Source organism: Mustela erminea, chromosome 2, assembly GCF_009829155.1.
Source record: "Mustela erminea isolate mMusErm1 chromosome 2, mMusErm1.Pri, whole genome shotgun sequence".
Taxonomy (NCBI): domain Eukaryota; kingdom Metazoa; phylum Chordata; class Mammalia; order Carnivora; family Mustelidae; genus Mustela; species Mustela erminea.
In genome coordinates this window covers 111,786,827-111,858,915 of record NC_045615.1, presented here as the reverse complement: position 1 = coordinate 111,858,915, position 72,089 = coordinate 111,786,827, and positions in this window count along the sequence as shown.

Here is a 72,089-nt window from a genome sequence, read left to right as displayed (position 1 = left end):
ATAATTAAAGACTGTGCCTGAAAATGAGATTTAAGTAAGCTCCTAAATCAACATTTGATCAAAGCCTAAGACAAAGTCCACATCAGGGTAAAAAGCTGAGAAAGCTAGTTTGCCAAAAGGCCAACCAAGGGGTCCCCATGGGAAGAAAATCTATACTTTGGATACTTATAGAAAAAATGAGTTTGGAAATCAACTTTGTCATTCATCAGGGAACTTACACAGGGGGAAACCCTATAAGCTTTTCTGTTGTGAGAAAATCTTCAGACAAACATCTAAATCTTATTTCTCTGGAGAATCCATTTCAGGGAGAAGGCCAATAAATGTGATCAGTGTGGGTAAGCATACTGTCAAAGGTGATATCTTCATGCTTACTCATGAGTCCATTCAGAAGAGAAACTATATGAAATAAAATCAGTATAAGGAGGAAAATTTAACTAGACGTTGCTTGGAAAAGCCACATAAGAAGCATTCCTAAAACATATGCAAGTTAGTTGTGGGTTGCCTGCTCTTAAAGGATTACTTATGCTACTGTGCCCCTTGGTTGCTGGTGGTTAATGAGTAAATTCTATGTAATGCAACAAAAATTACATGTGTGGTTACTACATATAAGAACATTCTCAAAGACTATGAAGGCCACTAAAAAAATGCACAAACATAGTGCCCTCCCTCTAAGAAAACTGCAATCAACCCACAGAGATAACTCAAAATGCAATCATTTTTGTGTGTCTGTGTTTGTTCATTCAAATGCTAAGTAAACCAGGCAATGTGTTTAAAAAGTGACAAAATATGAAGAATGGATGCATATTCTTCCAGTGAGGAGATTCTGGAGAAGTTGAATAAGAGATGAACTTTGACAATGAATGATGAGTAGGGTGTCAAAGGGTGAAGGGGCTTAGAGAAGACATTCTGAGATGGGAAAAGGGATAAAAGAAGCGGGAGGAGCTGGAATCAAGAGAGAAGAAAACATGGTACCCTAAGCAGAATTATACCCCTTTGAAAGATGTCCATTTCCTAATAGCCATAACATGTGAGTATGTCAGGTTCCATAGCAAGTGAAATTAAGGTTGTGGATGGAATTTATGTAACCAATGACCTGTCCTTAAGGTCCCATTATCCTAGACTATTTTGGGTAGTCTCAATGTAATCACAAAGAGAGGGAAAGAGATGACAAAGGAAGAACAGTAGAAGTGTTGTAATTTCAGGGTTTTAAGATGGAGGAAGGAGACCATGAGCCAAGGAATATGGAGTATCTTCTAAAAGCTGGAAAGGCAAAAAAAAAAAAAATGGATTCTCTTCTCTAAGCCTCCAGAAAGGAACACAGACAGAATGATTCCTTGATTTAGGCCCAGTGAGAACAATTGATTTTTACAACTGTAAAAGAATAAATTTGTTTAATCTTAAACTACTAAATTTGGGGGGAATTTGGCACAGTAGCAATAGAAAAGTAATAAACATAGATTGTGGGAAATGACTGAATCACAGCGTGTTCTATAGATTTCAGGCCAGTACCTGGAAGGCAAATTGATATGATGGTGAGAAGCACCTGATTCCCAGGGGGAAGGAGATCTAAACTCAAAAATTGAGTGAAAAGTCATCATAAATTTTGAGCTCAGGATTTTGGGGGATAGGGAGTTTTTCAGATTTAACCTAGAAGCAGTGTGTAAGATGGATTTGAAGAGAGAAAGAAAGAAGACTGGAAGTCTCCCTGGGAGGCTGATAGCAAAGTTTAGTTAAGATGGACTCAAGGTCTGAAAGACCGTGGTAGCAAGAATATTAAAGAAAGTAAATTGGGTTGAGGCGCCTGGGTGGCTCAGTGGGTTAAGCCGCTGCCTTCGGCTCAGGCCATGATCTCAGGGTTGTGGGATCGAGTCCCGCATCGGGCTCTCTGCTCAGCAGGGAGCCTGCTTCCTCCTCTCTCTCTGCCTGCCTCTCTGCCTACTTGTGATCTCTCTCTGTCAAATAAATAAATAAAATCTTTAAAAATATTTAAAAAAAAAGGAAGTAAATTGGGTTAAACATTACAAAGATTGATCTACCTCTATGTGGACGGTTTGGAGCCTGGGGTGGATGGAAGGGCTCAAAGTATTTCAAGAGCAGATGAACAAGAAATATATATATATATATATATATATAGAGAGAGAGAGAGAGAGAGAGAGAGAAAGAAAGAGAGAAGTCAAAAGAAGCAGGGGAATCAGGAACACAATAAGTATACGTTTTGAACATATGAAAAAAGAAAGATATATTTTTGTATTTAAAAAGTGGAATGAGGGACGCCTGGGTGGCTCAGTTGGTTGGACGACTGCCTTCGGCTCAGGTCATGATCCCGGAGTCCCGGGATCGAGTCCCGCATCGGGCTCCCAGCTGCATGGGGAGTCTGCTTCTCCCTCTGACCTTCTCCTCGCTCATGCTCTCTCTCACTGTCTCTCTCTCTCAAATAAATAAATAGAATCTTTAAAAAAAAAAAAAAAGTGGAATGAATATATGTCACTTCAACCTAAACAATATTTTACATAATGAAAACGTAGCAGAAATGCAGCTGCTCACCAAAATCATCTCTCTCCTTCCATCAGAATAGAGATCACAGCTAGATACAGATCTGGACGAAATGACCCAACCTCTCTTGCAGTTAGATCACATAAATGGGGTCTCTCCATTGGAATGTGGGTAGAAATGGTATGGGAAAATTCTTGGTCAGAGTTTTTTAAGAAAGCTATGGTGCCACTCCCACATTTCCTACCCTCTGTCCCAAAGGATGGTGCAGTTATAAGCTAGAAAGGGACTGGGGCACAGCAGGAATGAGGGGAGGAGGGCTCTCTGCCTAAACAATCTTCCGGGACAGTTATGTGAGGAAGAAATTAGCTTCCATTTTGTCAAGCCAGTGACACTTTTGTTTCCACAGCTGAGCCTACCCTAACACACACACAGAGTCTCCAGAACAAAATGTGACATCAGGAAATCTAGTTTTGAGTTTCTTTATAGAACATCAAATTCCATTTATGCAGATTTAAATACTCACAGTCACTCATGATGCACATACAACTCCTTTAAAACCGGAGTTTCTTAATTCAAAGATAAGATGGCGATCTCACTTTCAGAACTATATTACATAAATTGAGATCAAAAACAAAACTATATAAACATACCAGCAAGTCATAAACACACTTGATTTCAAATGGAAAGTGAAGGGGTATCTGGGTGGCTCAATTGGTTAAGTGTCTGCCTTAGGCTCAGGTCATGATCCTGGGGTCCTAGGATAGAGCCCCATATTGGGCTCCCTGCTCAGCAGGGAGTCTGCTTCTCCCTCTCCCTACCCTCCAACTCACGCTCTCTCTTTCCTCCTCTCTCTCTCTCTCTCAAATAAATAAATAGAATATTTTTTTTAAATGAAAGTGAAAAGAACAACAAAAAAAGAAAAATATTTATTACTGCTCCAAATGAGAGACATCTGGGGCCCTCCATTGTCACATTTTCACAAAACAGATATATACCCATATGTACATATATATACAGGATAAACTAAGAAAAACAATCCTGTTATTGTCGCAAAGTTGATAACAGTTCATCAATGATCTGGGTTGCCATGTGGGTCATACTTCTCTAGAATGACAAAAGAAGAGCCAAGTCGATGGTTTCTAGAGGAAGATTTTCTGGACAAAACTTCATCTACTTTATATCTTTTAGACTGAACCACAAATGTATCACCTCACAGCTCATTAGGCTTAGAGAAGGAATAATTTAGCTAATCATTATCCAGCCTTAATGATGCATGGAAATGGGCTGAGCTCAGCTCCAGGCAGGCTGACCTGTTCCGTCCTGAGGAAAGGGCAGACAGGCCATGGCCACCACCTCCAGCTGTAAACAGACTGAGAGTCAGACTAACTGAAGCCAGAGGGCTGGGAAGAGCAAAGAGTTCCTTTCAGTTTTGATATTTCAGTATTTCCATACTGTCAGCACTCCACAGGCTGGGAACCACAGTAGGATTAAAGTCAAAAGGCAAGTGGGCTTCGCCATGTGGGTATAGAAGTAATCTGAGCATCCTATAATTCTAGGATAGAGGAAAGAAGAAGGGAGGCAGAATGAGTGGGTGCTTATAAAAGAGATTTCACATAGCCAGCTTTGCCAGCCCGCCTTAGCTCCATTTCTGTAGTAGCATCTTCATCTCCATCACTGGGTGAATTCCAGTCTTTGCTTCCTGGCTCATTATAGACACTTAGTGGTTTTCTTCGTTGCTTTTCCCACTATGGCAATAGTGTGATCTGTTTGTCTATTTCTTGCATTGGACCACATATTTTCTAAGAGTAAGAAATATATCTCATAACTCTGCATCTTAGTTTCCTTATCATAAAAAATGACAATTATAATGAGATGACTAACTTAATAGGTCATTATAAAGGTAAAGTTGATTAATTCTGGCAAAGTGCTTTAAATTGTGCTCAACACAGAGTCAGTACTCCAGAGGTATTTGTCACCATTGTTATTGATTGTTATTGTTCAAATGAGTCAAAACATAGCCTTTGTCCATAAAGAGTTTCAATCTATTTAGAATTAAATTTAAATTAATTAAAATTAAATAAAAATAAAAATTTGGTTCCTTAGTCATATTGGCCACCTTTCTCAAGTGTTTGATAGTCATATGCGGTTAGCGGTTACCATATTGACCAGAACAGATATAGGACATATCCATCATCGCAGAGCCTTCTATTGGACAGTGTTGATCTGAAATGCTCTCTTGTCAATTTCCTAATTCCTCATCTCTTTCACTAAAGAAAAGGGATCATATCTCTTTCATCCATCATTCTATTTCTAGCACCAAAATGTTGTTATTGACTGAACACACTCTGTAACAGTCAGCTTAGCTTATAAATCCCCCTCCATATTCAAAAAGTAAATCAAAGGTTTTCTCTAAATTTCAGATCCACAGACCAAATTTCTGCCAGAAATCTCCAGCAGAATGACCTTCATAACTTCACATTAAACATTTTTGGCATCACTGTTCTTGCTGTGGATTATTTATATGAGTTGGTGACCCCGACGCCTATGCAGAGTTACATGTTCGAATCCTCAAAATCATTTGTGAAAGAGGGAGCTAGCTGTCTCTTAAAAACCTGTTCTCTTCTTCTTTGCCTGGATACATGACTCAAAAATATTTCCCTGCCTTCTTTGTATTCTGATTTTGGCTATGTGACTGATACAGAAGCAACAGAAGTAGAAGTTATATGTGTAATTTTCAGGCAGAAATTTTAGGAAGTATCTCTTCCTCCTACATGCTCTATTTCCCCTTCAGTCAGCTGGATGAAAGGATTCCAAGGCTTTAGAGCATGGAAGAACCAGAAGATGGTGCATTTGTGGTCCCTAAGTCACCACATGGAGAAAAGACACTCCCCTGCAAGGAACATCTGCTTTGGAAAGTTGTGTGAGAAGTAAAGCTCGGTTTTATCAAACCTTGGAAATTTGGGGTTTATTTGTTACAGAATCTAGCATCATTTTTCCTAGTATGTCAACCTTCCTTCTTTTCTGACCTTCACGTTTCAAATTCAACCATAAACCATGCTGATCATATGCCAAGTAAGTATTTTTCTGAGTTATCAAGTATCTTCCAGCATCTTATGTCAATCCCATTCCAATTCTTACTAATTATTGTGTCTAACTCATAAAGTTTCTACTTATCAAATTAAGCAAGTACTACTCATATCATCAATCAAAATCCACATCAACCTTTCCAGTGTTCTCCTCTTCTTTCTGTCTCAAACAGTCTCTGTCCCCACCAACCCAGACTGTTCATTATTTCTGTGTACCTCTATTCATATTCTCATATCCATGCATTAAGATATTTGTTCTATCAGAATGCCCAGAGCTACCTTTCAAAATCATACTCATTTCTTAATGCCATACTTAAATTTTATGACTTCCATGATATTTTTTCTTCTCACATTTTTTCTACTTATAGATTTATGGTGAGTTTACATCTTTGTGATCCCAACATAACTCCTTTAATCATCACACCTGGAATACTACATCATGAGAGAATGAGAGACTGTATGCAATAGTTCTGTCCCTAATTGAGCCATAGTAAGTATCTCAGGGGAAGGAATTCTGCCTTACTTTTTTTTTTTTTAATTTTTTATTTATTTGACAGACAGATCACAAGTAGGCAGAAAGGCAGGCAGAGAGAGAAAGGAGGAGGAGGCAGGCTCCTTGCTGAGCAGAGAGCCTGATGTGAGGCTCGATCCCAGGACCCTGGGATCATGACTTGAGCCGAAGGCAGAGGCTTTAACCACTGAGCCCCCTATGCACCCCCAGCCTTACTTTTAATTAAAACAAAAACAAAAACAAAAACCTCAGAAACAGTATCATGATCATAGTAACTGTTTCTAACACTTTTTAGTGTTAATAAACAAATACTCAAGTTAGTGCTGAAGGTGCTAAAAGCATGGTCTTGAAGATGTTACCAGGCTGAATCACAGCTACCTCCTGCCTCTAGGAGTTCCCAGTCTTGGACTGAAGGGACCCAAGCTAGAAATTTGGACAGCATCCTTGTCATCTGGCACACTCCTCAATCCCCCAAACCTCTTAATTCATCAGAAAGTCTCATTAGTGTCACCTGCTCAAGTTCTCTTAAATCTGGCTCATTTTCTATCTAGTCCAAATTACCATCACCTCTCCCCTGAGCACCACACAACATTTGCCAGTTGACTCACACAAATTGGAGACAATATAATCCTGTTCTTTGCTGGTGTTACCACCCCACCCACCTCAAGCCTGCCTTTAAAGCTGCTAGCAATTTTCAGGGTACCTGAGTTGATTAAGCCTCTGATTCTTGATTTCCGCACAGGTCATGATCTTGAGGTATGAGATCAGAGCCTGGGGTTGGACTCTATGCTCAGCAGGGAATCTGCTTAAGATTCTCTTTCGCTCTCCCTTTGCCCTACCACCCCTACTCTTTCTCTCTCTCAGATAAATAGATCACGTAAAAAAAAAAAAAAAATGCTCTTCTGGCAATTTTCTATTTCTCTTAGAACAGAGAAAGAACTCCAGATAGGTCTGGTCTTTGGTTCTACCACTCATCTTAAGGTCTCTCCCTGAGAACACCTATTCTGATCTGCTGGATTTGTCAAAATTTTCCTAGAGGTATCCTTACCTAATACCATTACCCTCATAGAATTAACCATAGTTGTAAAAATAAACTTGATTCTATAAGAGTGCTTGATAAATGCCTGCCTGCCCTAGGTGAGATAGTTCCATGTAAGTTTTATGAAGGCGAGGACTATGATTTTTACTGATACTTGCTTGCTCAATATTTTGCCAAACGCTCTATAAATATTCGTTGAAATAAAGAATGAATGAATAAATCATCCTGAATCTATTAATCCTTTTCTTTGTGAATCTCAAGTTTCTTAAGGAGCTCATGTGAGGAGTTACACTACATTATTACAGAATTAAATGAAAATAATTATACAGACACAAAGGAGCTCCTAATTTTACTAGGTAGCAGAGGAAAGTTCAAAACATGAACACTTTCTGGCTAAATTTTAAAGGATGGAGCAGAGAGCATCAGGGAGCAATATTATGAGATATAGGAAGGTTATTAGGTCAAATGATGTCATTGTATAAAACAGAAATCATGAAAGAACTTTGCCTGTTTCAGGAATTCACATTCTGAGAAACATAAATAATGTGGGAGGGGAAGTCGCAGGCCACAGAACCTATAGGGAAGGTGTAGCAATAAAGATAAATGTAGTGGTTTATCAAGGGATGTGTGATTTTATTTTCTCCAAAAAACTTATCTTAATTTACATAAATGTAATTACCTAGCTGTATAAATGTGATACAGTTTAAAAACAAACTTTCATTTAACTAATTTTTTTTCCTGAAAAAGTCTCCCAATTGGAATATATACTCTAAAGCACACATGGTCATGCTTTTATAATATTAACCCCAAATGCTGTTTCTATATATGCATATTTTCTAGTTTAAAGAACAATATTAAAACTGTTATTTTTGCTTTCAGGTGCTGGTGTGTTTTTCTGCAAGGATGCCATGGTAACTATTTCGTTAAATAAATACTGAATATCCTATTCAAAGTTTACTCAAAAAACAAATTACCATTGCATATTTTCTGGTTAGTAATTTTATAATAAAATTCCCAATGCTGCAGCTACGTATTTACCAATACCAACCCTTTCCTTAAAATACACTCACTCACATACAGAAACAAATAATGTTTTCTTTCTCTGTTTAAAAACTTTATTTATTTATGTGAGACAGAGATGGTGAGAGAGAAAGAGAGAAAGGGAGCACAAGCCAGGGGAGGGGCAGAGAAGCAGTCCCTGCTGAGCAAGAAGCCTGACATGGGACTGGATCTCCTCACTCTGGAATCATGACCTGAGCCAAAGGCAGATGCTTAACCTACTGAGCCACCCAGGCACCTGACAAAAAAGTGTTTTCATTAATTGCTACATCTATAAAGATTAAGTATTCAAGTTTTTAACTAGCGAAAACATTTCAGAGATATTTTACAAATAATACCCCTCCCCATCCCAGCTCCCACCTTGGTTTCCTGTTTAGTAAGACACATTTTGGTTACAAGAATTTTCAGGCATCGGCAACAGTGACAAAACTGTTGAAAATTTTTTAGAGTGACTACTAATTTATTAAAAATAATCCCTTTTATGTGATTTGGGCTTTACAATTTACTGTATATTTTTGGTTCTACTGTATTCTAATAAAGTATTTGTGATAAGGGAATCCATATTTCACAAATGAAGATTTAGTGACTCAGAGAAGCTAAATGACCTGCCCAAGTTCACCCAGCAAGTTAGTAAAAGAAGCATCAGCCAACAGGACTTCTTATAGGTGTCTAACTGGAAGTCCAGTGCTTTTTATTACTAGAGGTGAAAGTATTAATAGATATCACAATTTACAGAAATACTATAGGAATATTTCTCCTTAGCTAAATATGTATCCATTCTTCAAAAACAACGGGTTGCTTATTTCCCTTTACTTTACTGGGTTTCATGGTTTCTGGTGTTATCTTAGTTCAAGAAACAGAAAATTAGGGCACCTGGGTGGCTCAGTGGGTTAAAGCCTCTGCCTTCAGCTCGGGTCATGATCCCAGGGTCCTGGGATCGAGCCCCGCATCAGGCTCCCTGCTCAGTGGGGACCTGCTTCCCCCTCTCTCTTTTTGATGGTCTATCCTCTACTATTACCTTTTAGAACATCTCTGGGCTTATTTTAATTGAAATAGATAATAGAATAAGAGATCCAGGAGATCCAGAGATCTCTTTCTGCCTACTTGTGATCTCTCTCTGTCAAATAAATAAATAAAATCTTAAAAAAAAAAAGAAACAGAAACAGAAAATAATGTTCTTCTTGAACGTTTCATTGCTATAAAAATAATCTGACTACTTAATCACTTGAAACCTTTACTAACATAATAAAAAATTTAAAAAAACTTTTACTACAAAGGACAATATAATAGATGTTCTTACATTTGCTACATGATGTTATGGTGTAAATAAAATGTTTTTCATCTGGAATACTTCTTGAGTTGTAATTAATCATTCTTACCATAGGCATCAACCTTCAAATAATAAAAATAGGCTTAAATATTCATTTTCATGTCTGCATTTCCCTGATTGACTTCTGTTCTGAACCACAGGCTGTGTTAATAACAAGCAAAGAAGCAGGGTGTGAACTCACGTTCACTTCAATGGTTTGGATCTTGGATTTATAAAAAAATAATGCATAGAACTTCTAAACCTGATGGGCCTGACACAGCCTTGCATCATCACCCTTACTTATAACAGTTCAATAGATTATACAATATCATGAATTAGAAGAAAAGAGACTCAAGTCTCTTGGGAGAATATTACTGTTGTCTAATACAGAAAATTGAAATTTAGAATCGAATAACTCTAAGTTAGTCTGATTCCCCACATCTTCATGGTTGACATTAAATAAATTACTTGAAGTATCAAAAATTTGGTTTCTTTATTTGTAAAATAAAACAATACCTATCTGTTAGTGTTGTGATGAGGAGTTTTAAATAATAAATATTAAATAATATTGAATAAAGTGTTTAAATCTTAAATGTTAAATAATATTAAATGATATAATATAATGGATACTTTGTTTCACTCTATAGGATTTTACTTCTCAGACATAGGCAAATGTAAGATGTTATGGGAAACTTCATATTTCCAACAACTTTCCTTTTTTAAGTGTTTCTTCAACATTACTATATCTATCCATTATAAAATGTCATGTTTGTTTTCATTTGTGGTATCCTTTCTCAACTCTGTATCTTTCCATAATTGCTGTAAGTTGTGGAGTGCTTTGCCAATATGGAAAAGTTATCTTTGCTGACTAAAGCAATTTTCCTTAAAATAAACATAAGCCTTGTGGCTACCCAAGAGCCCTCTTTGTGTGTATTTAGAAAGAACTAACAATGTGGTTAGTTGAAAAGGTTTGGGAGCAAAGAACAATGTAAACAAAATTTCCTGAATTTTCGACGGTTAAGAGAGTAACTTGGAATAAGCTTGTGCCAGCTTTTGAGTAACTCCTACTTCAAGACAATTTAAAGCGGACTCCTAATATCTGGTCACGTTGGCCCTTTCCTCAAATAAGAATTATGTTGTAGAAGTGTCACATCAAAATTAAAGACAGTGATGAATATCTGTGGGTTCTGTAAAGCACGTTACTTTCTTTGGATAGTGACTTGATCCTACTCTAATCCTAGATCCACATGGTTCTGATTCTAGGAAAAGACCTTTTCTCAAACAACTACTGAAAACAAGTTTAGAAACATTAGCTAAGCACTTGGCCCTCACAACTCTCACAATTCTTTTCTGAATCTCTTCTTTATCTCTTGTTCATCTTTCTTCTGGATTCCTTAAGGTAATATGATGTAAGGATGGTATAACCTCTGACTATACCCACTTCTCCCTCAGTCACATAAGGAAACGGTGAGAATGGGCTAACAAAGACAAAAGCAGAACCCATTCAGGTATTCATTCTGTGAGTCAGTCAGTCATTGACCTAATATGGATACGGTACCTACTCTGAGCAGTTCTAGACACTGGGAATATGTCAAAAAGAAAAGAAAGAAAGAAATAGACCTTGCTTTCATAGAGCTTACAATTTTGAGCTAGAGAGAGAGAGGAAGAAATAAAATGGAGGAACAGAAAAATAATAAATTCAATGAAAAGTAAGTTATATAATATGTTAGAAGGTGACAAATGATACACAAAAAATAATTCAAACTGAGGGGGTTCAGAAGGTTCAGGTTAACATTATTGACTAGAATGGCTCATTATGATAAAATCTGAGCAAAAGCTTCAGGGAAATAAAGATATTAACCATGTAGCTATCTTGGAAAAAGGCTAGATGAGCAAGAAGTGGAATGGTCCAAAGGCCTGAAGTGTTGAAGAAGTGGAAAGGAGATAATGTGTCTAGACCAGAGAAGGAGAAAGGGAGAACACTAGAGGATAATATGGGAATATTAACTGGAAAGTAGATCATGTAGGACCTCAGCTAGTACAACTTACTAACAGTATAAAGAAGAAAAACCATATGATCATGTCAATTCATACAGGAAAAAAAAAATCTGACAAAATTTATCATTCATTCAAGATGAAAATTCTCAGCAAGCTAGGAAGACAAGAGAACATCATTGGCTTAATAAAAGGAATCATTTATGCATTTCTTATTCTGTTGCAGGTACTGTACTCCAAATTAAGTCCAAGTCACATCTTACTCATATCTTACAAGTTCATAAACTGAGTTTTAAGAGGTTAAGTAACTCATTCACAGCAATCCAGCTAGATTAGAACACAGTGATTACACAGGTCTCATACTGATCCACTGTACAACTTGAATGACAGTCTATACGATATTTTAAGTACAATAAGTAGTCAGAGCTTGAGGCACAACTCTTTGAGAGTGACATGATATTTTATAATATAATATTTTATTGCATAGGTTATGTCAGGGTGCTAACTCATGAGGAAAAATCTATTTTTAGCTGAGACTACAAATTGACAATGTTTGCATCATTTTTAAGTTTTTAAAATTCACTCCTATAGTCATGGGTAATAAATAAACAAATAAGTGCTATCAATATAGAGAATATTGGCCCAGAATCCTCAGGTGAGAGAGAGAATGACAACATATGTCTGTATTCCTTAATCAATAAGACAGGCAAAGCACCAGCATTATGCATGATCCATTATTAGGAAGCAAAGTCCTTTTTAGAAAACAACTATCAACTGATAAAGAAATATTATTTAAAGAATACAACTTGGCCTACTGTATAAACAACTGAACTTTTTCTGCTGATGATGAAAGAGTACCAAAGCATGAAGTAGATGATGCAGCACAGAAACTATGAAATAAACCTTAAAAAAAAAAAAAAAAGATTATCAGAATCAATGGAGAGAAGAAAGGTAGCTTAAGCTGCAAAAGAGATTTGCTTCTTAGACATGCTGGGTCAAAATTGTCAATACTTGAGTAAGAAGTAACTGGAAATTTATAACAGAATTCCATTACCACATATATTTATTTTAATGTATATTATGTTCAAATTTATTATATATAGCACAATATGCTCATTTCTCCTTACGACCTATATTGTCTCAATAAAGTAAAGTATTCCTACAGCTCTCATTTTCAAACTGCCCTTTGATTAATGAAGGGTGCTAGCAAGGTGGATTGGTTAAAACTACAGGCTGTGGAGACACCATTACCAGGGCTCAAATCCAAGTGCAGCTATTTACTAACTCAGAAGCCACTTTATCTTTACTAATGGGGGATTAAAGTCCATATCAATCTCATACAGCTGTTGTGATGATAAATTAAATATTTTATATAAAGGTGCTTATGAGATATCTGGAAAAGAGCTAAGAATTTAACAAATGATAGCTGTCATTGTTATTGAGAACATGGTTCGAATAATGCAGATAATAGTCACAAACTATAGACATGATCATAAAGAAATTATTCCTCATGACCAATGACTCAGTGGCTTTATATATTGCTTATTGTAACAATAAGAGGTGAAGATGATAAAATTATATGAATGTATGAAAGTAATACACTAATGATGTGCTTATAAATATTGTGAGATCATTAGTATTCGTCAAGAGCATGATGTAAATTTTGAATTTTTTAATTCACCTTAACATTTGATAGCTATGCATTTATATTCTTGGGGAAAAAAAAAAAAAACTTTAAGCTGAAACTTCCATATAATGGCTGGTTTTTTTTTTTTAAGGGAAATCTAAATCTCTCAAACCATACTCCCACAATGATTTGCTTTTATCATGCAATTTTGTAATATGAAGTTTCTTAAGAACAGAACAAACTAGTACCCAAGTGTTACATTTATGTCAGTATTTGAACGTCAACATTCATAATAATAATAATTCAAATCTTTTTGGCAGCTCAAGATCTGCAAAACAGGATTAATTCCTTATGATACCCAGTTTCTCCTTGGATTGGGCAAACTCAATTTTACAAAATTCTTCCTTAAGGAATTGAACGTATTTTTCTAAGGAGTAGAATGTAATTTTTGAAAATGAGAACATTTTTCATTGCATTTAGATAACTCAGATCATTTGATGCACCAAATACCGAGATGCTAGAATGGAAATTGAGTGGTTTCTATTCACGAGGAAGGCCTTTTACTCCGGCTTAGACTGGTCATCTTTCTGTGTGGAATCTTGATGCATGTACTTATGCCAGCCTGCTCGATTTGGCATCTTTAAAAGCCTCATACATTTCTTGGCACAAAGTACATCTTCAATGCATCATATGTAAATGATGACAAAGTTAAAAATACCAAAATGCTCAGTTGTGGCTAGAGAGAATTAGAACTACTTCAAGAAGACTGACACCTGACTTTTGCTTTGAAAGTTAACATAACTTACAGGGCAAATTTTTAAAAGTAATATAACACTTTTTAGTTTAGTTCACCAACAGTGACTTCTTATATACATAATGAGTTTACAGAGAGTGATTAAAAAATAAAGTTTGGTCTCTGTAAGGCCTGGAATCTTTTAAGTGTTGCCCAGGTCAAAAGTTATATTTCCTGATATTGGGGTCATACTTGGCCCACCACAACCCATTCAGAGCCATCTGCCTCCATCAGAGCAAACACTCTCATTCAAAATGCATATATGCAAATTATTTGTGATACAGATTCACAGAGGACCAGACAGATCTGTGTGTGTGTGTGTGTGTGTGTGTGTGTGTGTGTTGGGGTTAGGATCTACCTCACATAAGCATTTGCAAAAGGTTTGTCCTGCATGGATTCCGCTTGCACCCAGCCTTCACTCTCAGCATCGCACTCCCAACTCCACCTTCACCAGTCAACTTTGTGCAATGATTTCTTCAAAACTCAGCTCAAGTTTTTCAGATCAGGGAAGCCCCGTTTTCATACATTTAGCTTTTTCTTTCCCCACAGGAGGAGCTTTCATCCCTAGTCTCCTTTGGGTTTACAGATTCATGTATCACCACAACCTGAGCTTTTGCTCTTGATGTCCCAATTCCTGGAGAAGAAACATGTTCTAATTGCATGAACTCTTTTGAATATGGGCCCCGCAGAATCTACTGACCATATTTCCTTGAGATGAGCAAACTCTGTTAAGATAAACATAAATTTTCCTCTGAGCAGGCACAGTGCAACCTCATATACATGAAAGGACATTTATTCTATTAGCTGAGATTTATTCTGTTGCCTAGAAACAATTAAACATTGTTATAGACTGAATGTGTGTATTCCTCTAAAATTCGTATTTTGAAACCCTACTCTCCAATGGGATGATATTAGGATGTGTGGCTATGGAAAATAATTAAAATTAAATGAAGTCATGAAAGTAGAGACCTTAGGAATGGGATTATTGCCCTTACAGGAGTCACAAAATAGCTTGCTTCTTCTCTCTCTGCCATGTTGAGGACACAGCAAGAAAACAACCATCTAAGAACCAGGAAGCTGCCACTCACCAGATACCATTATTTGCTAGTGCCTTCATCTGGAGTTTCACAGCCTCTAGGAGTAAAAGAAATACCACTCTGTTGTTAAATCACCAGTTTTGGTATTTTGTTACAGTACCTTGACCTGCTAAACAAAGATAATCAACATTTGTCATCTATATTGTCTCTTCGTTACTCTAGAAGAACAGTTTTGCTGGAGGAGGTCTTATCTTTCTCCCTGTCCCCCTCCTGAGAAAATGGGATGAGAAATATATACTAATTTATTCTGTTACCTAGAAATACATGTAAATGGAATTGAAAGTAGAGTGTTTCAAAGTTAGTGATAAGTCCTCTGACTAGAGAAAAATAAGAAAACAATGGGAATTAGGTTGTTGTCATAGGTGTGTCAAGATTATCAAGAGAGTTTAAAATCAAACAAAGATATTTGAATATAAGTACTTGGGCACCAACCAGAGCTACTATGACCTCAGAGATGGTATAATTAGAAGCCGCTGACTTCCAGGTTCAAGTTCTAGAAAAATGTTCTACAAGAAATTTCTCTCTGTCTTGCCAACACATCTGTTCCCTTAAATCCCCTAACTCATTCCTTGCTCAGCTCTGTGACCAAAGTCATTTAGGACAGAGTTCAGTCCACTCAATCACACTATATCTTCTGTCATATACTCTTAACAAGCAGGAATAGTCATCTGCTTAAGGCTCTCTGGTTGTGGTCTCCAGTCCTGAGATAGAGCCTGACATCCAATCCTGGGATTGAGCCCTACACTGGGCTCTCTGCTTAGTGGGGAGTCTGCTTCTCCCCTCCTTTTGTGTTTTCTTTCGCTCTCTCTCACTCTCTCAAGGAAACAAATAAAATCTTAAAAAAAAAAAAAAAAAAAGGCAGGAACCAAAACAAAGACTAGAAATTTTGGAAATTTGGAAGAAAGACCTTTATGTCAACTAAAAGCTTTATCTGCCACAGATAAATCTTTGCCTCATCTATAAGATGGAGACAGTAATACCCACTCTACAAAATTGTTGTAGAGATTAGCTAAGGGGAAAATCCCCCTTTTGTTCTTTCCATTACCTTTAAAGTCAAAGGGAAAAAGAAAATTTAAAACAAAACAAAAAGAACCTGGTTGGCACATAAACACATTTCATCTACTTAAATGCAAGTCAAATCTTCCCATGTAACTATGTCACTCTTTTTTGTTGTTTCATGTTGCTGTCGTATTAGAGCTCAAAATTTCCCCTCAGCCATTACATACGGCACAATGCATTCCCAGGGGACATTTTCTTCAAGCAATTATAGACGCTTTAATATGATATGCTTTTAGTTTGTACAACATGTTTCATGCAAATCACATCCCAAATGCTATGCAGAGTTAAATAATTCACTTAGAGAATTCAATAATACATAAAGGGAACTGGAAGAAGAAATTAGGAGATATTGGTGAGACAGAGAATTGAAAACCTGAGGTTGTAAATAAAAGAATTAACTCTGGTGAAGCAAAGAATTAACAGTAAGCAAAGCAATTGTTGCAGAATATGCAAAGGGCACGGAGATGCAAGACACTCACATAAATATAATATTCCTTATCTGGATGACAACAGCGCCAAAGTAACAGAAAGCCAAATACCATGAACATTAAAATAAGAAAAGAGATTCCAGAGGCAGAAATGAAAAAGTCTATAGGACTTATAAAGAAATGACAGAAATTCCTTTATCCATCTCTCTGAATCCTGGACATGTTGTGTTTACAAGATACTTGGGAGTAGTAAAGAATTTGCCTCCCCAGAAGGAAATGAATGGTTGAGAACAGTAATTCCTGTAGCTGCTTGAGATACTGTCTAATTCATGGAAAAGTAGAGGATTGGGGTTCAAAATAAACCTGACCATGAGTCTCTCATGCCACCATGTATTACTTTTTGCTTATTTATCTCTATATGAGGGACTTAGCTCTGTGTTTCAGATTTTCTCATCTGCAAAATGTTGCTTATAACAGATGTGCAGAGGGGAAGATCTAAGCACTTTAAATTGTGGAATCATCTTAAACAAACATTACTTGATAGCTATTCTTGTGCCCTCCCCTCACCGGTTCCCTTGGGGCTGGACATTCTCTGCTCATTCATACTTGCATTCATTCAACCAATGGATGCTTGCTGGGCTGTTATTGCCAGGATTGATATTGCTGCTTCAAACAGTACTGAACAAGAAAGACAAAGATACTCCCTTCATAGAATGCCCAGTCCAGTGGAGGAAGAAAGATATCATGCAAGCACATAAACAAATTATATAGTCCAATGTTCATAACCATTATAAAGGAAACAAAGGTAATGTGAAAAAGAATGATAGAAACTGACCTGAAAGTCAGAACATCCATAATGTCTTTCTTTTGAGGTGACATTCAAGCTGAAACATGAATAATTAGTAGGAGCCAAATCATGTGAACAGCAAAAAAGTATGTTCAGGGACAGAGGAACCAGATGTGAAGAGGCCTTGAGGTGGAAAGGACTCTGGTGTATATGAGGGAAGAGAGTGCAGGGGGACAGCTAGGCTTCCTCTGGGCTCTGAAAGCTCTGTGCTTCCATTTATCCCAGTGCGTCTTTCACAGTGTACTATCATTTTTTGTTTCCTGGCGGGCATCTTCTACAGGATTGAAGTACTAAAATTAGGAGCTGGGTCTTTCTTCTCTGTAAATTCATCTCGTCTACTAAAAATCTTAACACATTATAGGTATCCCATAAATGTTTGTTTAACCAGTGAAAAAACAGCAGTCCCTGGTAAGAACTACTAGGAAAATAAATATTTAATTGGTGGAAACATATAAAAGTTAAGTCCTTGACCTTCAATTATATACTTTCTCTACTCAAAATATCAAAAACCTATAACATAATATGCAGTACATTAGCTCTAAGGTACAAACAGGAATTAGAGTCCCTGTCCTCTGTGATCTCAGAATATAATGGAAAGAAGAGTAAATAAATGAACAATTAGAGAAGTGCATGTTGGGTTTTATAACAGACACCATGGTGACAGCCACAAAAATCAGCCAAGGGTATCTTTGAAGGATTTTTTGGGATGGTTACTGCTTTTTTCTATAATATTTGTTTCTTAAACTTAGTTTAATAAATAATAATTCCACTTATAAAATGTGCAGAGTTTGTTAAAGAAAAGAGGAATAATATTAAAAAATGACAGAGACTGCTCTCAACATTTGGTGGGGTGTACGTAAAGGACTCCAGAACAAGTCATTAATTGGAGGTACCATGGAAATCTCATTGGATTACTAATAAGAAAGAATACTTTAGAACATCATAGAGATCTTCACACAAGAGGAATACCATGGGCTGGTCATGAAACAGGGAAGAAATTTTAGAAAAAGTAAAACAGTAACAGGAAGATATAGGACACATGTAAAAACAGTAGTAGTTAGATTAGTAGTAGTCTGTCTATATTCAAACAGGGATAATACCTAATTATTCCTATCGACAGATCGGAAAACTGAAGCTCAGATTGGTCAGAAGTAAGTCTTCCTAGGCCACAGAGTAAATAACAAAATTAAAATATGTAACACAAAGTCCAGTGCTATTTCCAAATGGCTGGTTGAGAATTTTTGGTGTATTGCTCCAGATAAATGGACTTATAAGGAGGAATCAGCAAAAGTTCCACACCATGGATCCAAACAGTCCTGGGATCTACAAATAACTTACTCAAGAAATTCCTCCGATTCTATTTTTTCCTCAAGCATCTTTCCCATGAAGCCCACTGGTACCAAGGAGACTGAATAAGATGGTAGGTATAATTAACTGAATTGTGCCCCCTCCCAAATTCTGCTGGATCCTTAACCCTCAATGTGGCTATTTTTGGAGATAAAGCCTTTAGGGAGGTATTAAGGTTAAATGAGGTCATAAGAGTGAGGCTCTAATCTGATAGAAATGGAAACCTAATAAGAGGAAGAAGAGATGCCTCAGAACTCTCTCATGTGCATGCACAGAGAAAAGCCCAGGAGACAACAGAGGGAGAAGGGACCATCTACAACGTACAGAAAGCAGCTTCACCAGGAGCCAACCGTGCGGGCACTTTGATATTGAACTTCCGACCTCCAGAACTGTGCTAAAATAAATTTCTGTTGTTTAAGCCTCCCGATCTGGCATTTTGTTATGGCAACCTGGGCAGACCAAAATAGGTAAGGAGACAGGTGGTAATTAGTTTTTGTAAAACTCCACACCCAAGTCACAAAGGGGCTGCTGCAACCCGTCATGATGTTGTTCGTCCCCCCAGTGGACCAGAGTAACTGTGGTAAAGTAAATCTATGAGATTCCAAAATGCAGAAGAAGAATTTCTCTGCATGCCTCATCTTCCATTATGTGCTTTATCTTCATCTGTCATAAATGTGAACATTGCCTCTTCTTTCTTTTATAGACTCAGACTCTCAAGTCTTTCTAGAAAACTTCCATGGAAGGAAAGGCAAATTTCATTTTACAAATAAAGAAACCAAAGACAAGTAGTAAGTTGTCCAAGATCACAGAGCCAGTGACACCTCATTTATTTCCTGTAGTTTTCTAGCCTGTTAAGTCCTTTTGACATATCCCTAAAGTTGGCTCATTGGCCACTGGCTGCAGGTTGACATTATTCTCTAATATTTCTGACTTAGTATAAGAATCTATGTCCTTTCAAAGAAGAAGTCAAACTATCACTCTTTGCAGATGATATGATACTATATGTGGAAAACCCAAAAGATTCCACTCCAAAACTGCTAGAACTTGTACAGGAATTCAGTAAAGTGTCAGAATATAAAATCAATGCACAGAAGTCAGTTGCATTGCTTTACACCAACAACAAGACAGAAAAGAGAGAAATTAAGGAGTCAATCTCATTTACAATTGTACCCCAAACCATAAGATACCTAGGAATAAACCTAACCAAGGAGGCTAAGAATCTATACCCAGAAAACTATAAAGTACTCATGAAAGAAATTGAGGAAGACACAAAGAAATGGAAAAATGTTCCATGCTCCTGGATTGGAAGAACAAATATCCTGAAAATGTCTATGCTACCTAAAACAATCTACACATTTAATGCAATCCCTATCAAAATCCCACCCATTTTCTTTCAAAGAAATGGAACAAATAATCCTAAAATTATATGGAACCAGAAAAGACCTCAAACAGCCAAAGGAATATTGAAAAAGAAAGCCGAAGTAGGTGGCATCACAATTCCGGACTTCAAGCTCTATTACAAAGCTGTCATCCTCAAGATGGTATTGTACTGACACAAAAACAGACACATCGATCAATGGAACAGAATAGAGAGTCCAGAAATAGACCCTCAACTCTATGGTCAACTAATCTTCGACAAAGCAGGAAAGAATGTCCAATGGAAAAAAGATAGCCTCTTCAATAAATGGTGTTGGGAAAATTGGACAGCCACATGCAGAAAAATGAAATTGGACCATTTCCTTACACCACAGATGAAATAGACTCAAAATGGTTGAAGGACCTCAATGTGAGAAAGGAATCCATCAAAATCCTTGAGAAGAACACAGGCAGCAACCTCTTTGACCTCAGCCACAGCAACTTCTTCCTAGGAACATTGCCAAAGGCAAGGGAAGCAAGGGCAAAAATGAACTATTGGGATTTCATCAAGATCAAAAGCTTTTGCACAGCAAAGGAAACAGTTAACAAAACCAAAAGACAACCGACAGAATGGGAGAAGATATTTGCAAACAACATATCAGATAAAGGGCTAGAGTCCAAAATCTATAAAGAACTTAGCAAACTCAACACCCAAAGAACAAATAATCCAATCAAGAAATGGGCAGAGGACATGAACAGACATTTCTGCAAAGAAGACATCCAAATAGCCAACAGACACATGAAAAAGTGCTCCACATCACTCGACATCAGGGAAATACAAATCAAAACCACAATGAGATACCACCTCACACCAGTCAGAATGGCTAAAATTAACAAGTCAGGAAATGTCAGATGCTGGCAAGGATGCAGAGAAAGGGGAACCCTCCTACACTGTTGGTGGGAATGCAAGCTGGTGCAACCACTCTGGAAAACAGTATGGACGTTCCTCAAAAAGTTGAAAATAGAGCTACCCTATGACCCAGCAATTGCACTACTGGGTATTTACTCTAAAGATACAAACGTAGTGATCCAAAGGGGCATGTGCACCCAAATGTTTATAGCAGCAATGTCTACAATAGCCAAACTATGGAAAGAACCTAGATGTCCATCAACAGATGAATGGATAAAGAAGACGTGGTATATATACACAATGGAATACTATGCAGCCATCAAAAGAAATGAAATCTTGCCATTTGCAACAACGTGGATGGAACTAGAGGGTATCATGCTTAGCAAAATAAGTCAATCGGAGAAAGACAAATATCATATGATCTCCCTGATATGAGGAAGTAGAGATGCAACATGGGGGGGCTGGGGGGTAGGAAAAGAATAAATGAAACAAGATGGGATTGGGAGGGAGACAAACCATAAGTGACTCTTAATCTCACAAAACAAACTGAGGGTTGCTGGGGTGCGAGGGGGGGGGGGATTATGGACATTGGGGAGGGTATGTGCTATGGTGAGTGCTGTGAAGTGTGTAACCTGGCGATTCACAGACCTGTACCCCAGGGGATAAAAATACATTTTATGTTTATAAAAAAATTAAAAAATTAAAAAAAAAAGAAAGAAAAGAATCTATGCCCTTTCATCAGATTCTAAGTCCTAACCAGATTGGGACAATCCCAGTGAAGCCCAAACATCCATTTTCCAATCTGAATTCATCTTAAACTGAAATAAGCAAAAGAAAATAGATTTGGATTCAAGCAGAAAGGAATCAAGTAGAAGAAAACTTTGTTAAATTGCCAAATCCTTCCTTCCCCCAATATGGAAACTGAGACCAATGGTTATGATTGTCCTAAGATCACACAGCTATCTAAAGACATTATATTTATGTTCATGTGTATTATAGGAAAGGAATCTCAAGTTGGAAAAGGGAAAGAACTATGAAACTATCGTTTTGTTTGGTTTTCAGTTTGGAAATCATGAGGAAAATACAGTGCATATACCACAAGAAACAAAAATGCATTAAGGACTTGCTATATGCTACACAAGTTATTTCACAGTAGGGAAGCTACAGTTAAGCAAGCAATTTTAGTCCAAGCCCAAATACAGGAATAAAGCTCACTGAATTACAGCAATGATAATCCTAGGTGTTCTTCAGACATATCCACAGACCTCCCTTCTCCACCTCCAAAATCCTCACACTCCCTCCCAGGCCTAGAGCCACACTGCAATCTAAATCAACTGTTTGTTTTTGCAAATCTCATTTCATAAACTGTTATATCCAACATTGACCTCAATTTGAAGTGCATGACATCTACACGTCCCTGTACCTTCCAGTTTTGCAATTCTTTCCAAAATAGCAATCACATTTTTCCAGGAGGATGTATTTTCTTACAAACACCTGTTGCTTATTGTCCACTCTCCATTTCAGCCCATGCACATGCAGAGCTGCTTGTATTACTTCTTTATTTGTGAGCTGAAGCACTGAGAGTGAATTTACTACTCAGTCAGCCACGAATCCTCCTGGGTATGGAAGAACAAATCTACTTACCCAGAAACGCTCCATCTTCCAGAGCCTCTGGGGATAATTTCTACACTTTCTTTCCAGGAAAGAGCTGGGGGAGGGAAAAGCCAGTGGCCGTCTACTTCTGGAAATTACAGCAAGAAGCCTGGCATTATAAATTTTTGTTTGTCCTACTTCATGGGGAAAACCTGACCTCATATAGCCCAAACTTTCACCCTAGGTGAACTCTAAGGTTCACCACTGTGTGAGACACTCCAGGGGAGCTTAAGCTGGCGGGATGCAATTTAGTATTACCCAGCAGGAAAGAAAATAACCCACTCTTTGTGTCAACATATCTGTCCCCTAACAAAGAACTCAGTCAATCAACCAATCAGAAAGTTTTGCCTTAAAAAAAATCAACCAAATAGGTTGCTTGTGTGTGTCTGTGTGTCTGTGTGTATGTATGTGTACGTTTTTCATTTGATCAAACTCTTCCCAATTTTTTACTGTTACCTGTGATTAATTGAAACCAACTACTTGATTAGATCAACAAAAGAAAATCACATTAACTGAAGTGCTAATATGAGCTCAGATATTTCCATGTACACTAGTTCATTTAATCCCTAGTAGGAATATTCTTTTTTTAAAGGTTTTATTTATTAATTTGACAGAGAGAAACAGCCAGAGAAGGAACACAAGCAGGGGAAGGGGAGAGGGAGAAAGCAGGCTTCCCGTGGAGCAGGGAGCCTGATATGGGGCTCCATCCCAGGACTCTGGGATCATGACCTGAACCAAAGGCAGAAGCTTAACAACTAAGCCACCCAGGCACCCCCTTAGTGGGAATATTCTAAGAAAATGTATTAACTCCTTTATCTGCTTACATAAAATCTGATTCTCTAAGCAGCAGGATGATAGCCTACATCAATAAAGTTAATTTTCAAATAAACCTAAATAAATATGGTAATTGTTATCTATTGTCCATGGGTCACTTTTTTTGGGGGGGGGGCAAAAACTGGTGGTTCATGTTTACAGTTTAGATGATTTAAAAATAGACACTCTTAATCAATGGTTCTTAGCTTGGTGTGATTCTGCACACCCATGCCCACTGCTCCAATCCCAGTGGGAATATTTAGCAATGTCTGGAGACATGTTTGGTTTCTACCACTTTGAGAAGAGCTGGCATCTGGTGGACGGAGACAGGGGATGCTGCTGAACATCCTGCTGACAGTCCTCAACAACAGAGACCCACATAGCCCCAAAAGTCCATAGTGCCTAGACTGAGAAGTCTGGCTATGGATCTTTTCTTTTAGGTTTTATTCATTTAACACACATTTATTTAACATCTGTTATGCACCCGGTATTTTGTTATAAACTAAGGGGAAAAAATCTAAGACAAAGTCTTTGAGCTCAAGGATTTCACAATCCACAAAGAAAGAATAAAGACAATACACAGTGGCTGAGGCCTTGTATATGCCAGGCGCTGTGCCAGAAAGCAGTAGCACACCAGAGGCCAGTACAGATCCAGGCCTAGCCTTGCTGAGTTTAGGGTTTCATGAAGATAATCATCAAATAATCTGCATTCCAAAGGGATAGGGCTTTGGAGGAGTAGGGGTAGGGCTGCTTTTAGGCTCTTTAACCTGAGGACCAGAAAAGGTTGTCCCAGGGGACTGACACTTGGAGAAAGTTCTTAAGGGTGAAGAGTGATTCACAGTCTTGGAGAAGGGGATCTTGGAATGCATGAAGGTGCACAGACTGATGAAAGCGAAGGAAAGGCAGAGAAGCAGGAGCTGAGGCTGATGAGTTTAGGCAGGGACCAAGTGCTAAGACAGATGCTATTCTGCCATCATAAAGTATTCTTAACCTAGAGGAATTCGTATCAGAGCTAGGATCTGAGAGTGGGGTCATAGCAACTTAGGTCCGAAAAAAATCCAGGCAAAGGAAACAGAGGTTAGAGGTGGTGTGGCTCTCTGGAAGGTGTGGAAGGTGGCAAGGGTACTCAGGGTTGGAGCAGGTAAGCACAAAAGAGCCAGGAATGGAATGTCAGGATTAAAAGTAACTGGGCCTCCTGTTTCCTCTTGTTTCCTATCTAGAGAGGTGAACGGTTTAAAATCACTTCCTTCTCCTTCACATATGTGTAGGATTCCTAACAGGCTCTTTTTTATAAGTGTTATGAACTTCAAGGAGCCTTTTTACCCCAAGCCCAGGTAGACCCTGTCCCAGCAGGTGTCTAAATCTGATGGATAAAGGGGTTCTTAGCAAGACCTTTTCCAATCCTGTCTGCCCTGCCTTTCTCTAAACTCCCCTTTATAACTGATTGTACTTCCTTAGTTTCAAGGTCTATTTCAGCAAAAAGTCCCCATTCACCTGGGCCTCATGCCTTTGCACCTTCACTCAATTCCGGGCTTTTCAGAGCCCAGTGGCTCTCTGATTGCTGGTGTTTTTACAAAACTTTTGGCAAATCACTCAGCACCTCCCACACACAGCCAGCTCTTCATAAACAATAGGAGTGCGTGAAATTCAATTCACAACACTGCAGTTTACACATTCCAAACTCACTGAAGAGATAAGCCCTCCAATTAATGATCTCCCTGTGTAATTGCTTTCCCTCGCTTACCCAATTTGCTTTTGATCATGCCCTGTTACAAATTCCCTCACCTGCTTACACGGTGAGATCCTTTCAAAGGAAACCAGTGGGGGCTGAAGGGAATGGGCTGGATAGTTGGATACACAGTGAGACGGTTTTAAGTGGATTTTTGACCTGTCATCTTTCTTCTGAAGACTCCCCTAAGTGTTGTATTAGGACTACCCGAGGTCTTCTAACTCACACTTCTCACTGCGCTAGGAATACAAGTTGTTTCTTTTTGTTCCTTTTACCTTCTCTTTTAAGAGACTGTCTATCTTGAAAAGAAAAGAATCAATCTCAATTTGAATGCCTCCTGCACATCCAGAGCCAATAATAAGACTAATCAGCCTGATGGCTGATTTCCCCAGTGACAATGTAAGCTAGGATGTCAACTATTCTAACTTACTCATTTGTTCTCTTATCTTGGGGCTCTGTGTGTGGCACAAAGTAGGAGTTCAGTAAATATTTATAACATAACTACATGGATGAATATTTAATAATGGCATTAAGGATTTTTATTTTAAAGAAGTTGAAAGACTTGAAGACATGACAAAGAAATATATACTGAAAGCAACGGGTTAGGAACAACATCAGAAACCAGAAGTTCTGATTAAATAAATATGGTGTGCGGACTCGATTTTGCAGTTTACAAGTGCCCTGCTGGCCTTGATTTGATAAGAGCAGATGGCTATTCAAACTCTTTGAGAACACTTGTGTAAACAAAAGACTGTTCCTAGGTAAAAAAGTCAGGTCTCAAAGCTGGGCCTTCAGTTCAACTCCATCATTTTCTAGTTGAGAATGAACTGCTTGAGATTCCTACTTCGACAGCCTCCGTCTGTGCCACAGGAGAATACCAACAGCATCTACCTCCCAGTCTAAACACAAGGGGCAAATGAAACAAGACAAGGAAAATTATTCACAGACTGCAAAATTAGCTATAGTTATTCACCAAAACAGAATGGATTAGAGTCCATTACAATGAGATCAATACTTTAAAAGACATAGGTGACAAACAGAATAAGAGCTGGTGACTGGAACAACTTCTTTATTATTTTCATTTTATTTTATTTTATTTTACTTCATTTTATTTTATGTTATGCTTAGAGAAAATGACTTTAGATGGTCTTAGTGGTCTATAGAAGGTATTAGCATTGGAATATGCATAGCATGCCATAGTATTCTAGATATAATTTTTTTAAAGGTTTTATTTATTTATTTGACAGACAGAGATTGCAGGTAAGCAGAGAGGCAGTCAGAGAGAGGAGGAAGCAGGCTCCCTGCTGAGCAGAGAGCCCGATGTGGGGCTCGATCCCAGGACCCTGGGATCATGACCTGAGCCGAAGGCAGAGGCTTTAACCCACTGAGCCACCCAGGTGCCCCGAGATATAATAATTTTTTGATTTCACCTGCCATTATCTGAGCTACATTACACACCTGGGGTCTAAAGGTTGGTAGGGCATTCACTCAGCTAACATGTATACAGATGGGGTCTTTTCAGAATGAATCATGGATAAGAACATGTCTTTGGAGTCAGAGCATCAAGGTTCCTAGTCTTACACTCATTTCCGTGACTTGAATTTTTCTTTGCACGAGAATATGATTATCTCTGAACAACAGCCCTCTCCTAACACTCTACTAAGGAAATGGAAATAGACACACGGTGCCTTTATTTCCTCTGTGTCAAATTGGCCTTGGATAGTCACAAGAGGAAGCTGATACATTACACAAATGAATGGAGTTTTCTACAAAAATGCATTCAACAGTGGTCTGAAGATCACACGGCAGTCATACGGGATAATTCGGTCCAATCATTTCATTTCTTTTTAACCAACATTACTGTATGCTTCTAATTACCCAGGAACCATACAGGACGAGGGGGTGTGTGTGAGGGGAATCCAAACATGATGGCCTCTCCCAATCTGACAAGTAAACACAGTGGGAAACTTAAAATACATTTGTTTCCTGACCCAGGACAAATCCTTCCTTGGCTCTATTAACATTGAAGAGACAGGCTGAATTTTCAAAAACTGAAGTAAGAGAGGTCAAAAAGAAGATCACCTCAGAGAGTATCTGAAGCAGAAAATTAATCTGACTCTTCAAGGGTTTCTAAACTTCTCACACTGAAGAGGTTCTCTCTCTCTATTACATCTATGTATGGATCAGAGAAATCTACACACAAGCCTCAACATTCAAGATCATTCACCTAGAATTTTCTTTTTCAAGTTTCCTTAGACAGCCATTTATTCAAAGCTAGTCTCTCTATATCTTGATGGCCAAAAACCACCTTTCTCAATTCCATGCCATCCACCTCTATATCCATACTCATCACATTCAATCTTCACCCTTCCATCTCTCTCCAAGGTCCAACACAATAGAGTAACAGAAGATGCAGAAGGTTGGGGAGGCTGCAGAAAAACAGAGTATATTTTAATCAGAATATTTCTGAATTCTCCTGCTTGACGATGAGCCAGGATATGGCCTACCTTTTATGCCTCTAGCAACAGAAATTTCTAATGTCCTCCTATGAATCTAAAAGCACTGTATTTTTTTTTTCTTTCATTAGGCAACTATGTTCATTACCTTCTGTTACAGGTGACCTGAAATCTATCTGTTATCTTTTCTTGAGCGTATTTTCAACTCCTTGCAGCCTCGTTCATACTCTGGTTCATCTCTGCTTTCTTTACATAGCCAAACACAGCAGCAGCCAGAAATATGGCTGTTGCACAAAGTAAGAGAGGGGGTTGGATGATAATACAATAGTCTGAGAAAGCTTCATCTCATTAGTTGAGAAAATTCCATACACAGAAGCATCTCTGAAAAGTTCTTGCATTTTATGACCTATGTAGAAACATTTCTACCTCCTCATGGCCATTATCATGTGCCATTTGCTATTATGATGAAATGTCTCATCATGTGACCTCTGGAACTAATTTGGCTGAGTTTGCAATTCCAGATAACAGTTCACTGAAGCTTCATTACTTACTACACCAATAAACTTTAAAAAAAAAAAAAAGAATTAAGATCGACTGCAGAAGAACTTGAAGTAGTCTGTCACTTCAGATGAGTGATGCCATCATTAACCTTTAAGGTCACATTAGCTATTATTGAAGTGTCACATATCACTGTGTCAAGATTAAATTAAACAAACTATTACCTCATTATTATGCTAACAAATCTCAAGCTTATCTGAATTAACGTTATACAGACTGGAGACCTCCTTAGGCAGTTTACTAATAGCACACAGATTTAAACTATTTAGATGTAATGTATGAGATCAATTTCCTAGCTGGAAAAAATCATCTGAAGCTACTTTCAGTTATGGTAAAGTCATGAACAGATCTGGGACTAAATTACCAGTTGGCATTTAATTTTAAAGCAACATGTTGAAGGAAAGTTGATGCCTATTGATTTTATTCTGGAATACTTTTCCCTTTAATGCCAGAATTTCTCAGATATAGTAAAATAAGTTTATACTTTATCTGAAGAGAATACATGGCTTTGAAAGAATCAAAGACAACTTAAGATATAAAAGAACCGTGCACTAGATGTCTTGTTTTGAAAAGGTTATCGTCCAATCAATACACTAAAATATGGTGTGTGATATGTCAGAGACAGCTGGCTGGAGGTGTGGGTTAATTCCAGTTTTATGTAATGGCTGGGAGAAAGCCAGGACTGTATCTTGCTTCAATCCAGTAAATATTAAGTCTTATAACAATGGCTCTGGAAAGGACTTTAGAGATCAGCTAGTCAAACCTTTGTCATTTCGTGAATGAGGGAATAGGTTCAGAAGGTTTAAGTGATTTGCTCAAAGTCACAGAGCCTAAAGCACCATCAGCAAGCAGAATGACTGTTGTATACAGAGAGCTGGAAGCAAGAAACTACACAAGAAGCCTCCTTACTTTGTTATTTCTAAAATTTGTGAAAAAGCAAAATTTGTCAGTTGAGGAATAAACACTATGTGCTGGGGATTCTGTTCATGAAAGTGCTCTTTCTATCATAATCAAACTTATATGAACAGGCTTATCTTCAACAAGTACACGGCCAATCCAGAATGAAATTTGTGTCTTTGACATACCTATAGATTATTTATAACTGTATTTAATTATAACAGACTAAGAATCGTTGTCCTTCCCTTTTTATAAAAATAATAAAGCAAAACAAAATAAAATTTAGTATTAAATTTACATAATTAAATATATCCCTGTGAAGTTCCCAAGGGAAAACCATTGACTGATAGCTAATGCCACCATGGAATATTCTGAAATTTTCACTTATAGTTTTTTATAGCAAGGTTAAAACTCAGCATATGAAGGTCAATTTATAGGTGTCAATCTCCAATATACCCAATGAATAATCACTCAAGCCTGGAAGGTATTACAGTTAAGAAAAACCTGATGCATGGTAGAGAACATGGTAATAAACTAAGCAAAATATTACTGAAACGAAATTGAGGATATGATTACCAAGGGGCTCTAAGAACTTTTTCAGGGCCAATGACCCAGAAGATAAAATGAATGAAGGAGAAAACAGATACGATTTTTGCCTTCCTGCCCCCTCAGAAAATGAGAGACAGAAATAAAAATGACAACATCGAAATTCTAACATTTTTGATATGCAAGATGTACAAAGAGTAAAGAAAGATGATGACAGTATTTTAAAGGCATAGAGCTGAGGTACATAGAACTACACAATGTCAAAAGTACAGATTAAAGTGAAAAATTTCAGTGAAAATGTTGGGTCCTTCCAAATATCTAGATGTTGAGGTATTGGAGCCTGAGATTGTGGTAAAGCAGCCTCCTGGGCTGCCACGATGGACAAGATAGACAAAAAGTAGGCAAAACCCTTGCTTTCCCATTAGCTCACCAAACAGAGCACTTTGCTTCATTTTTACCAATTATAGCTCCAAGTAAAATTTCATTTGAAAGCAATAATTCTACTGATCTAGACAAAATGCACAATGTTTCTCTGGGTCTTTTGTTTTCCATTTGGATGTTGGTAGTCATGGAGACACCGAAATTTTCTAATCAGATCAAGTTTAATCATGGATATCTCACAGAATTCTTTCTTCTACAGGGTACCTGGTGGTAATTATCAACTATGAACTCATGTTTAAAACTGTGAAGATAACAATCTTCTCATGTAAAGCAGCATCAAGTATAGACTCTAAGAGGCATTTTTTTTTTTCAAGGTATGCTTTCATGCTCCAAAGTTATTCACTTCCTGAACCAAACCACTTGCTGATTAGATTGATAAGAATAGACTTTTTTCCCTCAGGATAACTACAGAAAAACATAGCATTTGCGACATAAAAAAATCCTATGGTGCCATATTCCCTCATGCTGACACCCAGCTTTCTTTCCCTACTCTGATCCCCCCCCCACTAGGCGCCCCAGTCCATCCCCACCCTTCACCAATCCTTGCATGATTCATTCTCCTAGATCAGAGACTCCTAACACTTTTGTGTATGTTGTAAACCCCTTTGGCAGTCTACTGAAGCTTAGTTATTACATTTCAGAAATAACATCTTTAAAATCATTATAGATAGATACATAGACAGATAGTTATGACAAGTAGATAGATACGTTAAAGAAATTTTTATATATATCAACCAGTTATATATACATAAATGTTTGTATATATAATGAAGGAAGCTAGTTATTGACATTTTTAACAATAAATTTAAAATACATTTTTCTTCTGTATAACTTCCTTAAATAGGAAGATATTGCAAAAAAATCTAATTATCCCATAATCTTCAATTGGTGATGAGTTAAGTTACATTTTGATATTTCCATAATAGCTATAATATGATATTTTTTAAAAAATACTATGGCTTTTATTGGCCACAGAGTCACAGGTCTGCTAATACCATTGAGATCTGTTGTTCTCATTCATAGTTGATAGGAATGCTAAATACCAGTTGGATGCTGGTAAAATTAAGGATGTATATTTTTCCAGTCCAAACTAGTGGACTCTGGAATTAAAGACCCAGATGAAATTCTCGATTCTATTCAGGAATCCCGTTTTTAGAACAGAAAGTTTTTAGAAACTATTCTCTACCTTCGTAACTATCCTTTCTCAGTATTCGGAAAGCAGCAGATATTTGCTTCTACCAGAGAACTTGGCCCAGTGGCTTCCCATTTTATTATTAATTTCATTGTATGTATTTTAAATACAATGTATGACACAAATAAAGGCAAAAACTCTGTGAACTAATTTACCCTCACCCCACCATTGCAAATTACCCACCTTAAATCCTATTCTCTTCTTCTAAAGTAACAACTATTATAATTTTTGTTTGTATCCTTTCAGACCTACATTTCAGGCATAAAAACCATTACTTGTTGTTACAATATAAATTGTTGTTTATGTGTGCTTGAGAAGTTTTTAAAAATATTAAGAATAATATAACAAATGTCTGTATCCCAAACACTCAGAATTAATAGCTATTAATGTTTTACAATATTTGTTCAAGGTTTTTCAGGCAGCGACACACTACAGATAAAGGTGAATCCCCCTGAAGCTCTAAGCTCCCTTTCATTTGAATTCCCTTTATACCATCTGGACCATTAAGAAAAATACATAATGATTTTAGTGCATTTGTATATACTAACAGTTCGCATATATCTGTTTTTGTAAATTTACACATATTGATATACATAAAAACGGTTCTATGTTTAATTTCCATGGATTATATCATATTGAATATATAATCTTCTGTTTCTTTTCTTTTTTTTTACCTTTTTTTTTTTTTTTATTTCCAGCATAACAGTATTCATTATTTTTGCACCACACCCCGTGCTCCATGCAATCCGTGCCCTCTATAATACCTACCACCTGGTACCCCAACCACCCACCCCCCCGTCCCTTCAAAACCCTCAGATTGTTTTTCAGAGTCCATAATCTCTCATGGTTCACCTCCGCTTCCAATTTCCCCCAACTCCCTTCTCCACTCTAAGTCCCCATGTCCTCCATGCTATTTGTTATGTTCCACAAATAAGTGAAACCATATGATAATTGACTCTCTCTGCTTGACTTATTTCACTCAGCATAATCTCTTCCAGTCCCGTCCATGTTGCTACAAAAGTTGGGTATTCATCCTTTCTTCTGTTTCTTTTTAATTCAGTGATGATGTTTTGTACATCTGCCTCTACTTCTATTTATAGATCTAGTTTATTTATATTTAAAGTATCATAGAGTATTCCACCATGATTATTACATATTTTATTCATCCATCCACCTAATGATGAATATTTTGCTATTTTAAACATCTTACCCATTATAAACAATGCTGTAGAGGACCCCTCTAGATATTTCTGTGCAACTGTAGAAAACTTTTCCTTTGCATAATTGGAACATATGAACTTGCATAGGTTTACTTTCAATTTTATCAGAATATGTCAAGTTATACAATGTACCAATTTAAATTCTTGGTAGCTGAGGATGATGATCCTATTCCCTCCAATGTTTGTTACTATCAGATTTTTTTTTAAATCTGATGACATTACTGAGATATCATTAAAGTAAAGAGCATATATTTCAATAGTACAACTTGAATGGTTTTGACATCTATATATGCATATAAAATCAACCACAAAATCAAGATAACAAATATTTCCATCACCCCCTAAAGTTTCCTTGTACCCATATGCAATACATTCTCTATCCCACGGCTGTCTCTAGGGAGCAACTGACAGGTTTTCAACAATATAAGTTAGTTTATATGGTCTAGCATTTTATATTTATGAAATCACAAAGTGTAAACTCTTTCTTGCCTTGTTTCTTTTACCCAATGTATCTGTGAGAGTTGTGTTCTATGTACCCACAGTTCATTCCTTTTTTCACATATTTATGTACAGTTGAGTCATTTTCATTTTGAGGCCATTATAGATAAAACGTCTGGGAATGTTCATTTGTAAGTCATTGTTCATACACATGTTTTTGCTACCCTTAGGTAAAACTGAGTCACAAGAAAGGTATGCATTTAATGTTTCAAGAAATAGTCAAACTATTTTTCAGTGTGGTAATGCCATTTTCCATTTCTACTAATAATATCTGAGAGTTCCAGTTATTCCAAATCCTAGTCAATATTTGTGCTCATTCTTTTTCATTTTAGCACATCTAATGGATATGTAGTGGTATCTCATTGTGATTTAATTTGCATTTTCCTGATAATTAATGATATTAAGTACCATTTTATATACTTATTTGCCATTTCTATTGCTTCTCTTGTAAAGTGTCCAGTATTTTGCCCAATATACATTGAATGGTTTATCTTATTGAGTTGTAAATATTCTTTATATATTCCAGCAACAAGTCCTTCATGCCATGTTTGTGGTAAACATTTTGTACCAGTATATAACCTTTCTTTTTTATCTCAGATCCTTCAGTGGTAATTTTTAAATTTTAGTGAGATCAAACAAATTATTTGTTTCTATGTCATACTTCATATTCCTTAGAATAATTTAAAAATTTGATATCTTTATAATTATATGCCTTCCAATTTGTGAGTACCATAGATCTCTCATTTATGTGTACATTGATTTTATTCATGTTTTATCAATTTCAGTATAGAGAATTTGACTATGTTTTGTTAGATCTATCCTTAAGTATTTTGTGATTCTGATGCTACTGTCAAAGGAATTTTTAAAGTTTTATTTTCCAGTTGTTTTCTCCTTCTAGTATACAGAAGTATACATTATATTTTATATTGGATTTATATCTAAAACTTTGAAAATTTATTATTAGTCTTGGAAATTATTACTAGGCTCCCTGGGATTTTCTGTGTAAACAATCATATCTCTTAAGATAGGGAGAGTTTAACTTCTTTCTTTCCAATCTTTGCACTTAATTTTGTTTTCTTTCCTTATTGCTATGCCTAGAATCTCCAGCATGTTAAATAATCATGGCAGTAGTAACATCCTTGTCTTGTTTCCTGTCTCAGGGGGAAGAGATTAAGTCTTTCACTAGGAATATAATATTAGTTGTGGAATTTTCATAGATGCCCTCTATCATTGAGAAAGTTTCATACTATTCCTAATTTACTATTGGTTTTTATCTTGAACAGATATCTTGTTATCTTGTTCAATTTTGTCAAATGGCTTTTCTGCAACATCTGAAATAATTATATCCCATTTTCACATTTCAATCATATTTCTAAAAATGTTCTCATCCTTTTTTGTTAATATGGTTAATTACATTGATTGATTTTCAAAGAATAAAAGAAAATGTTGTATTACCTGTTCTCTGCCAATTTTTCTGATGTCATCTTCATCTTTCTACATCTTTTTATTCCTCCTGATGATACTGGCCTATTTTCTATTGTTGAACAACACCACCAAGAACATTACACTCACCTTAATGCTTTTGTAATAACTACCCCCTCCCCTTTACTGAAATCCTGCCCCCAGATCTCTACATTGTTGTGATTTCATTTTCTCCCCCCTGCACTTTATTTTTACCTCTTTATTCTGTCAATCTAATGCCCCAATCTCTCTCAGATCTATCATGGCATTTATTACTTGATATAATCATGCCTGTTTATTGGTGCATCAGTTTGATATCTTTCTTCCCAACTAGTATGTTTAGCCAATTAAAGGATTAACCTTGCATATACAGCTCACTGGTGTATTCACATAATGCTAGACAGTAGGAACTCTGTAAATATTTATTAAGTATATTATCTTCTTTAACCTTCAAAAGAACTCTATGGATTAGCCACCATTAATGTGTTTGGGAAGGCTAGATAGCACGTTAAAACAACCTTAATTAGATGCAGAGACCAGATTTGAATGTATGTCTATCTGGCTCTGGAGCCTGAATTTTTACCCAGTAGGATATGAGGCCTAGGGTAAATTCCAGACACCTTGCTTGGACCCCCTAGTAGATGAGAAGAAAGTCCAGAGACTGTGTTCTCTGATTGGAGAAAAAAATAGAATAAGTAGCAAAACGTTCCTCTTAGGATGCTTGTGGAACTTACAATTCATGGTAGGTATGAAGTTGAATGGTGACAGATTTAAAATGCCATCATTTGCAACTCTCTCTCAGAATGCCATGTGAGCATGAATGAGAAAGTTTAGATACTAGCATAGTAAAGAAATGTCAACACATTACCTAACAGCATACTCTGAACATTTGAATGGCTGAACTACAGTAGTTCTAAATCAAAGTAATTTATTTCTAAATGGTTTAATATGAACAAAGTGCAGACAAATGCTTCTGTTAGTGTTCTTTCATTGGGAAGCAGTACATGTATAAGGAATACATCACAGTATCAGTGGAGCAATTCTCCAGAGCTTAGCCTCCATGGTGAAAAACAGACCAAACTCTTCCTTTTAAAATTAAATTTCCACTTGGTGTTTTGATAAAACATATTTGCTTAATTTTTATTCCCTTGAGTGATGCACCTCTTATGAGAAAATAAACACTGACCCTAAAAATAAGTTATTTAATTACCTTATATTTGCCTTTGAGATTTAGTTTCCAAAACTCTCTCAGTTTTCTAATGCCATATGTAATTTGTATTGCATAAAGAGGCTTTTGAGTTCCATATCCTACTGATTTAGGACTAAGAAAAAAAAATCCTGCTGTTTCCTAGAGGTGGGTTTTGGTTATAGTCAAAACTTTTGACCTTTTTGCTAATGGATACAAAGGAAATTGCAAGTCAGATAACAGTTGCTCCAAACCAGAACTAAAACTAACACATGGAATTAAATAGAACCTGAGGCACAGGCTCATGCAGCACAGAGTTAGAAGTTAGAAGTTAGAGCACAGCTCATGTAAAAGGATGCAATAGGTTTGCTCCCAGTTCAGTCACTGTCTGGTGCCTTGGGCAAGGCACTTTCCTCTCTGACTTCAATTCCCTCATCTGTTTGGAACCTGTCTAGTCCCTATTAGGTATCACTCAAGGAAGTGAAATTCACAGGAATCAATGTGAATATCTTTCCAGCTAGAATATCAATAAAAGATGGAGGTCTATTTTAATGTGCAATCATCCATAACAATAGTTCTTTCAATGCCTTTTGTATTGGAGTCTCTGTACCATGGATCAAGGTCAGATTGGTAGAATGTACAATGGAGCATTTACCATGTGACCTCAAATAAGATCCATGATTTCAGTGATATTCACATACAGTCTCCTCCCCCCTTGACCCCCTCTGTGTTGTGCTTACATGGCAAAGCTTCAGCTCTCTACCTATGCCCTACCTACATTTGTACACAAAATTTGGTTAGATAAATTCATGCTAAGTAGATTCTCTTTAAATGCCTCAACTCTAACTTCACATAAGCCATTATGGCTACTGAGAAATTTTAGTACAAATTTTCCTCTTTTCTATTTTCCTAGGTAACTTTCACAATTTCTCTCTCCTCAAACTCCAACCCCTCTACCACACTCCTTCTCAGTCTACGTCCTAGGATCACATTTCATTGACAAAATGGGAACAATTAGAAGGCATATCAACATGCTGTGATGAAAATATCTGCAACAAAACTACTTTTGCATCTATGGAGTCCTACTTCATTCCACTTACAACAGATGTACTGTCCATGTGTCAAGGCCAGTCCCAACTGTGGTGCACCTGAATTCATCTTTTCTCACCCACTTGAGTAGGTCATGGGTGTTCAGACATTTGTAAATCGTCCACCTTTTACTCTTTTTTGGATCATGCTCATTAGCATATAAATAAAATGTAGTAACTCTCAAATAAATAAAACCAACAGGAAATTCACCTTTGACTCTCCAATGCCTATTCTTCTACATAGAAAACCTCCTCAAAAAAAAAAGCACACATGTGTTATGTTCCCAATTATCTCCCATTCTTTTCTGAACCCAGTCTGATCAAGCTTTCAACTCAACAGCCACTGAAACTGCTTTTTTTCATTTATAAGCCCACATATTACCTTCTCTACCAGCTATACCTGATACAGTCTATCAATGTCTTCTTGAAACTCATTTATTCACTTACTTGCAGGGGTATCTCTTTCACCTGACTTTCTTTCTACATCACTGGCAGCTTCTTTTCACTTGCCTTTCTTTCTCAACATATTCTGATCTCTAAGCAATGGAAAGGCATGGGTGTCAATCTCAGATTTCCATTCTATCTATACTCTTTCACTAAGTGATCTCTTCCAAACTCAAGTTGTTGATTATCATCTCCAGTCTGACAACTCCTAAATTGTTTAATCTTCCCCCCCAAGTCTCTCCATAGGACACTAGACTCATAAGTACAACTACTTACTAGACACCTTCACTTGAGTGATTAATAAGGACTTCAAACCTAATGTTTCTTAAAGTGGTAAGCTTATGTCTCCTCCCTTACCCAACAGACTTGCTTCCGCTAAAGTCTTCTTCATTCTCTTTAATGGTAATTCAAATTTTCTAGTTGCTCAGGTCAAATCATCCATTGGAGAGAGATATAGATTGAGTTTCTTCTTCTTTTCTTTTTATTTTTTATTTTCTCTTCTTTTTTTGCAAATAAATGACCAATTGTTTCAACATCATTTTTTGAAAAGGTTATTCTTTCTCTTTTCAATAGTTTTTGCACCTTTGTCAAAAATCAATTGACCACATTTATGTGGAACTATCTTGGGGCTTTCTATTCTGTTTCATTGATCTATGTGTCAGTTCATTCATTTTTATCAACTTTGTCTTCAGTACTTAAAGTAAGACTGGGAACACAGTACAATAGATAACAGAACTGTTTTCCTTATAACAGCAGATCTCATTGGCACGTAAAGGCCTGCTTAATGTTCTCTTAACTTGGTTACATAGCATAAATCCTCAAAGACACGAAAAGTCTCTTTAATCTCTATAAATGTTTTTATATACAAATACATCTTTCAACAAAGATAAATATTAATATTAAAATTGCAGGAATAAGTGCCTGATATCTAATCCCAAATACGGTGCTTAAATATTTGAAGACTTTTGGATAATGAATCAAGCTGGGTAAAAATTAATGGAGTATTGTGAGCCAACTTATACCATATTTTCTTGAATCATTAATCAAAATATAAGATATCTCTCCTTTAATCTTTTCTTTGCTAAACCAATCTAAAACCCTCTGAAATTATCTTAAATTTCAAGGGGTAATTAAATTATTAGTGTGTTATTTGGCTGTGGCTTGTTGTGTAGAGAAACTTGTAGACTCTTTTAGGATGACCTAGAGCTGTGGCCTTTGAGCTGTAGGAAGATAAGATGGTAAGAACTTGTTTTGATTTGCAAGTATTATCTCCTAGTTTATAGTTTAGAAATTCCTTTATACTTTAAGATATAGGCAACCTCAAATGTAGGAGACAGGACTAGAAATGGAAATAGAAGGAATGAAAAATCTAATTTGAAAATAAAAGTTTGAAATGCCCTAGTCCATGTCTGCTGTTAGCCTCCTGTCCATTTTTGTTTGTCTCAGGTCCCTTGCAAAGATGCCAGGCACTGTTCTAAGCCATTAACATATACAAATTCATTTTATCTTTACAACATTTATAGGAAATAGGTGCAGCATTAATATGACCTTTTCAAAAATAAGCCAAATGAAGCAGAGAAAGAATAAGTTCCTTGACCAAGACTATACTGCAAGGAAGTAGTAGAGACACAATGCAAACTCAGATCATCTGCTTCCAGAGTCTATGTTCTTAACATGATCTTTACAGCTGCTACACAAGACTAAAGAGAAAACATACTTATAATCTTAAATCAGTGCAATTATCATCTACAATTCCTTATGGTATAATACATGTTTGATGAAATTATATGATGTATGCATTTACCTTTTAAACTATTATACAATAAGCAATAATGTATGTATGAAATACTTATATTATGCATGAACTATTGTGTATACAGGTATGTACATCTAATTTAAAATTATTTTTATGTCCTTGGAATACTGTTGCCCCTCTCCCTGTTTGTCTAAAACCTCCTAATCTTTCAAGATCTCTTTTTCCCTTGAAATCTGAAAACTGATTGCTCTTTTCATATCCTAAGATATGAATTTTAGAATAAGGTAATTAGGGATGCCTGGTGGTCCTCTTTGTTAAGGATCTGCCTTTGGCTCAGGTCATGACCCCAGGGTCCTGGGATTGAGCCCCATATTAGGTCCCTTGCTCAGGGGGGAGCCTGCTTCTCCCTCTGCCTGCCACTCCCCCTGCTTGTGTTTGAGCTCTTTCTCTCTTGGACAAATAAATAAATAAAATATTTTATAAAATATAATAAGATAATTAAAACACATATGCAGACCAAGTATAGGATACTTGTGGTACGAAAGTTGAGGAAAGGGTTTGTAGGGTTGAATGGATTAGCTAGAAATAATACTTGATCTGAATCAAGTCTAATTTTGGATAGATGTGATTGAAAAAATGTAGTGAGGTCAACGGGGTACAGTGTCCAAATAACCTAACATCAGTATACATCAGTGTTCCCAGAATGAGTCAAGAATCTGCTAGATAAAGTCATTACCCAGAAGATCTGTTCCTGGTATACTTCAGCCCTAGACACTTGGTTAGACTCTGGAAACAAGCCTTGGCTCCCAGGAAAGGAGAATAAAAGGAAAAAAGAGTAGCACAAACCATGTGTTTCTATTTCTTTGAAGTAGGTGTAAAGAGTGAAGGGAATCTGAGGGTTGAGTCTGCATGACAGCATAATTGAACATTTTCACTGAGGCTTACAGTTTAGTTTTTTCACTGATTTTCCTCACCTAAGGGAAAGAAATAGAGATGTTGTCATGACTGAACTCAGCCATACCATAAACACATTTTTCCAGTCTCAGTGAGGAATGAGATTCACATAATGGGATATTTCTGAGCACTGACGTTCATACATTAAGAAATATACTTCTACCAGTGTGGAAATCATTCTGAGATAAATTAAACAGTGTCAATAAATGACTATAAAATTAAAGCCTGCGGCCAGATAGAAAAATCTGAAAACAATAAAGAATCCAGTGAGGCAGTAAAAGCATCATCTGAATCAAATCAAGAGGTGAAGAGAATTAGCTGCAACCTTAGTTGTAAATATTAAGTAATGGTGATAAATGAAAGACACCTAGGAGGGATATGTAATGCATTAGACTGTATAATTAATTGCAGCCAGAAGCCCCAGGAATGGACTGGCCCAATTACATAGCAGCCAGAACTCAATTATAAGAAGAGGCTAGGTATATTCAACTCTGGTTCAAGTGGACTCAACTGGTGTATGCAGCTGTTCAAATTCTATGAGACAATCTTGTAATATACTCAGACCAAGGGCACCAGTATGCAATATCAAAAATCTTCGATGAACATTTTACAAATAGACAAGCCAACAGATAAAATACACAAAAGGCATAAGTAGTTCACAGAATTAGAAATTAAATTATAAATTAAAAAATATATATATTTATCTATAAAATATATATAATTAAATTACAATAAAATATAATGTTTTGCCTGTTTAACAACAGTTCAAAGCTATAATACCCATGTGATACCTTTTTTAACATTGCTATTAATATCTATGGTGAGAGAATGCCATTTATGTTATTTCCGCATTTTATGTTTCTTGTATCTCTTGTATTTTATTTTTATGTGCATCAACACTGTGTTACTGGATGCATGCTTATTTAATAAGTCATGTATTTATTATTAAATACCGCCTTTAACATTAGAAAGTGTTCTTATTCGTCTCTATGTTTCTTGGTTTCATTCAATTTTGTCAAATACCAAAATTATGACCCCTGTTTTTTTAGTTTACAATTGTCTAGTACACCTTTGTCCACTATTTCATTTTAAACAGTTCAGAATCTCTTTGTTACAGGTGCATTTCTTATATACAGCATACTATATGACTTTCTTGCCTGACTCTGATGCTGTGTCGTCAAGTCAGCGTTATCTTGTTCCCACTCCTCCCAGGGGCATTTCTCAGAATCCCCTTCTCCATATGGTTCTAGGTAAATGACAGCCAAGAAGAGGAAGTTATAGGAATTTAAGAAATCGAAATGAAAGAGAAGACATTCTTCTCTTAAGGCAGTTGCAGCTGGACCTATGGGCATGGGAGAAATTCCTGACAACTCTTAAGTTACCTGCATCTCCCTTACGGTTGGCGATAATTGGTGGGGAATTCTCAGATTCTCAAGAAAAGCAGCAGCTTCCAGTTTAAGAATGATCCACTTCTGTACCTCAGGTTAAGATGTCAACGCTGACTCCTCTGACTTGCAGGAGACACTTTGACTTTCAGTAGGAGCTTCCCTGATCTCTGTTCTTACACCTCTTCCAACAGATACTTAAGACCCGACTCTACATTAAAACAATTAGATCTGAATACCTAGAGTGGCTTCTGTCTTCCTGATGGAAACGTGACATTCTTTAATTGATTTGGCTTTCTGGTTTCTGTAATATTTCTCATCTTATGTTTACCTCTAAATGTTCTTTTACTATAGTCTCTCTCCCCTATCTCGGTCTCTCTTTCTCCTCTTTCATACCATTCTCACTCTTACTCTCCCTGAACATCTTTAGTATTTAGACAAGTCTATTATTTTGTAAAGCTACCTTTATACTGCTTTCCTTACATTATATTCATTCTTTTTTTTCTCTTTTTGTTGCATACTATAATGTAGTACAGTGTCTATTTATTTTTTACTATAAGCAAGTGTTCTAGGTAGAACTTCTTCTTTTGTTCCCTTTCTTCTCCCAGCACTTAATTTAAGGAGATATACTTTAACTCCCAGTTTATATCCATAAGACAATCAATAAACTCATTCTGCTTTCCTTTCTCTCTCCATTCCTCCTAAACTGATTTTAGTTATATTAATAAAATTCTATTCACTGTTTACTGTAAATATTTATGAAAGTGCTTCTTTATACTTTTTCATTATCTTAAGATACTTCTCTTTAGTATATTTCTTATGAAGGACTCACAAAATATTATGCATGTTAACAATAGGATGTGTGAGTTATGTAAGATGTATTTACATTTTAACATGAGTTTGAATATGCGATTGCTGGCTTACATTTTCTTTTCTGCAGTGCCTCCCATATATTACTACGTTGTCTTCTGACAAAAATAACACTTGTATAAATTCTGATAACCATCTATTTTTCTTGTAAAAACTCCAACTTTGGGGGATGATGACTAAAAATTTTGTCTCTCTAAAGGCTATAATTATGCTAAAAATTAATCTTCATGGGTCAATTTTCACAGGGATATAGTGCGTTCTTTCAATATTTAGTTTCAAGTAATTTTTTTATTCCAGAAAAATTTAGCTTTCTAGTATTTGTTTCTTCTCCTTCTCCTTCTGAAGTATACATATGTTGCCATCAATTAACTACTTTTATACCATTATCTCAAAATCTTTTTTTCTCTTTCTTTGTATTTTCTTTCCTTTTTGTCTTTCCACTACCTATGTACTCTGTCCTCATGACATGATGGTCTTCATTCCTATTTAAGCTTTGCTTCTGAAATTATCTTTTTTCTTTCATCTCTAGTTATTTTATGGATTCTGTTAGTTCTTTATTCATATTTTCATTTGTTGAATGAATTATCACTGAGCCTTTCTAATTCTGATTTCCATTGTTTCCTTAATTCCTTTTTGGCTGATTTCAAATACTAACATAGGTTTTATCTCTTTTTGTGTATGACTTTCTGGGAAGACTTAAATGTCTATAGGTATGTTATTTTGTTCATTTTACTCTTTTCTTATCAAGATTTAACATAATTCTATTACAGCATATTTCAATAGCTGATTTTTAAGTGGAATAGGTTTTCCTGGACTCCTGGAAGGGGAGAGGAGGCTAAAATACCTTCTAATCATGCAACTCTAGAGCAATTTTCTCCACTGTTATCATACTAAGATTCAAAAACATGGCTGTGTATTTTCTGAGACTTATTGTCTCTGTTTTTTTTTTCTTTTCTGTCTTTTATATGAGCTATCTCCGTCCTTTGTACTTAATGTCTATTTTCTAATGCTCAGTGTCGATTCTAGCCACAGAAATTTTACCTAAATCTGGTGCTTCATTCTAAAAGTGAGTATTTCATTAACCATAAGGATTCACAGTGATTACACTACCTCAGCTTCGTCTTAAATTCTTTTGGTCACCATTAATTTCCTTGCAAAATTAACCTCTATGGACATTCTAGATGGACTTCTTAAGATTTGCCCATCAGGTTTTCTACAACAATTGGGGCAATTTCTGGATTCTTCAGTGCTGTTTTTGCTTTCTCTTGTGGATTTGTTGAAATGATACAGTTCTTATTGCTGTTTTTGGTTTGACCACACACACAAAGGAATAGTTTTCATATAATTTTATTGTAGATGTTATCTGTAATATACTGAATTATTATCTTAGTGGTTTTATCTATTTTTGTAAAGAGGTTCTGGGCTATTCAAACAAGTATACCATCAACTGCCATGCAAACAGGATATTTATCACTGTAACTACTACCCACATACAAAACTTAATTAAAAGTGAAAGAGAAGAAAGCCATTAGGTATTATTTTTCAGGGAAGCCTGGTTGGCTCAGTCAGTGAAGTGTCTGCCTTCAGCTCATGTCATGATCTCAAGGTTCTGGGATCCTGTCCCACATCCTTCTCTCTGCTTGGAGGGGAGTCTGCTCCTCCCCTTTCCTATGCCCCTCATCCTGCATGTGTTTTCTCTTTCGAATAAATTAACAAAAGCTTTAAAAAAAAAAAGAAAAATATTTTTCAAATATTATTTATCTTTGAGATATATAGAGAGCAACAAATCCAGAGTTTATTGTATTTGTATATCTTTTAGTAATGCACATTGTTGTTATCAAGGGAAGGTTAGTTCTGCTAACCTTTAAAAAAAATAAATGTGGTTATTTTAAGTTTAGGTGCTCAAAAACTGAGTATTTTTATTGTCCACAAATCTGCTTATAAGTTCTAGGGCTTATTCTGATGTTTCTCTAACACAAAGCTGAATAGTCTACTACCTCTTTCCCTTTTGGATTTCTAAGATTTCAGTAAAATACAGTTTCCCTTGGGGTATCTGAGAAGACACAAACACATGTAATTTGTGTGAGAAACCATGAACTAATCCCATCCCTCGTCCTGGTGGATCAGTTTTTATGTTATGTAAAGTTTTCACTTGATATTAACAATGAGGGATGAAAATAATATTTAATTTTCAATTAATCTATAGCACTAATAATGTGGATTCTAACATAAAGTGTTAAGCTATGTTACTAAAAAAACAAGACTATCGACTCAACAAATCCTTAAACGAGTTTAACGTGTGCCGCTCTTTGTATAATCCACTAAGCATTAAGCAGAACGCATTTTTGCAAAATGTTGGCTTTAGAATAGAACCTGGAATTTGTTCATTTTTAATCATCAATTTTATAAATCTAAAATTCTCCTCCCTACTCACAATAGAGGGTTATTTATCTATAAGATAACATGTGATTTAAGTCAGCTGTCTTCTGATCATGTACACTGTGGCAAACTGCAGATCTAAAGTTATTTTTTAATCATTTGAAATCCTTTTAAATTCAGAGAATACAGTTGGAAGGAGATTATGTTGAATTCCAGGAAAAGCCTCTTCCTAGTACTTAATGAAAAGCAAGGTGAATCAAATTTCAGTTTGAGTACTGTAAACCAAAATACGCAAACTGTATCTTGGCTTTCAAAAATCTTTGTTGGAAGAATCATAGTGTTCAAATTTGGAAAACATGCTGAGTTTTCTCTATCTGGTATAAGTGGTCAATTTGGGCATTTTTCCCAGGGAAGTGTTGCACAGAGGTTTGATAAAGGAGTTTCATATTGGGCTGCTTCCCAAATACTTAGAGAAGACATTTTTCCATTCTAGACCAGAGAGGCAAAGAAAAAGAATAAGGAAAAAAGTAACTGTGTTTTGAACAATCAGCATAAAATCAAGAAATGTAAACTAAATATCACATCATTCTGAACCACAAAAATTTGCTCAGTCCAAAATTCCATTTATCTATCCAGAAACATGTGCATTATGCTTGAAAGATACCCCAGAATCCCAGAGTACATCCCTCTCTAACTCAACAAGCTCCCCTTATGATATTTTTTTAAATTAACAAAAATATGATTATTATAAATTGATTGAAAATAAATAAGAAAAATGCTTTGCTTAAAATCAGGAACATAGGGACGCCTGGGTGGCTCAGTTGGTTAAGCAGCTGCCTTCGGCTCAGGTCATGATCCCAGCGTCCTGGGATCGAGTCCCACATCGGGCTCCTTGCTCCGCGGGGAGCCTGCTTCTCCCTCTGACTTGGCCTTCCACTCTGTCTGCCTGTGCTCGCTCTCTCTCTCTTACAAATAAATAAATAAAATCTTTAAAAAAAAAATCAGGAACATATTCAGCATCACTACATGAGATATAACCCATGAGCAAAATAATCAAACAAAAGTGAGTGGTATTATGTCAGAGATGTGCAGCTGTGAAAATTTCTTCCTCAATACAGCATTTACTTTCCTCCCAGGTTGTTGGTGGGGGGGAATCAAAAATAGAGAGAAGCTGATTAGGATGCACATTGCTCTATGTAACATAGACCACAACTCAGTCTTTCTGTATCTAGTAAAACTCTCTTGACATTACAAACCTAACCATCACTAGACAATAGTCATTAGACAATAATCAGGTTTAATAAATCAATAAGCAGGTTTAACAAATTCCAAAATATCAAGATATACTTAAAATTATCTTACCCTACTTTTGCCCCACTATATTGGTAGAGAGAACACATAATTTCTCCAGGCTCATATAGCTAAATTCAAGAGCCCTGACTAGCATACTACTTCTCACATTGATAAGATCTTGAAGACACTAGCACTAGATTAAATACATTCAATAAATTTTTATCTTTAATTCACTTCTTCGAGTCCTCAGTCCTGTATTTCCAACATCTTCATTAATGAACAATAGGCTCTCAGAGTCAACATATTCCAAAATTAAATTCATTTTTTCTTTCTCCTAAATAAGGGTCTTTCTCCTCCTGTATTATCTCTGATATTCAGTGATATCACTATTCATCCAATCTTCCAGTGGAATACCACAGAGCTTATCCTAGACATTCTCTTTTCCTTTATCTCATTTAATAATTTACCCCTTTCTCCTGTCTCTCCGTTTCCAAGTTTCTCATCAGATAGTTAGGCTTCTATCCAATCTATAGCTGCTTCTGAGTTCAAGTCACCATTATTATTGTCTCTATTACCCCTTTTTTTTTTTGGAACTAGAGCGTATCATGCTTAGCGAAATAAGTCAAGCAGAGAAAGACAACTTTCATATGATCTCCCTGATATGAAGAAGTGGTGATGCAACATGGGGGCTTAAGTGGGTAGGAGAAGAATAAATGAAACAAGATGGGATTGGGAGGGAGACAAACCATAAGTGACTCTTAATCTCACAAAACAAACTGAGGGTTGCTGGGGGGAGGGGGTTTTGGAGAAGGGGGTGGGATTATGGACATTGGGGAGGGTATGTGCTTTGGTGAGTGCTGTGAAGTGTGTAAACCTGGTGATTCACAGATCTGTACCCTTGGGGATAAAAACATATGTTTATAAAAAATAAAAAATTAAATAAATAAATAAATAAATAAATAAAAATACCCCTTTTTTTTTTAAAGATTTTATTTATTTATTTGACAGACAGACATCTCAAGTAGGCAAAGATACAGGAGAGAGAGAGAGAGAGAAAGGGAAGCAGGCTCCCCACTGAGCAGAGAGCCTGATGTGGGGCTCTATCCCAGGACCCTAGGATCATGACCAGAGCCAAAGGCAGAGGCTTTAGCCCACTGAGCCACCCAGGTGCCCCTCTATTACCTCTTTCATCCATTATCCATTCAACCCTGAAAGTGCTACTTTTAAAATGTAAGTCTTATTGTGCCGTCCTTTGGTCTGGAATTTTCTATAGAGGCATCTCCTCACTATTTTTCTACCAGTTTCTCAATGTCCATTCAATGATCCTGAAGAGGATATTAGGTTTCACATAAAACAACTAGTCCATTATTTGGTGATGTCATTCAATTATTTTTTCAAACTTGTCCATAAAATATGTACTTTTTGTTTTAAAAAAAGCAAATTAAAATATACAATTAAATAATATTAAGAGATTAAAAAGACACAAATGCATTGATTTTCCTGATTGTTAACTCTTGTCTTACTAATATGTTGGGTCTTGTTTATTACATTTTTGTATTATTTTGTTTTCTTTTTTTCTTCATCCTGGAAATTATCTCCAAAACCTTCCATAACATGTTCATATAGCTATTGCTGATTTTTCCACTTGATACAGTATTGTTTTCCTAATATAAAATATGGTGGTTATGATTCAGTTGTTTCCTATTGTGTGTTTCAAGTTCCCCATTCTTCCCAAATTATGCCAAATTCTATTTATAGCTTCCTTATTCATTATTAATATAGATTTGCCTACTTACAGAAATTTTGTTTTACAACCTATCTACTGAAACATTATTTCTTTATTTTTCATGATGTTAGCTAAAACATTGCCCCATGTACTTCTATGTTTTATTCACTATTTTCCATAAATGCTTCTGATTTATTCTTTTTGTTTCTGTAAACTGAGTTCAGTTAGCAAGTATTTATTAAACACATACTGTGCAACAGAAAGATAATAGTATTGCATCATGTTTCAAGTTATGGCTAAACATCCTATAATTCACAGGACAGCACCCCACAGTAAAGAATTATCTAACCCCAAATGTCAATAGGATCAAGATTGAGAAAAACTGCACCAACATCATCATTTTATTTATTACAGTGAATCGACTTTCTTCTTTCATGTATTTCTTCTTTAAACTTTAGGCTCACTGTTCCACTTCAGTTCATTCACTTTCTAAGCCAACTGCTCAGCTAACAGCTGGATTTTTAAATTTTATTTAAGTTTTACACGATGTGTTTTTCATCCCATGTCTTCCTCTTTCTTGTACTTTGTCTTAAATTTGCTGGAGCACATTCTAGAAATTCACTTTAGGAGGTTAGTGGTAAATTTTAGGAGTCCATGCATATTCCAATATGTGTCTTTGCTGTATTTGTCCTGGATATTTTGGCAAGGAATTGTCCTTTCCTTTGGAACTTACAATGACTTTTTGTCCCCCGCTGTCACATTTAGTTTTGCTGACGAGAAGTCAAATACCACTCTAATTCTCATTTCTTTGTGAGTAACCAGCTTGTTGTTTGGTCTCTGTGTATTTTTGGAAACTTAAAAAAAAATTTTTTCTGCTCTGAAATTTCATGAGGGATGTGCCTAGCTGAGAATTTTCCATTAATCTTGCTTTGTCCTTAAGGGACTCTTGTGTGTGGATGATTCACATCATAATTTAGCTCTAGGAAATTTCATTTTTCTATTCTTTCCTTTTCTTCCCCTTCGTTTTTTACTATCTTAAGACAACCTGTTCAACTCCTACTAGAAATTAAATATTGAATCATATGAGTTCTTCAGCCAGGATGTCAATGAATCCCAATTATGCCTTTTAATATCTGAGTGACATTGTACAGATTACGTGGCCTGGGTGTGCTTCAGTTCTTCAATCTGTGAAACGGAGACCACAACAGCATCTACTTCATAAGGGAGTTGTCAGGATTGTGTTGGCAAGCATTTAAAAAAAGAAAAAAAGGTTATCTAGCACAGAACACTTATTAATTTTTTTTTTTTTTTTTTTTTTTTTTTTACCATTTTCAGGGTGCCTGGGTGGCTCAGTCAGTTAAACATCAGACTCTTGATTGTGGCTCAGGACCTGCTCTCAGGGTGGTGGCCTCTAATGTCTTGTTGGGCTCTGTGCTGGGCCTGGAACCTGTTTAAAGTACTCTCTTTCCCTTTCCCTCTGCCTTTGTCACCCTACATGCATGCACATATGCTTTCTTTCTTTCTCTTTCAAAATAATAAATAAATAAATGTTTTCTACCAATATTTCTATGTATTTTTACTATACTATCTCCATAGGTCAATGAAAAATATTTCTGGGTATTGCAAAATGATAATTACACAACTTTTCTTCCAGATAAGATTAGATAGCAGCTAGTAAAAATAATGCACATGTAATTTGTTTATTGGATCTGTGTTTCTATAAATATCAGACTGACCATACGATCACAAATCCAGTTTAATTTACTTCTTTGCAAAACCATTCCAGGGGATTGTGAAAAGAAAGATGGGGTGAAGGAATCTCTCCATTGAAAGATACAAATGATATACCAGATGCAGATGAGCTACACACACACATATGTGTATGCATGTGCACACATATACAAAGAACAAAAAAAGTCACACAATTCAACGAACCTCAACAATACGACCCCTTCTACATCAACTCCCTTAAGAAAAATTTCAGTTGAACATTCCCCTTCCTCTTTGACACATTTGTCAGAATGCCCCCCACCTGAGGAAAGAGCATAATCTGCATAATCTTTGCATCAAAAGACTTAAGTTCCTGTTTTATCTCCCTCATGTATTACCTACAAAGTCCTAAGTAAGTTACTTCCCAAGGATTCAGTTTTCCTGTAGTTTACAAAATGTGGTTAACCCAAATGGTGCAAATGAGATAGGCGATACACACATGTACATGGCATACAGTAGATATGCAAGCTTATTCTTCTTTTCTAACCCTGATTTCATATAAATTAACTTATTGAGAAAGAATGAGATGAAAAGAGTGATCAAACTATAGCTGAACCTACACATAAACTTAACGAATTCAGTTCTATACGTATAGTTCATGAGTATGGTGTAATCAAATATTTTACATCTCTTTCTTTATATTTCACTTCAATACACAGTATTTAACACTTCTTTCATAGTTCATCTTGTTGAATTTTAAATGCTCATGATAAGCAAGGTACATGGAATGCTTAGGTTCTAGTGTCAAAATTCCTATCACTTTAAACCTGTCAGGAATATGTATTTTTCTGCAAAATCATAATATTGAAAACATAGGTTTTCTTCTTAAAAGAACTACTTTTTCTTTTCCTCAATGGGAATTTTTGATATTTTGGCACAAATATATGGAAAAAAATATATAGTTGGATGATTCCCAGAAGGAGAAATATTTGACAGGCTTATTCTGTTAATAGTAATTAACTTAAAATGTGAATTTTAAGATCACTCTCTATATAATCAAATCTCTTTGGCTAACCTCAAAGAATTAAGTGATTACAATTTTAATGGAAAATTTCTGGCAAAATATTCACCATTGGCTTGTATAATGTCCCAAAGAAGGTCTTTTAATACCACCAAAGGGAGGAGGTTAAAGTCCATTGAAAGTGCCCTTCATTTTCCTGGAATAGTGCCTAGCTCTTGGAAAGCAATTTACAAAAGGCCTTTCTTTCTACTATAATCTTTTTTTCCCTTCCTGATGACTCTTTTATTTTAATGCTTATATAGAGTGCCAGATAGCCACTTAATGCAATGTTCTGGTGCATTAGGCAGTGTTCATGAATGACTGAAAAGATCTAAGATATGGAGAATGTGAAGATTGAGAAGGACATGGAGGCATGACCTAGTATCACTGCCAGTATCATTTATTAATAGCAGCTGAAGAGATCTGTTGCTTTTGCAAAGGGAGACACTGACCACCTCATTCGTTAAAACAATTCTACTCAAAGTAACCACCAGGTAAGTAAGATGTTTTCACTCCATCTTCTCCCCCTCTCTTTTTAACCTACACCCACAGGTCACAGCCATCACAACTATTATAAAATTCCTTAGTTATCTTTTCTGAAAACTGTCAAATTCCAGATTTGTCATTTTTTTCGACTAATACTTTATTTAAAGGATGTAGGATAAAAACATGTAGAATTTCAGTTATTCACCACAGTGGTGTATAAGTTTTCCACTGTCACTGTAAAAAATAACCACAAATGTACTAGTTTAAAATAATACAAATTCATTGTCATAGTTCTAGAGGCCAGAAGTCTAAAATCAATGTGTTGGCTGGGCTGTGCTCTTTCTGGAGGATTCAGAGGAGAATCCGTTTTAAGGTGGTTGTTGTTATTTTTGAGAGGCTGTTTGCACTTCTTGACTCATGCCTCCTTACTCCATCTTAAAATGTATCACTTCACCCTATGTTCCCATCATCCTCTCATCTTTTTCCTCTATGGTCAAATCTCCTGCCTTTCTCTAATAAGGGCACTTGTGATTACATCAGACCCATCTAGATAGTACAAGAAAATCTTCATATCCCACAATTCTCATAATCACAACTGCAAGGTCCCTTTTGTCACATAAGATAACATAGGCTGAGGGAATTAGGACATGGACCTCTTCCATGGACGATTATTCAGGCCACTAGAAGTAGAAGTGAACATTTAGCTTTCATGAGGCATTCAGACAAGTTTCAAAAATTGCATATTTGCCAGAGCATTAGACCTATGTAAAAGTATGAGAACTTACACTATCTACAAGATCTTCCCATAAAGAAAACCACTCATCAAAATGATTGTGCAAGATGAATACAAAAACATTTAAAAACTTAAGAATAGAAATAATAAATCTAAAATAAAAATACATACTCACACTTAACAAGTAAGGATTTCAATATGTTTCATATAATTATTACTTCCAAAGTTCCTTTTTTGTTGTTTGGTTTGGGGGCACCTGACTGGCTCAGTTGGCTAAGCTTCTGAATCTTGTTTTTGGCTCAGGTCATGATTTCAGGGTTGTGAAATCTAGCCCTGCTTTGGAGTCCTCACTGGGAGTGAAGCCTGCTTAGGATTCTTTCTCTCCCTCTCCCTCCACCCCTCCCCAACCCCTCTCTCTCTGAAACAAAAACAAAAACAAAAAAAGTAGTTTTCACCTAAGAGTTAGGTTATTTATAATAATTGATATATTTTAGCTGCTAAAATAAGTTATATGGATTCCATATAAAAATTTAGATATTTTATGAGTATTTGAGAATGGTTTTGTTAAGTCTCTTTGGAGGAAACATCTTTTTTTTTTTTTTTTAAAGAATTTATTTATGTATTTCACAGTGAGAGACATAGCAAGAGAGGGGAGTAGGAGAGAAAGAAGCAAGCTTCCCCCTGAGCAAGGAGCCCAATGCAGAACTCCACTCAGGCTCGATCCCAGGACCCTGGCATCATGACCTGAGCTGAAGGCAGACACTTAATGACTGAGTCACCCAGGTTCCCCTGGAGGAAACGTCTTAAATGGCTTAGAGTCCTATTTACGAATTTCTAGAAGGTCAAACAACTTTTATCCATCATATATTTTTTAATGTATTCAACTGAAAACCAAATCTAGATATTGTGATTGAGCTAAAAACATTCTGATTTACAGGAAAGTGCTATGCCACTGAAAGGAATTCTCCAGATAAACTTGGAATTTAAAGGTCAAGGGAAGAGTTTATATTGAATAAATTGTCAAACGAGTGTTTCTCTTTTGGTTTGCGCAACCTACTATGCCGAGTAAAGGTTTAAATTAATAGTATCATAAAATGATAACAAAGCTGATAATAATATTACTAGTTGGCATTTTATACATACGCATACACAAACATACATCCATGTGATTCCATGTAATAAGATTTCCACATACAATATTAAATCTGGATATGGAAATAATGCCATAGATAAATGCAGCTCAGAGACAGCATACATCAAATTGCGAAGTAAATGCCAAGACCAAAGTAACCATTGCTATGCAGTCTTTTTATGTCCTATAGATCTATTTTGGAATACAAGTTTTTGCAATCTGCCTCCAGCATTTACCTGGATACATATCAGTATCATAACTCAATTTGGTAGGAACTTTATGAAAAATAGCATATTTGTTGCTGTTTAAACACCAAAAGTTCAAGTCCATCTCCTGTTCTTACTAGCCTTTAACTCAAAAAAAAAAAAAAAAAAAAAAAAAATCACTCACTTCTCTTAAAGTCAAATCTATAATTTCTGGGAGAATTTTATAACTTGACAATAGGTATAAAATAGGGAAATATATTAGTCCTTATATTCTTGGTTCGGAAATCATATACTCAAAGATGTAGAGTAAATCAAACATTAAACTACAAACATAAGTAACTTTTTTCACCATTCTGCATGCCTCAACTAAGTCATGCCATACATATACAAAAGTTAAATTCATTTTACTAGTTCACATAGACAGTTCTGTATGTGTTATCATTATGCTGTATATATATAACATAATATATATAATATAATATATATAATATATAAAATATATAATATAATATATAATATAATATATATGGCATAATATATATATAATATATATAGCATATATATATATCATTATGTAGGGCTCACTACTCTGATCTCAAGCAACTTGTAGCTGCATAGGCAAATCCAGGTGATGGTTTCAGCAATTTGATTTACACATCACATTGTACACATGATTTATTGTAAAAGTTATTATCAGGTATGTGGTTTCTAGATACACAGGCCTCCTTCTTCTGCACTTTTTGTTATTTTCAGGATGAATATCTTGTTCCACCCCATTTAGACTTAACCTTAACTGGAGCATTAATACTTTCTATATCTTCCTAGCCTCTCCTCTTCTCTTTTCACACTCTGTTCTAAAGAAAGTCAAAAGAAAAAAGGCTCCAGCTGAAAGATGCAGATATCACCCAAAATTTCTTCTTCAGTTCATGGCAAACACTATGTATAAAAAGAGTAGCAGACATTTTGTGGATGAGATGAGCCTCTGAGTGATTCGCTCTGGATGGAAATTTATGGTACCCAGCCTGTCAACAAAAGTGACAAATTGATGCAGCTGGGAAAACTCCTTCTTTCTCTACCAATAATATATTAGAGAGTCCAGGCATGGATTCATTCATCTTTATTTCAAAGTTTCAAGCATACCATTTATTATAAGAAACTGTACTGCTCTATGTATATTTGTATTCATATATATGCATATTTGTATATATGCAAATATGTAAACATATATGAAAATATAGATCAATCAACAGATAAAATTTTAATTATCTTTACAATAATTCAATTTCATTTTAAGGACTTTCTGGTTAGAGAATGGGAACACATAGTATCAAAAGACATGTTGTCTTTTTAGTCCTAAAATACAACAGGATACACCTTTTGAGAGATAACATAATTTCATTTTAAAAAACTTATGATTAGTGAAGGTAATCTCACCCAAAGCCCCTCTGATGTTCTTCTGAAGCCAGATATGGTAATATTTATTCTCAGAAGAGAAAGGATTGGGGAGAAATGCATATTTAATTACTTTAATTGAGATGTATCTATACTAAATGGTAATTACAACCAAATATTTTGGATCATAATAAGGGTCTTAAGATACCAGTTTTAATCATTGAGTGCATTCATCAACCTAGCTATTTCAAACCAAAAAAATTTAGACAGAAGAAATCAGCCACTTACAAATCTCTTTTCTAAACAATAAACTCTATGGTTCTCATTTATTTATTCCTATTTATAAGCTTAGATTTTCAACAAAGATAGAAAAAAAAAGAAAGAAGAAAATAAAAGAAGGAGGGAAGGAAAACAAAGAAGGAAAGAGAGAAAGAGAAAGAAAGAAAGAAAGAAAGAAAGAAAGAAAGAAAGAAAGAAAGAAAGAGAAAGAAAGATAGATAGATTATTTTCTTTTAGATAGGTAGTAAATCACAAGTTAATCCATCCCACATGTGCATGTCTAGGTGTTTGGACTGATATGAAACTAGATTTCAAGCTTTGCATGATAATAGAGTGTCCTCTTTTATCTGCTACATTTGTTCTGGATAGAACAATACCCTTCAGTACCACCAACCCACATCAGGTAAAAAGGCAGAAATTGTGGTTATTTACTGAGTCAGCACTGAATATTTCAGAGATATATTTTGATAGCCAACAAAAGTGGCTATCACCGTTCATGTGTGTCCTTTTGAATAAGTCCATGGTTCCTTGTCATCTTATAACAGCGTCTTTGGCAAAAGCTACAGCATCCAATTTCCCTAGAAATCACATTTTTGCATTTAACAAATATTACAATGTCTAAAAATCAAAATCTACTTATAAAACTGAAAACATGAAGTAGAAATATTTGGACTATTTAGAATAAATTCATTCTATTTGCAAAACTAAACTCTTTTTTGAGAGAGAGGACCAGGCACCCCCTAAAATCGAACTTCTTAAATATAATTCCCACAATGTCCGTATCAAATCTCAATTGTTAGTTTGTAGTTTATGGCAAAGATAGCCAAATAATGAAGCAAATTTGAAATTGTATTTACTTCTCTGTTGAGACTATTATTATTTGTCTTACCCAAGTGGAAATGACTTAAATTGAATGTCTGAAATATAAATTATGGAGGAATAGTTCTGTAAGTATATTTAAATAAACTGTAAAAATATTTTAAAAATAGAGCATTTATACCAAAACATAATATTTATTACTTTTGTGTTTCAAATCAGAAACAGAAGAAATAACACATCCTCTAAGTGTTGTCCTGAGGCAAACAATGTTAGATTTCTTTTTTTTTCTTTTAGATTTTATTTATTTGTTTGACAGACAGAGACCACAAGCAGACAGAGAGGCAGGGAGAGAGAGAGGAAGGGAAGCAGGCTCCCTGCTGAGCAAAGAGCCTGACAGGGGGGCTCGATCCCACTGGGATCATGACCTGAGCCCAAGGCAGAGGCTTTAACCCACTGAGCCACCCAGTCGCCCACAATCTTGGATTTCTTGATAAACTTCAACACTCTCTTATGTTACTTGAAGACACAGGATAAAATACAAAATGATATTTAGGTCCAAGATAATTACTAGGCTACAATAAAAAACCATAGGGTTTTGGTTGTTGTTGTTGTTGTTTTGTTTTTTTGTTTCTCTGTTTTTTAGTTTTTTTGTGTTTTTTGTTGTTGTTGCTGTTTTTGGTTGTTTTTGTTTTGTTTTGTTTTGTTTTGGGGGCCTGGGGAGAAATCATACACATGCTTGTGCTTGACCATGGGCCCACATGAGAGGGAAAAGGCAGAGGGAGAGAGGGAATCTTAAGTAGACTCCAACCAAAAGTGGGGCTCAATCTCACTATTTTGAGATCATGTCCTGAGCCAAAATCAAGAGCCCGATGGTTAACAACTGAGCCACCCAGGTACCGTGTAAATAACCACAACCTTTCTTAAAACATTTTAACCTTTTTGGGGCGCCTGAGTAGCTCAGTGGGTTAAAGCCTCTGCCTTCGGCTCAGGTCATGATCCCAGGGTCCTGGGATCGAGCCCCGCATCAGGCTCTGCTCAGCAGGGAGCCTGCTTCCTCCTCTCTCTCTGCCTGTCTCTCTGCCTGCTTGTGATCTCTTGTCTGTCCAATAAATAAATAAAATCTAAAAAAAAAAAAATTTAACCTTTTTAATAATCAGTATTGAGATTTCTCCCAAATAAGCATTTAAATAAGACTGGCATTAAATATAAGTATTCAATGGGCGCCTGGGTGGCGCATCTGGTTATATGTCTAACTCTTGGTTTCAGCTCAGCTCATGCTCTCGGGATCCTGAGCTCAAGCCCCACGTGTGGCTACATGCTCAGCACCAAATTTGCTTGAGATTCTCTCTCCCTCTTCTTCTGCCCCTCTGGCTTATGTTTGCATTCTCTTTCGATCTTTAAAATAAATAAATCTCTTTTAAAAAGTAAGCACTCAATTATTTGATAAGAAGTACAAAATCTGGGGTGCCTGGGTGGCTCAGTGGGTTAAAGCCTCTGCCTTCAGCTCAGGTCATCATCCCAGGGTCCATTGGGCTCTCTGCTCAGCAGGAGGCCTGTTTCTCCCTCTCTCTCTGCCTGCCTCTCTGCCTACTTGTGATCTCTCCCTGTCAAATAAATAAATAAAATCTTTAAAAAAAAAAAAAAGAAGTACAAAATCTAATTTTGGTTTTAGTTGTAATTTCAGTTTCCAGAAGACTGTCTTTCACTCAGATCTTTCTCTAATATGTTCACCCATTTGATTTAAAGAAAGGAAAGGGAATGGAGGGAAGGTCAGAGAGGTCAAAGAAGGAAAGAAGAAAGAAAGGAAGAAAGGGAAGGGAGATAGGGAGGGAGGGTGGGTGGGAGAGAAGGAAGAAGGAAGGTAGGTTGGTTGATTGTATTCCACAGTCAGAAATAAGGTTTAATACTCACTAAAAACTGATTATAAGTGTTGTTGTATTTTTTACTTTAAGCATTTTTTTAATATACAAAATGAATAGGAGAGTACTGGTACATGAAAGACTTTCATGAGCAATTATAACTGACAGCATCAAATATTGATATTACCTACCCATCAGTTTTTCCTAGGCTCAAGGAAAGAAAAACACCAACCAATTCTTGAGGTTCTTGATGAGATGAGACAGTAGTAAAATTCATCAGCAATTATTCTAAAACACCATTAGAAATTCAGAATAAGACCATTACATTTTTAACTGCATAGTTATGCATAAGCATGTTTGGCTTTTAATTTAGAAATTTAGAAATTAATAAATTTCTAATAATTAATAAATTAGAAATTTAGAGAATACTTGTTAATGGTTTATCCTTTGTCAACGCATTGGCCAGAAATGGCACCATATTCACTTGCAAGAACCTAGGATAGGAAGTCCATCTTTCCAGCAAAGCAGAATTAGACATCTCTGGAGTGAGAATATTCATAGGAGCACAAGCAGCAACCCTCAGACTTGCACAGGAGTTACCTTCTTTGTCCCCAGAAGGTACCAGTTGAAATGTAAGGGCAGAGATTCACATTGGGCGAGTGTGGGAGATACTCTGTCATAGAAGTTGCATTCCTCACAAAAGCCAGTATTGCATTATAGCCCTAGGGATCCCCCAAGAAATGTGCTCGATTATAAGATGCACTTACATTCAAGGGAACCCAAGGTATGGTTCCCACCATGTATTTATAATGCACCCAGTCCACTGTCATTTACCATTCAGAAGTTGTCTTTACTATAAATAGTAATCACTCACTATTGCAGATTTCCAGGTAAACTAGCAAAAGGAGAAAGTGTGTTCTTAATAAAAAGCCTATACAGCAAAATATGCTTGGTCATTTTCTGGTATTTATTCTTAAAATCCTCTTGCTATTAATTATGATTGATCGTGTTTTTATTTTTTTATTTATTTTTTAATTTTATTTATTTATCAGAGAGAGAGAGGGGGAGAGAGCGAGCACAGGCAGACAGAATGGCAGGCAGAGGCAGAGGGAGAAGCAGGCTCCCTGCCGAGCAAGGAGCCCGATGTGGGACTCAATCCCAGGACGCTGGGATCATGACCTGAGCCGAAGGCAGCTGCTTAACCAACTGAGCCACCCAGGCGTCCCTTGATCGTGTTTTTAAATCATAAAAGTAAAATACTCAACTGCACGCAAGGGAATCCAATATGTACAATATCTGGGAAGTAAGAGAAAAAAGAATATATCTACAATTCTACCAAACGGATACACCCTGCTTGGATACTCATTTCTTTTCAGCCTTATTATATTTGCTTTACATAATGTAAACTATTATTCTCAGCATTGCCCAGCTTGTTAACATATTTTAGTTCAATATTACATCATAAATGGGGGCGCCTGGGTGGCTCAGTGGGTTAAGCCGCTGCCTTCGGCTCAGGTCATGATCTCAGGGTCCTGGGATCGAGTCCCGCATCGGGCTTTCTGCTCAGCAGGGAGCCTGCTTCCTTCTCTCTCTCTCTGCCTGCCTCTCAGTGTACTTGTAATTTCTCTCTGTCAAATAAATAAATAAAATCTTTAAAAAAAAAAAAAAAAAAAAAAAAAAAAAATATTACATCATAAATGATTTCCCTAACATTAAAATGAATTATAAACCAATTAATGGTTGCATATTTCATCACGTAGATATATAAAATCTGTTGATTCCTGCCAAATTTCTAACATGTAGGTGCTTTTCCACTATTTTCAAAAAAATTTGCAAAATTTCACAAAATATACTTGAGTCCTGTGTTTAATTTTAATTTCAAAACATCTTTGACGATAGTCCTCTTTTTTATTAAATGCATTTGACAAAGCACTCCAATAGTCTTTCAGGTTAGAAAGATGAGGAAGACATAGTCTGTATCCTGTAAGAATGAGCAGTCTTCTGATAGTTATACAAAAAGGTCTTCCCTGTTCATAGAAATAAGTGAAATGAAAGCAGAGTGGAAAGTGTCTTAGGAGAAAAATACTCTATCCACCCTGAAATATAAATAATTCCTGCACGATTTGATGTCTGGCTTGGTTCCTAAAATGATGAGGAGAAAAAGATACAGAAAAAGTTCACAAAGAGATATTTCAAGCAAAAAAAGAACGCCTAAGAATGAGCTCTGACACAAAAAACTGCAATCTAGGAGTAGTCAACATTCAAGTGTATTAAAGGTGCTGAAGCATAGAGAATAGATCAGTAAGTACTAGATTTTTTCTAGAAGAAAGCAGAGAGGAAGTAAAGAGATTCCATGCATAATGGACCTATTGATCTATTTTTCTCTAGAGAACGGAACCTCTCCCTCCCCAAAAAAAGGATGGTGATTTATTTAGTTTTATAAAAGTAGTACCTAGCAATAGTACCCAGCAAAAGCAGAGCTTCAGTTTGTTGAATTACTGATGGGTGAAAATAAGATTACTATTCAGTCTATTTATTTTATTTAGTACATCTTTGAATACAAATGATTTTATGAGGTTGATAAACATTTAATTACTTTCTGATAAATTATGGGACTTTTTCCTTTTTGATCAGTATGAACTTTATGTATAAATGATATAAACTTTCAATTTGTCATGAAGTATTTTTCTAGTTTTCTACTTACATTTTAATTTTATGATCTTTTCACAGACAAAATACTTCAAAAGCATCAAATCTAATATATTCTTTTGTGATTTTTCCCTTGCTTTTATGGTAAAAAAGTCTTCTCAACCCACCTTATAGATAAAATTATATTTGTATTTGCTTCATCCCTTTTTATTTAAACCTGCAACTATCTGGGGTTTATTTCATGCTGTGCTGCAACTTAAGGCTTATAGTTAATTTTGTTGGAGAGAAAACAATAACCAGTCTGTTTCAGAGTCAAACTAAGAGGGAGAGTCTTTATTTGTCCAACCACCTAACTTCAGAATCCAAGTGAAGAGTATGTTTCACTTTCCCAAAATTGTGTTTTTAAGTTATGAAAACCACTATCAGCTGGACTCTGACGCTATGTGTTCAAAAACCCACTGTGTTGTATGCTCTTGCTGTTTCCATAATCTGTTTAGCACTTTTATTTTTTGTTGTTGTTTTATTAGTGCTTTTAAGTAATTGAATAAAATAAATTATCATGTTGCTTTGCAAGAAAAAGAGCCTGCACGTGATGTCTGAGGTAGATCCAAGAACTGGAAATTATATTTCAGTTCCCTGCTTCTGCCAAGATCACATATTTTAATCTAGAGACTGTTCTGCCTCCCAACACAGTGTTAAATGTTAATCCTTCTGAAATCAAGGGAAGGGCATAATCTTCTAAATCCCACTGAAGAAAACAGAAAATATTCCCAATAGATACTACAGCTAGGTCAAATGAACATAACCAAACTCAAGGATAAATATTTCAAAATTATGATTTTTAAGTTAGTTTTTGTGAATTAGTGTATCAAAATTGGAATCAAATATTAAAATGTAAGTGACTACATTGGGCTGTTATTGTAAACTTGTAAGGAGCTATGTTCAGCTGATCTCTGTCTTCAGCTGTATGCCTGATATCTGGTCTCTCAGGCAGATTGGGCTTCCTGGTTTAAAAGGACTTCCTAGGTCCCATGTGATGACTGGGTCCTCTTTCCACCTGTTCCCTCATCCTCCAGCTGGCTAGTCCAGGCTAGTCCACATGGGTAGTTCCAAAGGCATGAGGTTGGAAACTGCAAGACCTCTTATGGCGTAGGCAATGACACATATGCACCATTTCCTGATCAAAGGCTTGACCAGATGCAATGCATGGGGACAGTGAACCCACTGCTTGATGGGCAACTCTACAAAGTATGATGGCCATTTTTCCAATTTACCACAATGATATGTGGTTTCTCTTTCATCCTAGGAATTTCTTCCTCACGTGGGATGAGGTGAGGAGGTCTTCAAGTGAAGCAGGAAGGATCTCATTATGACTTCGGTAGGCCCTATCCTACATTTCCTTTGTCGGTACCTTCCTCTACTAAAAAAAAAAAAAAAAAAAAAAAAAAACAAGAAAGAAAGAAAGAAAAAAGTGTAAAGATAGATACCAAGATTATATTCTTCAGTGAAACTACAGTAAAAATTGTCATGGGCCTAAGACACTGTGTATAAAATGCCTTTTGGGTAAATCAACCCTTATTGCAGGGAACAGAATGAAGAGACTTCCAAATCATCCTCATTTTACCAATTTCCTTTCTGTCTTTACGAATTTGTCTATTCTGAGATTTCACACAAATGGAATCGTATAGTATGTATTTTTTATCTGGCTTCTTTCATTTAGGGAAACATATTAAACCATGTTTAAGTATTTTATTCCTTTTTATGGCTAAATAATATCCAATTGTATAAATATACTGCATTTTGTTTATCCATTCATCAGCTGATAGTTAGATTGTATCCATTTTTTCCCTAATTTAAGGCATGCTTATATAGGCATGCATGTAGAAGTTGTTGTGTAGACATGTTTTCATTTCTCTTAGATATATATATATATATATATATAGAGAGAGAGAGAGAGAGAGAGAGAGATACACAGATATACACACACACAGATAACACATACACACCTTAGAATGGAATTGCTGAAAGTGAAACACTATGTTTCACTGTTTTAGGAACTGCCAGACTATTGTCCAGAGGACCTGCACCATCTTACAGTCCCATGTGCAGTTTATGTGGGTCCTGATTTCTCCATATCACTTACTACTATTCTTCACCAATACTTTTTATTCTCTTACTTTTTTATTATAGCCATCCTAGTGGGTAGACAGTAAATCCCTGTGATTTTAATTTCTATATCCCTGATTATAACCATGCCTAGCCTTTTTTCATGTGCTTTTTGTCATTTGTATATTTTCTTTCTATGTAAATCCTTTAAACCTATTTAATTGGGTTATTTATATTTTTAGGTTGACTTGTAAAAGATTATTTATATATATTCTATGTAAGAGTCCCTTATCAGAGATAAAATTTTTACATATTTTCATCCATGTAGGTTGTCTCTGCATTTTCTTGGTTGTATCCTTTGAACACAAAAGTATTTTAAATTTTCACTGAATCCAATTTATCCATTTTTACTTTTGGAATCATATTTAAGAACCCATCGCCTAGTTAAATGTCAAGAAAACTTTCTCCCATGTTTTCTTCTAGATTCAGCTTTTACACTATGTTTTTGATTCACTTTTAATTGAGGTATAGTTTGACATACAGAGTTATAGTAGTTCTGGGTATACAAAATAGTGATTGGATAACTCTATACATTATGTTATGCTCACCAGAGTAGATGTAGTTACTATCTGTCACCATGCAAAGTTACTATAACAGTATAAACTATATTTCTTATGCTGTACTTTTCATTCTTATGGCTTATTTATTTATAACTGGAAGTTTACACCTTCAAAAACCATTCTCTCCCCCAGTTAATTGTCTTGACACCCTCATCAAAAACCAGTTGACCATGAATGTAGGAGTTTATTTCTAGAATCTCAATTCCATTCCATTATTACAAATCTTTATGCAGTAGCACATTATATTGTTTACTATAGCTTTGGAATGAAATCTGAAATTATAAAACACTAGTCCTCTGACTTGTTTCCTTTTTACACAATTGTTTTGGCTCTTCTGGGTCCCTTACATTTCCATATGAATTTTGGAACAGCTGGTCAATTTTTGCAAAAAAAGGCAGCTAGGAATCGACAGGAATTACTTTGAATTTATAGATTAATTTTGGGAGTATTGCCATCTTTACAATATTAAATATTTCAATCCATGTATAATGTCTTACTACTTATCTAGGTCCTTTAAAATTTCTTTCAATGATATTTTATATTTTTCAATGTACAAGTCCAATACATCTTTTGTTCTAGCTTATTCTTTTTTTTCTTTTTTTCTTTTTTTTGTTCTAGCTTATTCTTAATGAATTTATTCTTCTTGACTCTACTGTAAATATTTTCTTAATTTCCTTGTGTAGTTTTAACTCTTTTCTGATCCTTAGCTACACTCTAGAATCAGTTACAACATCAAGACAATTCAGTAAGTATGTAGTATGTATATACTAACAACTTTCGCACACAATGAAATTTGGGGCTATCATGCAGAATACAGGGATAAATAAATAAAGTGTGAAATAATATGAAACATGTATGTTGGTCTTGGGCCCCAGTTCTTTGAACAGAGCTCCTAAAAAGCTTGTGATTTCCTGAATAATAAGAAAAGTAGGAACATTTTTTGTTCTAATATCTATACTTTGGCCCTGGTTCCTGATACAAAGCTCCTAAATCCCTTTGGATGTCCTGGGTGATAGGAATGTCTTTTGTTCTAATGAGGCAACTCTTGGTGGGCTCCTAGATTGTTTCAAGATGGGACCTGGTCACCAGAAAGACAAATGATGATTAGAAGCTTAGAACTTCCATTTTACCCCCCACCTTCAGGGAAGAGGACTGAGCTGACTGATCATACCTATATCATGAGGACCTCACAAAAATCCCAAAGTATAGGTTTTAGAGAGCTTCTGGGTTGATGAACACATCCATGTGCTGTAACTCCATAGGGACAGAATCTCCTGTGCTAGAGACACTTGTGGACCTCACACTGTGCATCTCTTCTTCTCACTATTCATCTGTATCCTTTATTTTACCTTTTGTAATAAAATTATAAACATAACTTAGTGTTTCCCTGAGTTCTGTGAGCCGTTCTAACAAATTACTGAATCTATGGAGCAGGTCATGGGAACCCCAAACTATAGCTAGTCAGTCAGAATTAAACTGATTATAAGGACACCCAGCTGGTGTCACAGAGTATTAGTTGATGCGTAAAATACCCACACATATGGTTTCAGCAGTCTTTTGAGTACGAGAGTAAAAAGGAAAATCAGGAATGTTTTTCCAAACTCTTCTAGGACAAACTCTTCCACCACATTGCATAGCAGAGAATCTGCTGTATAACAAATGTTTGTGAATAGTGAACAGATGAAGGACATAATGATGGCAGTGGTGATAATGATGTTTGCTTTAATCAAAGACAGAATACACAGCCTCTTAGTCTACTTATTAACCCTACTTCTTACTTCCTGTGTCCTCTCACTCTCTTCTCCAAGAATTCCAACTACTTACATCTCCCATAATGTGCCATTTGTGCTTGCTTATAGACTACTGCACATCAAAGAATATGCCTGGAATACTTTTCTGTACCCTGCCCAAAGCTCCCCATTTTTGCCTAACTCTTTCTTACCCCTCTAGTCTCAGCCCCATGTAACTGCCACATCCATTTAGAAGCCTTTCTGGACATTTTCAGTTTGAGTTAGAGGCCCTCCACTGTTCTCCCATGGTGACTCAATTATCCCTGTGGTGGCACCATGACAAATCTCTTTGGTTGTTACGCCCACTAGGCTGTCAGTTCCTTGAAGTCATGGAACTCTATCTTCACCATCCAGAACAAAGGGTAGTACATAGCAAGTGTTCAAAAATTAATCAAACACAAATGAATAAAATTATCCAGAGCTGTCTATGTCTTTAGGGCATTGGATTTAACCAACATTTCTTCCTCCTATCCCTCAATTTTCCTGTTTTCTTGTTCTTCCACTGAATTTCTCTGCTTCTCTTACTCTCTATTTCAATTTTTATTGTCATGTGGCTATTGTCAAACATGGTCCTTGATGAAAGCATCTTGAAAGATTCCCTCTGACCTTTAAATGGTCACAAAACCAATTAGTTGGTACATAAAGCTATGATAAAACTACTCTGAAGAGCAATGCAAATCACATTTCCCTATCTACTCCCTATCTCCACAACACTAACATACCAACTGGGGTTGAAATAATACCATACACTTGGAAAGTTATAATTTTTGACTTATAGGATGTAGTAGTATTTTGATATTCTAAAACTATCTATGAAATAAATATGTCTTCAAACTAATCCATTGTTTTCCTCTATTATCTTCTTTTCACCAACATGTTCTGTGAATTGCATATCTGACCCAAGGTTTATAGACCATGAGACTCTAGGCAAGTCATTTCACCTCTCTGACTCCTAGCAATGACATGTGAACATTAACACCCATTCCTATGTCATACAGAAGGAATGAAATTTAAAAAGACATGTAAGCTGTTTTTCCCTATTCCTCACATGCTGAATAGGTACAGTGAATTAGTTCCTTTTTCCACCCTTTTCATTTCCTATGAAGACAGAGCTATGGTCTTCAGCTTAATGTCCAACTGATAGAAATCCTATTTTTTAGTAGAGATGTGGTTGATGGTCACTTCAGACCATTTGTCGATTAAAACAAACAAACAAACAAAAAACTAAGTGAGCCCCTTAGTGGGTGGCTCAGTTGGTTAAGCAATTGCCTTCAGCAGCTCAGGTCAAGGTACAGGGCTCTGGGTTTGAGTCCCACATTGGGTTCCCCCTCCTTCTCCCTCTGTCTGCCACTCCCTCTGCTTGTGCTTGCTCTTTCCATCTCTCTGTCAAATAAATAAATAAAACCTTAAAAAAAAAAAAAAAAACTAAGCATACTACAAGGAACACAAAAATAAACTGATTTCTTACGTTCCTTTTCTCTGTTAGTTCTATACATGTTATTTAAATCTAAACTAAGAAATTATGGCATTCTCTTGGGATTGGCTCTGGTTATTCCTCAATATATGTACCTCCCTTTAAAATGTCAGTGTTGTTCATTGACACTGTCATATTTTGCTCAAAGAGTTGAGTATTTTCCAAAACTCTGCAACCCATTTCCCCTATAAATTATCCTTATTAATACTGCTATACTAAAATGCCTACATATTGCATTTTTTTTTTAGTGCAGGGGGCAATTTCAGTATTTCAAAGACCCCTATAAATCAAACATAGTGTTGTAAAAATGAAACAATTTGGCTGGAAAAGCAAAGACATGGTTCCTGTCTGACATTTGCATCAGAAAGTCAGCCAAGCTTCTGAGTGCATTAGTCCATGGAAACAAGAGAGAGTCCTCTTATGATAAACAAGCGCTCTGGGAGACAGGGTATTATCACAAAGAAGATTATTTATGCTAGTTCGAGAAACAAGAAAAGGGGAAAAATGTAATCCCCTTCAGATCTTGAGGCTGCTGATCAAATAAAAATTTCAAAGTAAAATTTTTGAAAATTGGCCCTGAGAGTGCTTATGGTTTTAGTCAGAAAATAAGTGGGCAGAGGGACCTGGGGATGGGAGAATATCGACAAATAGAAGAGTTGATGCTGAATTCTCTTGAAGCAGGATTTTAATTCGTTTAAATATCAGGAGCTACCCCAACTTCATAACAGACCTCATTGGAAATAAAACTCTGTGAGAAAAAAATAGACTTGCATGTACTCATACAGAAATGCATACTCATTTGAAACACAGATATGAAGCCCAGACTAGAACACATATCCCCAAAAAACAAACAAACAAACAAAACACAAAATAAAAAAATACCCAAATATGCACATTCACAAAATTTGCAGTGATCCTAAGGTCATAAACATGGCTGGGAATGAAAAGCAGGACCAAGGGTTTAAGCCAAATCTCTAGCATTCAAGAGCATAAAGTGTCTTTAAAGTAAAAATGCCAAACAAAAATTAATACTTTCTATTTTTTCTTTAACGTGGTTCAAGAAAATTCTAACCTGGATTGGTCTCTGGTATTCCTTTATTCAAGACAAAGAAAACTTCTAGTATATACAAAGGAGGCATGATTTTTACTTACACACATATAAAGTAATTTGGGTCTGTTATAGAAAATAGATGAAAAAGTGAGAACCAAATAAATCTTTTATATACACTGGGATAAAAATTGACTGTAGAGGCTGTGGTCACCTGTGAGAAAGTCAAACTCTTTCAGAAACCATAGAATAACATTGAAACATATCAGAAATGCAATTTGTCAGCCAGGGCTTCAGATCCCAACTTTGTCTGCCATTTATAAGTTCTGTAGCCCTGGAAAAGATATTTAACCTTTCTGTACCTCATTCTCTGCATCTTTAAGCAGAGGTAACAAATATTCAATATTCAGACTGTTGTTAGTATTTACATAGTCTCTCATTTTAGTATAATGCCACACATACATTAGGCACTCATTCAATGTAATTACTGTACATTAATATAATAGTTTGCTTAAAATAATTTATAGATTACATTTAATTGAATCAATTTTGAAATAATCTAATCCCAGCTACATTACATGAGTAACAAAAGATGTTCAAAAGAGATTAAGAGTTTGGAAGCACAATTATATGTCTAAAACACTCTTTCACTCCAAAAGATTATCAGTCAAATTCCTGGGTATTTAAGAGAAAAGGAGCCCTTGATGTAGAGCCACAATAAGACAGATGAGCCAACTGCCCTGCATAGGTTAAAGATGCCCTTAGGAGAGATGAAGGTCTTCTGAAACACTCATGTACAATGTTCCTTACAAAGGTAAACAACAACCTAATGTCAAGTGGAAAATCTACCCATTAAGCAGTTGTCTTCATTACTCAGCACCAAACAAATGGGTCTAATAGAAGTTTACTACTGAATTGGCCACCTGCTCTGGTGCTCTTGTCTCATAAGGACTCAGGTTTGAAACAATCTTCCATTCTCTTTGTAATTTTATATCCTAAATTATATCCTAAAGGTTAGGTACAGGTTCTGATTGTGAGACAAGAATATGGTGATATAACAAGGGACATACCAGAAGAGAAGGGAGCTAATGTTGGAGCTGTTATGAGAATACAGTGGAAAGATAAATGTAAAACACTTAGCACATTCTACGTTCTCAGGAAGTGTTTGATAATGTTTTTACAGATAAGTGTACAACAGTATCAACTATTGTGCTTAGAAGAGCATATGCAGTTATTATTTTAACAATACGTCTAACAGGAACTTCTGTCAACATGTCCAAGGAAAAGAACCATGATTAGGATAAATGTCATAGGTCAAGAACACTGAGGGAAACTAGACAGTAATATCCAACAAGGGGATCGAGACAGTGACAGTAAATCACAAAAGGGTATTACTAAGAACTCTTTGTTAGCAAAGAATAGAAAAGGAGATGGCTTATGCCAGAGGGACACGAACAGGACAAATAGAATTCCTATAGCCCATTTTGCATCCCTGCCCCTATGTTAACTTTCAACTACCTGTGCCCCATGAGACCTTTCCTACCTGCGAATGATATATTGTCTTTTCCTAGGTTATTATACCACAACCATGTCTCACACTACCAAGACCCTGCTTTGTGATTTCTAAAATGACAGCTGATAAATATGTAAAACTGGCTGTGTTGAAGAGATTTTAAGTCTCTGTCTTCCTTCTGTATTCAGGATATGGATTTGTTTTCCAATAGTGTTTTGGGGGAGGGCAGACAGACTTGTCATGGACTGAATTCCCTTATAATTCCTATGTTGAAGCTTTAACTCCCAATGTGACTGTATTTGGAGATAGGACATTTAACCTTAAATTAAATGAATTCTTAATGTGGAGAGTTCCCTCTTCCCCTCTCTCTCTCTCTACCCTTATCTCTCATGCACACATAGAAAGCAAGCCATGTGAGGATACAATGAGAAGGAAGCCTTCTGCAACCCAAGAAGAAAGGTCTCACCAGACACCAATCTTGCCAGCACCTTGATACTGGACTTCAAGTCTCTAGTACTGTTAAAAAATAAATTTCTATTGTTGAAGCCACTCAGGCTGTGGTATTCTGTTATTGAGGAGGAAGAAATTTTCCTCTGTCCAAGGTTCTTTTACACAAAACAGATTAACAAGAGAAAATCAAATTTAGTTTCCCATATATAAGCAATCCACAAAGACATGAAATTTCAAAGACGGTTAGGTAACATGAGGCTTACATGACATCCTGAGCTAAGGAGAAGAGTAGGGGTCTCAAAGAAGAGGAAGACCATTAGCAGAAGGTAAGACAAACTGGAAAACAAAGGTTGTCCTGTTATACAGGTAAGTTTCTTAGGTAAAAGGGAATCTCAATTAATAGCTCTCATTCTCTTTCAAAATAATCTTCATGACTAAGTGGCCCATCTTGTGGCTGCCTGCCCTTAACTGCCTACACTGTCATGGTAGCCCAAATATACAGCATTACCCAAGGAACTGGATAAAATGGTGGGAATTTCAGACATCCTCAAGGACAAGATAAATAGAACATACAAGAAAGTGTTTTGTTTTGTTTTTTTAAGATTTTATTTATTTATTTGACAGACAGAGATCACAAGTAGGCAGAGAGTCAGGCAGAGAGAGAGGAGGAAACAGGCTCCCTGCTGAGCAGAGAGCCTGATGCGGGACTTGATCCCAGGACAAGGGAGAGGCTTTAACCCACTGAGCCACCCAGGTGCCCCACAAGTATGTGGATTTTATAAACTCTTCAAATTAATCTATATAAAGTCTACTTCCATTTTTCTATTGTCATAGTTAAAAATGTTGCTTAATTCTGCACACTGGAAACTTAATATACTATAGGGCTAACTGTTTATTACTCAGATATTGACTGATGACCAAGGAGAGAAAACTTTCCAAGAGTTACTTAAACTAGGATTCTGAATTTATTCATCAGCTTTTGGTGGGTTGGGACACTAAGAGGATGAGGAATCTGTGGAGGTGATGGCTATAATATGAGATGCTGAGGGCATAGCATTCTTTTTGTTATTGCTCTTATTAATCAATTAATTTCACCAAAGAAATCAACTGAGATTCTCTTCTTAACCACAATGCTCAATATACAGGCACATCTCCAATTTTTAAATTCCAAGTTCTCAATGCAGAGTATTTGTTGCCTCTTACCAAGACCTCCCTACTTCTCTTCAAAGTTACCTTTCAATGAAGCTTACAGGCAACCTTTCTTTAGGGAGGATTGATAAGGTTTTAAAAAAAAAAAAAAAAGGCGTAGGGGTGCCTGGGTGGTGCAGTCCGTTGAGTGTCCGACTGCTGTTGGTTTCAGCTAAGGTTCTGATCTCAGATTGTAAGATCAAGCCCAGCACCCACTTAAGATTCTCACTGTCTCTCCTTCTGTCCCTTGTGTGCACTCTCTCTGTCTCTCTAAAATAAACAAATCTTTAAAAAAAATTTTTTATAAGATTTTATTTATTTATTTGACAGACAGAGATCACAAGTAGGCCGAGAGGCAGGCAGAGAGAGAGAGAGAGGGAGAAGCAGACCTCCTGCTGAGGACCCTGGGGTCAGACCTGAGCCAAAGGCAAGAAGCTTTAACCCACAGTGCCACCCAGGTGCCCCTTTAAAAAAAATTTTAAAGGAGTGTAAAAACCAATGGTCTCTGAGTCTTTCTAATATAATGAAAAAGTCAAAAGAATTTTTAAAAGGAAATAATTAATATTAGATAGCTGACTTAACATTTCTAATGCCTGGAAGTTTTTACGGTTGTTTTAAAATAATTGAGGCTGTTTAGAAATTTCTCCCCATAAATGGGAGGAGTCAAAGTAGTGATTATGTACTGCTGAATATGTCATCTTGATGCCTAGATATATTCCCTAGTATTCATGTTGTCACTGGCCCTAAAGCTTTTTCCCTCTCACCTAACTTTTTATTTATCATTTTCCTAGAGAGAAATTTCAAAAATTACTGTGTTAGCAATTCTTCCAAACATACATTTATTTATCCAGGGCAATTTTTAAACACTTTCATGGCTCATGGACATCTGACCTCAAAATTTTGGCAAATTGATTGGCCTGTTCAATATTTTTGCTACTACATTTTTTATTTTCTTGTCATTCCCATATTTTCAGGGTTGAATTTCTTTTGTGTGTAAACTTATATTACTTGTGTTCCCAGGGTTGTTCTCACAAACAGAAAATTCAACTGAAGCTGATAGTTTTAAAAATGGAGATTTTAACTACCCGGGCAGGGCATATGGGAGAACCTTTGAGACCTGTATAATCATATAATCAAGTAATTGAAAACAAATCGTCCTTCCCCCACCCCCCAAGGGCTTAAATCTAGCTACTACTTTCAATGATTTTTCTTCCTGTTATGTCATTTCCCACAAGATTGTCTGCAAAACAGACTTGCCAATGGCATATGAACACTGCAGCTGCCGGGTTTCTGATGGATTGCAAAACAACATTGAGTAGCTATTTGTTTTTCTTCTCTTTCATAGCTGAGAACCTACTATAGTGCTGCTGCCTTGATTATAATCATTCTTCTTCTTTGATCTACATATTTAACTGACTTCTGACGAGTAATCTCTTCTCTCTGAATTTCAACCATCCTATCCACTCAATGTAGACAATATGATTACCCTTAGAGAATTGATGCAATGACATGCTTGTGATACAGATTACTAATTATTCTCTAGTATCCATTCTTCCTTTCCTATTTTTAATAATTAACCCTCTGGGTTTTAGCAGAGCACCAGCCTCCTGATTAAAGATTATAGATCCGAGACTCCCTTGCAACTAGTTAAGACCCCATGACTAAATTCTAGCCAGCTAAGCCAACTAATTTTGATGGAAGTGATGTGTTTAACTCCTGCATAGCGTCCTAAGAAGTTTCTTCTCTCTGTCCTCTTTCCTCCCTCTAATGAGGGAACAGAAGGCCAGCTGAGATCAAAGCACAAGCTGACACCCTGCAACCTCCCCCACCCCCCTCCAGAGTGGCACCTGTGTGACAGTCTTCCAGGAATCTCCCAACTATCTTGATGTTAACGCCTTGCTAGAGGGAAAAACCTTGACAATGGCAAGGTGTCTGGTAACCAGTATCTTGTAGGTCCTCTTTAACAATAAAAGTTCTTTTGAAACCTCCCTTTTTCCTTCCCTCCCCCAACCCCCTAGTATATAATCAGCCACCCCTCACAACCCCAGGGCCACCATTTTGCACCAAAGTTGTC